The 72,089-nt window shown below is 44.3% G+C and overlaps 1 protein-coding gene across 1 annotated transcript; it reads right to left on the reverse strand.

Moving 5' to 3' along the window:
• Positions 1 to 4,260: 4,260 nt before the first annotated feature.
• ube2g1a (ubiquitin-conjugating enzyme E2G 1a) lies at positions 4,261 to 32,947 on the reverse strand. The gene is made up of 6 exons (XM_084320175.1): positions 32,792 to 32,947; positions 20,244 to 20,346; positions 13,901 to 13,998; positions 13,274 to 13,452; positions 9,911 to 10,031; positions 4,261 to 6,943 (listed from the first exon to the last, which is right to left on the reverse strand). Exons 1-5 carry the CDS (start codon positions 32,835 to 32,837, stop codon positions 9,945 to 9,947), a joined length of 513 nt encoding a protein of 170 aa, XP_084176301.1. The 5' UTR covers positions 32,838 to 32,947; the 3' UTR covers positions 4,261 to 6,943; positions 9,911 to 9,944.
• Between the last annotated feature and the right edge of the window lie 39,142 nt (positions 32,948 to 72,089).

Raw genomic sequence — 72,089 nt, forward strand, 5'->3', positions numbered from 1 at the left:
GACTGTGACTATATACCCTACTGTTGTGGTTGTTGTGCCAGGCAGGGAGGCTGTGTGCTGGAGAGCGTGAATGCAAGTCTTGTGGCTAGCTTCTGATTGATGGCGAGCTAGCACCCCTTTCCCATTACTTTGAACCATGAACTAAACGGCTTGTTATCATACAAACAAGGGACTAAACACGTTTAGCAAATTATGCCACAACAACAATGGACAGTCTCCTCCCCACCGTTTGTATATATTTTTTACCACCCACCCACCCCCTCCTAATGTACAGTCTCCTCCTCATCATATGTATATATTTACTGTTAGGATCTCTGGGTAACAGTACTGTATATTTGCTTATCATATATGTGACAAATGTAACAGTACTATACCTGTAAGTCAAGTATGTCCCCATGTCATAAATGTCATGATGTCATGTATGTTGTGTATGTCATAAATGTCACTATGAATTGAAAATGGGGGACCCTGATTATGTAAACAAGACAAACATCTTTCTCTGGTCTGCATCCCCTTAACAATTGTGTGTATTGCTACTGGATTTACCAGATCCAGAGTGAATGAATGAAAACTTTATTTAATACACAAGACCCTCTTCTTGGGACCAAGTAAGGTTTTGTCGATAATCCAATGTACAGTTACCCCACCCCGCCTACCCAACCACCTCCAATGTACCACCCCACCTACCCAACCTCCTCCAATGTATATACTCTCTTTTTTAGACTATTTTTGTATCACAAACAATACTGTATTTGTAAATCTGGTATGTCATAAATGTATAGATGTAGCAGTATTGTCTATCTGTATGTCATGTGTGTCATATATGTTATGATGAATTGAAAATGGGGGACCCTGATGTAAACAAGACAAAAGTTTTTCTCTGGTCTGCATCCCCTTAACAATTGTGTGTATTGAGCCGTACTCTATTGTACCCATTCTGCAATTCTGTTAATAAAATGTTCAATCAATCAATCAATATTTAACAGATTGCAGAATGGGTACAATACAGTATGGCTCAATACACACAATTGTTAAGGGGATGCAGACCAGAGAAAGACGTTTGTCTTGTTTACATCATCAGGGTCCCCCATTTTCAATTCATAGTTAACAACTCACCACTACAGCCCCCAGTAGCGCTGCCTAGCCAGTCTCTTCAAACGTCCTCTCCTCTCTAAACTTTCTTTTGTTAGGTGGTGCCGCTCATCCTTTTCATCTGAGAACCCCGCGGTGGGTTCTCTTTTTAGTGGCCGGCTTACTCCTTCCATTTAACCGACGCTATTAAGCTAACGTTAGCTAATCGGTATAGCAGCGAGTGCAAGCAGCGTGGTATAAACAAACAAATAAACAAACAAACAAACAAACAAACAAACAAACAAACTAGGTCAACAAGCAGAGTTGACTTGACGCGCGAGGCTGCAAAAAAGGCGACTCGTTAAACCAAAACACGCAGTTTTTAATTATTTTACATGACTATCTTGTTACCCTGCCATGTGGTGGACAGACTTCTCAGACCTCGCAAATGTGTAACTCGCCCAATAGACTGCAGCTGCAACCGCGGAGCGAGCCTCCGGAGCGAGCAGCGTCCTGTCTCTCAATGACTCTGCTTGGCGCGGCGCGATTTTTTTTCTTCATATTTGGCGCCTCTGATTGGCTCAATTTTGTTTAAATGTGTATGCATCTACAAATCATATTATACCAGGTAGCCAATTCCGTCAGACCGCGAATCAAATGGACGGATCTCCCCAATCAAATTGACGGAAATCCGTCTGGAGACGGAATGCTTTAATGCATGTACGTGTGTCTGTGTCGCTCGCTCTGTTCGCTCTCTCTGTCCACTCTGCTCTGGGGCGATATCTCTGTGCGCTATACTTCTGTTCATGTCTGTGTACCTCGTGCACGAGCTGCTCCTGCGCGCTGCTCGTGGCGCCAGTAAAGCTCTTTATCTGTGATTGTGCTAGCTCGTGGGCTCTAGCTATATCTACCACTTTGTCTAACGACAAGTCTGATCCAACGTTTAATAGTTTCTCTCTTACTTTTGCTGAGTGTATGCCAAACACAATGCGGTCTCTAACCATCTCATCATTGTTCACATATGCACAGTCCTTCACGAGTAGTTTCAATGCAGTGACAAATTGTTCAAATGACTCGCTAGGTTGCTGGGTTTTCTCATGGAATTTGTACCTAGCGAAAATCGTGTTCCTCCTTGGAAGTACATATGCTTCGAAATTGTCATAGTAGCTCTTCAATACCTTTGCTTCATCTGCACTGAGAGTCCATGTGTTGTGAATGTCTCTCCCTCTTTCTCCGCTCCACAGTAGCAGGTAGCTACATTTCTCGTCCTCTCCTTTCTTCTTGAGTGGGCCCGAAAACATTAGCTCTGCATGCTGCCTGAACTTCTTCCATTCTCCCGGTAAGTCCAGAGAATCCCAATTCATCCGTGGCGACGGGACTCCGTTGATATCCATGTTCATCCCGCTTCTGACACCATGTCGTATTCGATTTATATAGAATAATCTTCAGGACGAGGAGATTGCATTTAGATATTTATTCAAAGGTAAGTACTCGTTAAGCATGAGTGTAACTCCATCCACGGCTGGCAGCCAACTGACTGTCAGGACCCCTTGTCAGGTATACATAATAGGAAGGTGCGCCTGGCGCGCCTGTCGTAAATGATATATTCAAAGCATGAATATTACAGTAAATGATATATTCAAAGCATGAATATTACAAGCTCCAGGTGATAGCCTGGCTAGCTTCAGTATTGTGGATAGCTCCAGGTGATAGCCTGGCTAGCGTCAGTATTGTGGATAGTTCCAGGTGATAGCCTGGCTAGCTTCAGTATTGTGGATAGCTCCAGGTGATAGCCTGGCTAGCTTCAGTATTGTGGATAGCTCCAGGTGATAGCCTGGTTAGCTTCAGTATTGTGGATAGCTCCAGTATTGTGGATAGCTCCAGGTGATAGCCTGGCTAGCTTCAGTATTGTGGATAGCTCCAGGTGATAGCCTGGTTAGCTTCAGTATTGTGGATAGCTCCAGGATTGTTGATAGCTCCTGGTGATAGCCTGGCTAGCTTCAGTATTGTGGATAGCTCCAGGTGATAGCCTGGTTAGCTTCAGTATTGTGGATAGCTCCCCCCACTCCTACCCAACCCCCCCCCCCCCCCCCCCCACTCCAATGTACAGTCCCCCCCACCCCCCCAATCCAATGTACAGTTTCTACGTCAAATGTATATACTTTTTTTTTTTCTGGACTCTTTTAGTATCACAAACAGTACTGTATTTGTAAATCTGGTATGTCATAAATGTATAGATGTAGCAGTACTGTCTATCTGTATGTCATGTATGTCATATATGTTACGATGAATTAAAAATGGGGGACCCTGATGTAAACAAGACGAAAGTCTTTCTCTGGTCTGCATCACTTTAACAATTGTATGTATTGAGCTGTACTGTACTGTACCCATTCTGCAATCTGTTAATAAAGTTTTCAATCAATCAATCAATCAATCCAGGTGATAGCCTGGGTAGCTTCAGTATTGTGGATAGCTCCAGGTGATAGCCTGGCTAGCTTCAGTATTGTGGATAGCTCCAGGTGATAGCCTGGTTAGATCCAGTATTGTGGATAGCTCCAGGTGATAGCCTGGCTAGCTTCAGTATTGTGGATAGCTCCAGGTGATAGCCTGGTTAGATCCAGTATTGTGGATAGCTCCAGGTGATAGCCTGGCTAGCTTCAGTATTGTGGATAGCTCCAGGTGATAGCCTACTCACCGTTCTATTGAGAATGTACTTAAGCTAAAGTTTTTTTTTTTTAAATGTTTGTATTGTTTTGTTATTACTCCAATGCGTTAAGTTATGTGTTCGGACCCCAGGAAGAATAGTCTTTCACCCATGGGTGGAGTGTAGACTAATGGGGATCATATAATAAACAAATAAACAGCACCCATTTAGACACAGCCATCTTGTGAAGAACTGGCCCTTATAGGAAGCCTTAAGTGAACAGATGTGGTTCCGAACGGCAGCTTTAATGCACGTCGTCCATTTTATTGCTTTATTGGACAGACCCGGCAGAGAGGAAGGATGGGAGAAGATATGGGGAGGAGACATTCTGCAAAGGTCGCCGGGTCCGGGAGTCGAACCCGGGACGGTTGTGTTGCACTGCAGTGCGCCACCCTGGCGCCTCCTATTTCTTGATTTTAACACCGGGTCAAATGGATCCAAGACCCAGGAGCAGCCGAGGCACGAGTCATGAATGAATAACGACATAATATTCCATCTTTTATTATTCTGTATTATAAAGAGACACAACGTGGGATGTCGTTAAGAAGTCTTGTCCCCCATCAATGCAGAGGAACCGTTTGCACTCGGACATAACTAAGCAATTGCTCCATTGGTTTGTAGCGCATGACATTTGCACGATTATTTAAACCAGTGAAGACCAGGTAAACGTAACCTACACAAATCACTCAAAAATAAAAAATAAACCATCAAAATCATTGCATGGGCATTTTATGGGTATAGCTTCCATACCTTTGCCTTAATGGCACAATAGTCTTGTATAACATTAGCCCACAGAATGACACATGGAGCCCCATTGGGATTCATAGGGCATGGTGTACAACATGGATGATGGGAGATCTCCAATACTGAAAGGGACCATGAGGTCATTAAAGAGGACATATTATGGAAAATGGGCTTTGCCTGTATACATTTGAGAGGGAGGGGGGGCAGTTTGCACAAGTCCTTTACCCTTTCACTACCACACTGCAGAAGGTTAACCCTTTCACTACCACACTACAGTAGTGAAAGGGTTAACGTTCTGCCGTGTGGTAGTGAAAGGGTTAACCTTCTGTATTGTCACAGTGAAGGGGTTAACCATTTGGTAGTGTGGTAGTGAAAGGGTTAATTAATAATGTATTTAAAACGTGGTGTGCGTGCTACGCCCATATAAGAGAGTGCTGGAAAATAAAGATTTAAAATGGATATAGATTTAGGCTATAGTTTCTATTTCCATTATGTTGTTGTATAATACAATCATTGAAAAGATACACGATATGTCCCCTTTAATGTTTCAACTTGTACAGATCACCCATTATGACATCATCGGAATGAGCAACACACCATCAAATCCATCTCAAACCAACGGACCAAACACGCGCTGTATTTTGATCCACCACAATGATGCCAACTCTCATCCTGCCACATGAAAAACATCCCTGAAAACACCCACTCACGCGGGAGCATCCGCTCCACAAACCCCGCCCTCTTTTCTGGATCCTCCAATCACAATTGTTGCTTTTATTGAAGCAACAGCTGTGAACGGAGGATCAAGAAAAAGAGGGCGGGGTTTGAGATAGGTCAATACGGTTAAGTGGCCATATTCCAGACATGTCATTGGCATAATGTGTATATATATATACTCGAAAAAAGAAAGAAAAGAAAACTAACTTTTCCTAAGCCAAATAAAATGCCCAAAGAGTACATTTCTAGTTGAAACATAACTTCAACTAGAAGTTTAAATGATAAGTAGTATGCGTTTCTTGGGGGGGGGGGGGGGGGGTCAACCTAATTAAATGAAATACACAAGGCATACTGGAAAAAGAAAATCATATTTTAGAGGAGCTCGCTACAGGTGACAATTTTCATTACGTGAAAAATATACATAATTATTTTGTCTTTGTACATACATTATAAAGTTTCAGAGAGAGAGAGAGAGAGAGAGAGAGAGAGAGAGAGAGAGAGAGAGAGAGAGAGAATAAACGAGAAAGGACTCAAGGATAACGGGGCACAGATACACAAATTCTCAAACCAAATGCCATAAACATTTGGCAAAGAAAAAAAGCCAACTAAAGTTAAAGCAGCATGCATAATACCTACCTAGTATTCCACATGAAATCAAAATAATTTTTTTTGCAAAAAAATTATAATAATAATTTCATGAGAATGCTGGAGAAATATGCCCCCATATCAACCTACGGTAAATAACCCCTAAAAAAATTCACTACGGGAGTTATTGCTACACCAAATTATTACACACATTATTCTATTTATACAGCAAACCTGGTAAAATGGACCGTTTATTTCTCCAGCTGTTCTGATATTTTAAAACCGTGTTCAATGCAGGGTGGAGTTGCCAAGCATTTCTGTTAGGAGGCACTTTATAAAAAAATGATAATAAATGCATGCATGAACGATAACGGATGAGTTCCCTTTCAAACGGCAACTAAGCAGGACAAAAAAGAAAGAAAAAAAAAAAAGCATAACTGAAAAAACGTATACCCATATTCACTGTTGGAACGCAGAGAGTGAGAACCCATGGTCACGTGACACGCCAATGTGTATTACAATATGCACACACGACCACCCTTGACGTCCTTCTGAGTTTTATCATACACATGTGCTCCTTGAATTAATACGGCTCTTCAGAGGCGGCATTCTACAGCGGCATCACATTCTTACCATCCTGCCCTCCTCCGTGAGTTCCTCCGGTCAAAACGATCTAGAACGGCACTAATGCACCCAAGAGTTGATATAGGGAGGGAAAAATTAACTACAAACTCTCATAAGCCCTCCTAAAAAAAATTATCGCTTTTCATTTGGTCAAAAAAAAAAGAAAACGTCCTGCTGGATGGAAAGGAAGTTTATATATTATCCGTTTTTTTGTCTGTGCTTATATACAGGTCTTTACAATATTTTCCTGAAAAGGTGAAGCAGTTCAGACTTCAAAAAAAAAAAGAAGAAAAAAAAGATTTTTTTTAGCATCGTTCGTTTATTTTTGAGTTGGCACTTGCTTGGCGTTTTTTCTCGTCAGCCTTTTTGTTAAATGGCGGCGGTGTTCTGTTGCAGCCTGTGGAAGCCATCCTGCTCCAGCCAGAGGAGGACGAGGCGGGGGGGCCACAGCGTGGCAGAGTGAGGCCGGGGAGCGGTGCCATGCTGCTTCTCAAAGACCTGCGGACGACAGGGAGGACATTACATTAGCTCCAAAAACAACCATCCAAAATACAGAGCGGACCTCGACGTGTTTTCAAATGTAATTGTATACCCCCGTTAACAGCTGTGATGAAAATATCAGTGATGGGAATTATAATAATAATAATAAAAAACCTTATTTGTATATCACCTTTCATACAGAAACTGGGGATGTGGTAGAGATTGATGTGTGTGGGGCGTTTGTTTGGGGGACTGACTGTTCCGGGGGGGGGGTTTCACATGCCTTCGAGTGACATTGTACTTATTTTATGCCTATTCTTAAATCTGCACGTTTACATTGCACTACTTTTAAGTTTCAAGTTTCTTTAATAGTTGTCATACAGAAGTACAGAATACTTTCATACAAAATGCTTCTTACTGTTACGCTCCAGAGACTGTGCTAGACAAGATAGTATCAAATGACATAGTATAGCATGTAAATTAGAAGTAGAAAATGAGGTCAGTGTTCAGTATAGACATATGTACAATGTTCGATGAGGAATAGACGTAACTGAGTTACCATATAATATACAATACTATGCAGTGTACTACTAATGTGCAATATTATATAGTGCAAAGCAGAAATGCAGAAATGGGATGAGGTACAATTTAGGTACAATTTACAGTAAGGTGTACGAGTTGTAGTGCAATCCTTCATCAATAGATATAAAGTGTGGGGAGTGGGTGCTACAGTGTGTTTGTTTAAAGTGAGTGTGTGCTATAAAGTGTGGGGAGTGGGTGCTACAGTGTGTTTGTTTAAAGTGAGTGTGTGCGTGTGGATGTGTGTGCTATGTGCGTTTGATGGTTGTTGTTGTGTAGTGTTCATTGTTCGTTAAGCAGCCTGATGGCCTGGGGATAGAAGCTTCTTCTGAGTCTTTCTGTGCTCGCCTTGAGACTCCGGTATCGCTTGCCTGACCGCAGCAGTTCAAAGAGGCAGTTGTTCGGGTGGCTCGAGTCCTTAATAATTCTCTTAGCCTTCCCCCTGCACCGCTTGTTGTAAATGTTCTGGAGGGTGGGGAGCCCCCCTCCGATTGTGCGTTCGGCTGAACGTGTCACTCTTTGTAGTCTGCTTCGGTCTTGTGCAGTGCTATTCCCAAACCAGGAGGTGATGTTGCCAGTCAGGATGCTCTCTATTGTATACGAGTAGAAGTTCTTAAGGATCTTCTGACTGACTTGGAACTTCCTTAGGCGCCTGAGGAAGTAGAGGCGTTGTCGTGCCTTCTTCACAACACTGTCAATGTGTGTGGTCCATGTCAAGTCCTCGGATATGTAGGCTCCGAGGTACTTAAAGCTGTTGACTCTCTCAACCGGTGCCCCGTCGATGCTGAGGGGGCTGTAGTCCTTGACCCCCGACCTCCTGAAGTCCACAATCATCTCCTTTGTTTTGCTGACGTTCAGGGAGAGGCTGTTTTCCTGGCACCATCCCGCCAGGACCTTGACCTCTTCCAGGTAGGCCCTCTCGTCGTTGGCAGAGATCAGGCCCACCACCACTGTGTCGTCGGCAAATTTGATGATTGTGTTGCTACTCCGCTGAGCCACACAGTCGTGTGTGTACAGGGAGTAGAGGAGGGGACTCAGAACACAGCCCTGGGGGGCCCCTATGTTGAGGGTGATGGATGAGGAGGTGCAGTTGCCTGCTCTCACCACCTGGGGTCTGCCCGTCAGGAAGTCCAAGACCCACTGGCAGAGGTCATAGTTCAAGCCCAGGTCCCTGATATTGCCCAGGTCCCTTTTATTGTCTTTTATACACATTCTTATGTCTGCAATTTATGCATTGTTTTTTTATTCCGTCAATTGTGTGCTGATTTTATGCCTATGTTCATTTTATACTAATTGCTGTGGGGCACCCTGGACTGCGGTCCATGTGTGAATTTAATGTTTTACTATATATATAGTTATTAATATTTATTATGTTATATTGTAGAAATGTGTGCATTGAAATGTCTGTAAAGTCTCGACGACATTGAAAATGAGGGTGACCTCGATTGTCTTTGAGAATAAATAAAGGTTTGAATGAATGAATAGTAAAATATGAGTGTGATATGAAGTGTCCACCAATGAAATGAATGAATGAAAACCTATAGGCCTATATTAAAGTGATAAGATGTCCCCAATGTTCAGGGACGGTCCCTGAGTTAAGTAATCTGTCCTCAACCATATCCTGTCCCCAAAATCATCCCAGATTCATTCTTACAGTAAAAAAACAACAACACTTATATCCTTATTATATCCCACTTAGCGTTATAGAAGGCAGAAAGGGAAATGAGATTTTAAATTAATCACGCTTGTTGCAATGTCGGATTAAAAAGAAACTCAGTATGTTGCACTTCAATTGAGAGAGTGCGAGTCAAGTGAATGATACAATGTTGCAGTTTTTGGAATAAAAACAATGGCTCCTGGCACCAAGTATGACTCAGTTCCCTTTGTTCGTACCAAAGAGCCTTTCAAAAGAATTGGATGGTTTACGAACATCACATCACTAGGAAGGAGGACGAGGACCGATGATGGTGAAGTGGGCCTCGGTTGTTTAGCAGCTTGAGATTTGGCTCTGCGTCTCGCAGAAGGAGTCAGAAGTGCAAAGACTCACCCCCGCCCCGACACACCACAAAGCGCCTGGGCCGGTCCTTTATACCGGCAGCCATCAGGCTCTACAACAAAGGGCTCGGACGGCCGGCCCTGCTGCCAGAACCATCACCGTCAGAACTCGGGACTTGAGAACTAGAGACTCATATCACTGGACTCATATCACTGGACTATCTTGTATTTGTACTCTTTTATATTATATTTGTATTTTATATTGTATCTATATTGTATCTATAGTGTACAGATACTGGACTGTGAAGCTCTGTATCCCCCCCCCTGTACCCCCCCCCCCCCATGCTGCTTTGACACCCGAATTTCCCCCAAGGGGATTAATAAAGGATCATCTTATCTTAGAACACGTACCCTGAATAAGTGAAGCCAGAGCCTTGCAGAGATATCACTCGAAGGCCGTCTCTTGACTCTTCCGTACACATCGTGCAACCTTCCTCTTGAACTCTCCATGTCTGTCTTCCCTCCACTCTTTCTGCGGAAGGTTAAATAGAGAATGAGAAAATGGGCATAATGGAAATTCAAAATGACACAAAAAAAATAAAAAGGTGAAAAGATCATTCTTCGAAAAAAATAATTATTTTCAACAAAAGGGCATATATTAGGATCCTTGGCTATTCCAGCCCGATCTTTCTTAAAATATGTAAATAAAGTACGTATATCAACCACAGGAAAAAGGTACATAATGTATGTTGTGTTATAGCCATAATTAATATATTTACATATTGTATAAGTAATATATTTACATATTGTATAAGTAATATATTTACATACTGTATAAGTAATATATTTACATATTGTATAAGTAATATATTTACGTTTAGTATAGAGAAGTCTCACACGCAGCAAAACTATGATGATGGTTCATATTAACCCTTTCACTGCCGCACTACCAAACGGTTAACCCTTTCACTGTGACAATACACAGAATGTAACTGAGGGGTACAATTCCCTGACTGTATTAATAAGTATGGTATCATTAAACCACTACCGTCTTATGTACATTACTACTGGCCATACAGTACACGAGTATATGATGAGAACACCTCCACAATGATACGGTTTCCACACAAATCTGAGTTTAAGTATATTTATTAGCAGCAAGAATACATAATATACTTTACTTTCAATGCGCTTATAAGGCAAAGGAATGTGCGTAGGCAAATCAATAACGAATGTCCATTCTCATATTACGCAGGAGATAATAATACAACCTGATTATTAGGAATTATATCTATGGTACTCTGGGGAAGCAGCAGGATATACTGGTAGGGGGTTCCCACCGGTTGTAAGCCAGCAGGGGGAGGAAATGTTCGAATGCAAAGTCTGGATCCACGGGGACTCAATAAGCTCCTGCTATGGGAGGCGGTATATTACTCCCTGATCGGCAGACGAAAGCAGCAGCTGTAATCCCAGTATGCGTGCAGCACAGGTGAAAGCCGGCCAGCCTCTCCTTGAGACGGGCTCGAGTGATGTTCCTCACGTCACGGGTAAATCCCACAGTAGTGGGGTGTAGACGATTCTTCTCCGCTCCAACAGCCTGGTCCAAAGCAATAATAATAATAATCCAGCCGGAAAGGGGCTCTGCATTCAACGGTGTAGATTCTCCGGTGCGCGGTACTTCACATTAACTAGGTTGAACTTGACGTTATTCAACTAAGCTCTGACACTTTACTATCCTATTCGCACGCGGCCATAAGTGCTCTATTTAGACGCACGGTTGCTCACTTCACTTGGTCTTTGACTCGTGATGAAGGCTTTACTAGTAAGGAGCGAACGATACGTTGAACAAACGTATTAGGATAAGACAAGACTCTATTTTGGGGCAAAACGGGCCCACTTCACCGCACGTCGTATCGTGGGTGAGGCTTCACTTGGGTAACTCGAACTACTTCTGTATTCACCTGCGCCATATTTATATGTTAGGCGAATAAACTAGTACCAGCCTTATTCCTGTCTCGTAGTCTTGGGCAGAACCGGGCATGTTGAGACAAGCCTTGACGGTGGCTTTGAACTCGACTCTGGGGGTATGGCAATGGCGCTGGTGGAACGCTATCCAATAAGAGAACGAAATATTATGGTCTGTACTAGGTTAAAGGGATATTCCGTGTATATGTACAAAGAATACACAAGGGATATCAGACGATATACAAATATTATGCAATATATATCAATCAATAAATACATATATTCGGTTTAATCTGACCCTTTGTAACACAGAAGGTTAACACTTTCACTGCCACACTACAGAAGGTTAACCCTTTACTATCACACTACCGACGGTTATGAAATAGGGCAGCTCAAGACTACCGTGACACACTTTTGTGATCGCCTGGCCCCAACTCTAACCTTTACCACACAGGGTGGGGGGCTGGGACTAGTGGTGAGTACACTCACCCCCCACCACCCACAAGCATTGTTAGTTTGACTCCCGATTGCGCCAAAAAAAAAAAAAAAAAAAAATGAATATATATATATATATATATATATATATATATAACATAAATTATGTACCTTTTTTCCCTGTGGTCGATTTAAAATGTGTAACTTTATTTACGTTTTCTGACGAGACAGTTCTCAGGAAAAAAGAAAGAAAAGAAAACCTTTCTATGTAGAATCAAGAGGTTTATTTGTCACATACTGTACATACCAGGGCATACAGTGAAACATACATACCAGGGCATACAGTGAAACATACATACCAGGGCATACAGTGAAACATACATACCGGCATAGTGAAACATACATACCAGGGCATAGAGTGAAATGCTTGTCACATACATACCAGGGCATACAGTGAAATGCGGGTGGTCATGCCCGCATCGATTGTGCAACAATACAATAATTAAATACATAGAAAAAAAATTATAGGTAAGTAAACATAAACAATTTAAATAAAAATAGGTAAGACACAAGATGTGCATGATAAAAAAAATACATGCTAAGTTCCTGAGAAACTGGTTCCTATGTACACTACTACAATTTTAACTCCGTCATTTTTATACTTAATGTATCTAAACTATACTATACAATACCTCCTTCCTTTAAAGTAACTTTTCCATTATTTAAGGTGACATTATGTTTAAAGTGTAGCTTTAAATGTAGCTCCCTTTAGGCGGCTGAGTGGCGCAGTGGGCAAGGCGCTCGCCACTAACGCAGGAGATGCTGGTATCGAGCCCAGCTCTTGGCATTGCTACCGGCTTGGCCGGCCGTCATACTAACACAATTGGCAGTGTTAGAGGGTGGGAAAGCCGGTGGGTGGGGATTGGACGTTGTGGACAGCGACTCCTACAGGTCGGTTGGGTGACGCCGGAAGCAGGAAGTAGCGGGGGCAGCGTGAGCCTCGCCACTGAGAGTTCGAGCTGCTGCGGTGAAAAGATGAGACAGGCTGCCTCCTCGTGTACCGGAGGGACGACAGGGAGGACATTACATTAGCTCCAAAAACAACCATCCAAAATACAGAGCGGACCTCGACGTGTTTTCAAATGTAATTGTATACCCCCGTTAACAGCTGTGATGAAAATATCAGTGATGGGAATTATAATAATAATAATAATAAAAAACCTTATTACAGCCGACCAGTGGGAGGCATAGTCTAGCAACGTTCAAGACAGGGGAGGGAAGAATTGGAAATACGAAATTGGGATGGGAGAAAAATAGAAAAATGGGGAGAAAAAGTGAAAAAAATAAGTAGCTCCCGTTACGAAGCGAACTTACCGCGGCGTCCACGTTGGCTGGCGAGTCTCCGTTGGGGTCCGCCAGCATAGAGATCACACTGATCATAATGGTCTCCACCGTGTGGATGGGCAGCCAGCGCTCCTCCGGCTTCTCGTAGCCGTACTTGTCCTCCCCGGGCTCGTGCAGGATAGAGATACACACGTCTCCGTTCTTGTGAACTAGGAGGGAGGGAGAAAGAAAAGAGAACATAGGTTACGTGGAAAAGGTTTCATGTAGTAAACATCATGTAGTAAACATCATGTAGTAAACATCAGATTTAGAAATAGTAGCGTGTCCAGGCAAGAAACGCCAACGATTATAGTAGAATACACGTTGCGCCACAAGGGCCAGACTAATGTGTTAAGCCTTGTGCGAACCCTGAATACAGTGCTTTGAAAGAAATAGTCTACATATTGTCTATATACTGTATCTCTCTCCATGTCTGTCTGTCTGTCTGTCTGTCTGTCTGTCTGTCTGTCTGTCTGTCTGTCTGTCTGTCTGTCTGTCTGTCTGTCTGTCTGTCTGTCTGTCTGTCTGTCTGTCTGTCTCTCTCTGTCTCTCTACTACTTATGAGAGATAAACCCTTTTAGATTTTCCACACAGGATAAAAGCAAATGTCGTACTTACCATTGGGGTGCCATATATCTGTGATGAATTTCATTTTAGGCGGCCTGAGAGGGTAGTCTTTGGGAAACGTGAGATGTGCTTTAAACACTCCGCCTTCACTGTTGACAGAAAAGCAAGAGAACAATGTTGAGATTACCATCAGTTTACTGACATCTCACTTCTAGGTCAGTGCTGGACAAAGACATTTATTTTCTCCGCTGGTAGGGTTACAAATTGTCAGGGATATTCCCAAGGTGGAAACTTTTCCATGGGACAATAACAGGAATATATGTGAATTGTTGGGATAATATTGGAATTAATGGGAATAAAATGGAAATACGGTATAGGGGGTTTGCACAGGCTTGTATATACCATATGCAGATAGAAACATAAACCTTCTACCTCATCATAAGCAGACATCATCGCAAACCCTCCTAATAGAAATGTTCTGGTGTAAAAGCTACAATTTAGTTACGAGTTGAAATTATTCAATTACATATAATTAAATGGAAATGGAGCTTTACATTGATTGTATTATATATAGTATTGGAGTGCTCTCTACACATGAATTGGAGAATGCACTGGTCACTGGTAAATTACCGACAACACAGAATGGTTCAGTTGGTCAGAATACCTTTTTCCCCACTTACACCAGAACTACGCCGTCATCATCCAGTGGATCAGAGTCCTTAGTTACCATGGCAACCACTCACTGCACGATTCCCCAGCCTTTTGGCAGAGGTCGTTATTAATTCAAAACATCATTTAAAAGTCACATTTCACCAGGGGGCTGGATATCGAACTTCCATACTTTTATGGCACCACCAACCGAATTTCTTTGATACCATCATCGACTATTGAAAAAATGCCTCATCATAATCTGTACCAAATTTCAGTACCTAAGGAGTAAATCTCATCAGGCTCAGTGAGCCAATAAGCATGCAGCATGCTTGTACCAACATCAAACAATGCTGGTAGGGCGGCTGGGTAGCGCAGCGGACTAAGGTGCCTGCCTACCACCGCAGAGACACTGGTATCGAATCCTGCTGTCAGCGGTACCTCCGGCTTGGTCGGTCGTCCATACTGACACAATTGGCAGTGTTAGCGGGTGGGAAGCCGGTGGGGTGTGTATCCTGGTTGTTGTAAACAGCGACAACATATCGCCTTATTGTTTGTATTACCCTCCAAAAGAGGTTCACTATGATAAGCTTAGATTTATTTAATTGGGCGAAGATTTCCTTTGATGTACTGGAAGGTTTGCGACCCTTTGCAAACCTAAATTCGGCATACTGTATGAAAGGACGTTGTAGACTTACTACTAGGGATGCATCGATCCGATATTGATATCGGCCCCGATATCACTAAAATAGCTGGGTCGGGTATCGGTAAAAAATATATATACCGGTATATATCGGAATTTTCTTGATTTTTTTTTAATATATATATATATAATAAGAAATAAAATAAGAAATAACAATTCAGTACATTTATATCTATGTGTTACTTTGTTACATTTAGTATCACTAAGTTAGGAAAGTAATGTTTTAAGTCAAGCCTGATGTTGCCTTGCACAAAATAATGATCCCAGTCTCTTCCACACAGTGACAGTGAGGCATACAGTTTATTAATTGAACAATGGGTATTCACATTTACATTTATACTTTTAGCTGACTCTTTTATCCAAAGCGACTTTGGCATAAACTTTCATTTTTACGCTGATGACACCCAATTATATATACCTATTAAGCCAAATGATTCCTCCCAACTACAAAACCTTGAGGCCTGCTTGCTTGCAGTCAAAAAATGGATGTCGCAAAACTTTCTACTCCTTAATGCAGATAAAACTGAGATGTTAATTGTTGGCCCCCCAAACCACAGAGGCCTGTTTCAGGACATCTCCCTCAACTTTGATACCTGTCATGTATCCCAGAGCTCCACCATAAAAAACCTCTGAGTCATTTTTGATTCCTCCCTCTCATTTAATGCACATATAAAAAATGTCACCAAAATTGCATTCTTCCATCTTCGTAATATCGCAAAAATTCGCCCCATTTTAACTCTGGCTGATGCTGAAACCCTGATTCATGCTTTTGTCTCATCACGTCTGGACTACTGTAATGCACTTTTTTCAGGCCTACCTAATTCAAGCATCAAAAATCTTCAACTCGTGCAAAATGCGGCTGCACGGATACTAACTAGAACTAGAAAATTTGATCACATCACACCGCCCTACACTGGCTTCCTATCCAAGCCGATCTGACTTTAAAGTGCTACTCCTCACCTACAAAATTTTAAATGGGCTTGCACCGCTCTATCTATCCGATCTCATCTCCCGATACTCGCCCGCTCGTGCTCTGCGCTCACAAAATGCGGGGCTTCTATCGATCCCTAGGGTTAAAAAGAAATCCGCCGGCCACAGAGCCTTTGTCTACCGCGCTCCCTACCTGTGGAACAAATTACCTGCCGTCATCAGGTGCGCCTGCTCTGTCGAAGCTTTTAAATCCCTGCTTAAGACTCATCTTTTCTCTCTCTCTCCTTCAACCTACCCTGATCTCACCTGGTCGGGGACTGACCTTTAGATTAATCTGTCTAGTTTAGTTAGGGTACAGGGTACTACATGGTACCACTGGGTAGTTTACTACAGGGTAGTTTAGTTAGGGTACAGGGTGCTGCATGGTACTACAGGGTACTGCATGGTACTACATGGCACTACATGGCTCTACATGGTACTACATGGCACTACAGGGTACTACATGGTACTACAGGGCACTACGGGGTACTACAGGGTACTACAGGGTACTACGGGGTACTACATGGCACTACAGGGTACGACATGTCTGCTCTTTTGCAGCACCACAAACATGGGAACTCTAACTTCCCCCCCCCCCCTCCCCCCTTCCCTCCCCCATCTCTCTGAGTGCCCGTCTCCTGGCGCTGACTAAGGTGATGGATGCATCGGGGTCTTGGCCAAGATTGTAGTGACTGCTCTACATGCACCTCCGAGGCCTTGGATCAGTTATTTACCGTCGTCTGTCCGTGGTCCTGTCAACTGATTAACAGTATTAACAGACTGTTAACAGATTAACAGTCAACGCGGTTTCATTGCTGGGTTAAGTACTTCTATTCTATTCACATAATATGCTTACTTCATATATCTACTCCATTCACATATATGCTTACCACTTGTATCTATTGCTATGTCCGCCCACTACAATCACATGAGCTGTCTAACGCCTGTCCCGTCTCCCTGTCCCCCTATGACTTGCTGTCCTGGAGTGCTGACCGGAGTGTCGGACATCCCGTGATGAAGGCCGGGAGGTTGCGACCCCCTCTGCGTGCCCCCCTGTCTCCGGAGGTCTCGTAGTGGTGACCGGAGTGCCGGACGTCCCGCGATGATGCCGGGAGTTCGCGACCCTCTCTGCGCCGCCCCCTATCTCCCCGTCTCCGGCTGTCCCTGAGCAATGACCGGAGTGTTGAATGTCCCGTGACTAAGACGGGGAGGACGTGACCCTCTTTGCGCCGCCCCTGTGCCTCAAATAGATCCGCTATCAGCTCTATCTTTAATCTTTCAAAATGTTCAGTTGCTATCGCTATTAGCTTTATCTTTAATCTTTCAAAATGTTCAGTTGCTATTGCATGCACTCATCTGTGTTTCACTACACACATGAGTGCATGCTTACCAACTGTCCATCTGCAACACTACTATCACCAACATCTAAGGGAGATCCCCCCTTGAATGGCCCTTCTAAGGTTTCTCTCCTCCACACTGCCTGTGGAGCTTTTTCCCCTATTGTTAGGTTTTAGTGAGTTTTTCCTTAGCTTCGCGTGGGGTATATATTTTTTTTGCATTCATCTAAAAATGTTTGGACCTTATGGTGTTCTTGTTCTGTTCTTGACTTATTGTTATGTTTTCTTCTTGACTTGTTTAAAGAAGACCTGTACGGCCCATGGGGACATTAACGTGTGTTGTCGGGCCTTATAAATAAATTTGATTTGACTTACAAGTTCTGTACGACAAGTCATCAGGAAGGGCACAACTCTATCAGCTGAGTAACAATGTTCATCAAAGTGTTGAGTACTACAGTGTAGGTTAGTATATTAGGACAAGTACATGACAGTAAGGTTAGTTAGGGTTAGATTATTTTAATAAAAAAAAATGTATAGGGCGGCTATGTGGTGCAGTGGGCAAGGCGCTCACCACGAATACTGGAGACGCTGGGTTCGCCTGTTCGAGCCCAGCGCTCCACATTGCTTTCAGTTTAGCTGGTCGTCCGTACTAATACACATTGGCAGTATTAGGGGGTGAGAAACTGATGGGTGGGGATCGGGAGTCCTACAGGTCGGTTGGTGCGCCTGCGCAGTAGAATCAGGAAGCGATGGGGGCGGCGCCCCTCCAAAGCGCAGACCCCTGACGCTGAAAGATCACGCCACGCAGGTGAAAAGATGCGACTGCTGTTACCTCGAGTATCGGAGGGGACTCGTGCTATGTATGACTTAGTCCACATTGCAGCCGGCTTGTGGGAGGCAAGAAACAGCGTTCGAGACAGGGGAGGGTGGAATTGGATGATACGAAATTGGGATGGGAGAAAAATAGAAAAACATGGGAGAAAAAGTGGATAAAAAAAAATAAAAAAAAATTAATTTCAGATAATGTTATCGGATCGGTACTCGGTATCGGCTGATACCCAAAGCCAGGTATCGGTATCGGGACTGAAAAAGTCGGATCGGTGCATCGGAGGGCTGGGCGATTAATCGATGTTCGATTAATTCGAATGAATGATCTAGGACGAATTAAAAGAAAATAAGATTTTCAAAAAAGAAAAGAAACATTTATATATATATATTTTTTTTTACTTATTCCGGGCCAACAGCGCCCTCTGCTGATGGCCCTTCCGTGCCAACGCTATATCCAATGGAGAATAGGACTTATTTGCGAGTACTTAAAACATATAAAATATAATAGCAATAGATCTAAATAACAGTGATCGTCAATGAGTTTCTTCCAGTCAACATGCACGAAACAGATCATTTTTTCATACATTTCCATTTTATGCCGTGATGTAGGGGTGGACGGTATAAACGGTATTAATTTGCTCTACGGTATGGATTTTGACTATACCGTGTAACCGGTAGAGCAGCTCTAAAATAGCAATGACGTCATGTAACCACAGCGCGACTATTTCAATCGCATTTGCCCCTAAAAATAGATAGAATTAGTCATAGATAATAGATATGTGCAAACTGGAAAAAGTTATTTAGGAGGCTTCGCGCAGTGGGCGTGTCAACACGCAATTGTCATTTCATAATAAACGCATATCACCGTGGCGCACAGCAAGTTTCAATTTCAGTTCCTGGCATTTTTAACCAGTGGAGAAAGGTAAGATATTTCCCTATCGTTTTTCTTATATGAATTATTCTACGTTAATAAAACATACCTGGTGATCAACTACAGTTTGCTGTAAACATTACGATATGTGTGTAGTGTTATGATAACGACGGCAGCAGCGGGAACCGGGAGGACGGCTGCAGCAGTGGATTTGCGAATAGCATGCAGCTGCAGAGCCGCAGAGCCAGGGGCTCTTTCAGGTCTGGTCACAGGCCCGTCAAACAGCGCCCCCCCACCCAACGGTTGAATTGCCAATGGCTGAAATGAATGACCTGAAAGAGCCCCTGGCTCTGCGGCTCTGCAGCTACATATGCTTCTAGCAAAATCCAGCCCCGCTGTTTGCAATGGGAGCAGGAGTCTCGACTCGGGACTTATTTTATTTGGAATATAATGACTATACGCAAAAGTAGCCTAGTTTTAAGTTAAAATATTATAAATCGACATGCCTTGAGGATGTCATTCTTTATATAGCCTGCCTATCAGGCAAAAAAAATTATTCGAACAGAAACACTGATACCGTGATATATACCGTTACCGTCTATGCTTCAAATTATACCGTGATATAAATTTTAGACCATACCGCCCCCCAGCCCTAGTGCATCCCTACTTACTACAGCGTGTCTGGAGGGCCAGCCCTAGTGCATCCCTACTTACTACAGCGTGTCTGGAGGGCCGATGATTAACCAGCCCTAGTGCATCCCTACTTACTACAGCGTGTCTGGAGGGCCGATGATTAACCAGCCCTAGTGCATCCCTACTTACTACAGCGTGTCTGGAGGGCCGATGATTAACCAGCCCTAGTGCATCCCTACTTACTACAGCGTGTCTGGAGGGCCGATGATTAACCAGCCCTAGTGCATCCCTACTTACTACAGCGTGTCTGGAGGGCCGATGATTAACCAGCCCTAGTGCATCCCTACTTACTACAGCGTGTCTGGAGGGCCGATGATTAACCAGCCCTAGTGCATCCCTACTTACTACAGCGTGTCTGGAGGGCCGATGATTAAGACTTCCCATCTGTAGAGGTCATTATCATCTATCAAGCCTGCCGAGAAGCCCTCCACAGGCTTCTTGTTCAGCTCTGGAGAGAAAAAAGAGAAAGAGAGAGAGAAAACATGACTATGAGTCAAATTACCGTTAAACCAAATAAGTACCTATGTTAACTAATGATAATGCAATGACATGAAGCCTAACCTATAGGTAACACAGACAGCATGATGTCAAATTAAGCCTTCCTTCTATTAACACGTAGGCTATGGAAGAGAATGAATCTGTGTGGGATAGGGCTGCACGATTCTTACTCAAATGTGAATCACGGTTTTTCTCTCCAAGAATTGAGATCACGATTCTCACACGATTCTTGTTTTTTCAATAAAATCATTTATTGCACTCTTTCTTAACACATTGGGCACCAGCCATTAATCTGGTCCTTGTGGCTAACGTGCCACGTTTCCATAACATATTTTCACTGTGAATCGTGCCCATCATGCCCATGCACACAAGTCATGGCAATTTGTGAGCCTCTAGCGGCTCAGGGCTACATTTTTCACTGAACATATAATATATGCCGTTCGAAAGATCTATTTGTTGCCGTTCGAACGCCGCCTCACTACCAAATCCGTGCCTCGGTTCTCGAGTTACATGACGATATGTCAAGCGAGCGTCTTTTTACGCATCGCGCGTCAGATGACCACCCCGGACTCCAGATGCATTAGTAACTTCAGATCAGAAAGAATGTTATCTTGGGGGTCAGGTGGCGTAGCGGAGATTGCGTTTGTCACCAACCCCGGAGACGCTGGATTCGCCTGTTCGAATCCAGCTCACAGCTCCGGCGTTGTCACCAGCTTGGCTGGCCGTTCACACTAATACAATTGGCTGTATTAGAGGGTGAGAGAAGCTGGCGGGGTGGGTCCGGGTCGTTGTAAACAGCGACTCCTACAGTTCGGTCGGGGCGCCTGCTAAGCGCGGATAGGATCTAAGGGCGGTAGTGTGATCCTTCCACACGTTACACGCTCTCAGTGAGAGTCCGCGCTGCCAGGTGAAAAGAAGCGGTTGATTGACTAGACGTTAGGGGTGGGAATCACCAGTTTCATCACGATACGATACGATATCGATTCTTTGGACAACGATACGATATTTTCCGATATCACAAAGTCTGCCACGATACGATTCGATTCAGGTGCCTGCGATCGATATGAGACGATATTATATGCCCATTTAACACAATCAGTAACATTTAAATCAACAACAAAAAAAGGCAATGGAAATATCATTTGACATTTTTATTTTTGATCTCTTCCAGACATTTAAATGAAAAACAATCTATTGTTTTTAATACAAATAGACCTCCTGTTCACTGTTTTTGGTTCGTTTTAAAAATTTTTCGATATTAATATCCTATCACAGCGCTGTATTTTGGCTGGAAAAGGCATATTGGGAGACAGAAGGTGCAGTACCGGCCAGATCCTGTTAGTGGGGCTATCTCGAGAATGCAGTAACCCCCCCTCCTTCCCAGTCCCTAGTGGACCTCTGCTGTTCTCTCTATCAGCTTAGCTTAGTTAGCTCACGCTAACGCAACGTTAATTTCGGTATTTAACGCGACGTGGGCATAAAGGAATGGCGAGGATGGAAAGCATGTTAGATGCATTTGACCCCTTGTGGGGAAAAAAACAACAGGCACTTATTTCGGGCAAAATAGGCGGACTCTGAAGCAATGCTGTCTAACGTCTACACATGCTGAGCTGCGCTGATCTACTGCTGTTGTTGCAGCCGGGCGGATATGCTCACAAGGGGATTTTCAAAATAAGAGTATCGCAATATGAATCGATCTTTTTACGTTGCATCGATCCTATTTGATAATTGATAATAGATCGATATATCGATCTGGATCGATGTATCGTCCCACCCCTACTAGACGTGTGACGGAGGAAGCACGTGGTAGCCTCCACTCTCCCAGACCGACTGTGGGGGGTAAGTGCGCAGCGACCAGGAAGGGGATTGGGAATTGGCATAACGACTAACATTGGGATGGGAGAAAATCGGAGGAAAAAGGAGGGGGAAAAAGATCAATAAAAAAAAAAAAAAGGAAAGAATGTTATCTTTCAAAAGAGACCAGGCTCATGCATGTGCTATAAGTATAAAGCTAAGCTTTGCAAAAAAAGTATGCAGTCCTCAAGTTCGAGTAAAAAAGAAATTGCCACTGTTCTGGGTGCCTGTTAAGAGGCTAATGATAGTTGAATATTAAATGTGATAGCCGAAATAGCTGCTCTAATGTTTGGTAGCAAATGCTGGCATTAATGCTTGCAAACAGCAAAAGAGGATGCTAGACACTGCATTGTGGGATAGATGGCCAATTTCCCCCAGATCGTTGGGAATCTTGCGATTTGATTTTTAAAATCGATTCCCTCGAGTCATCACTATTATCTAGCAGTGTTTCCCATACAGAGGTTTATTTGTGGGCGGCCCATCACAATACCAGACAGACCCACCACAAGAAAAGCTGACACAATAACATATTAACAATGCTTCTTGTGTGATATAGCCTAGTCGCTTCTACTGCTGACTATGTGTATCTAATGCACCCGGGCCAGACCCATTGACCTATGTCAAACAAACTCCGCCCTCTTTTCTTGATCCTCCAATCACAACGGTTGCTTGCCTCGGACAAAGAGGGCGGAGTTGGAGACAGGTGAAATAACCTGAGAACCAGAGTAGGCAACACTGTCTAGAATGAATGTTGATTATCTAGTGTTCCCCCCACCCCCTACACTAGATAGTTAAGATAAATGTCCTACCCTGGTGATAATTTTAGCCATCAATCTGTATAGTGTATAATATAGTTGGTGTCTAGTGTATAGTTGGCATCTAGTTGGTGTCTAGTGTCTAGTTGGTGTCTAGTTGGTGTCTAGTGTCTAGTTGGTGTCTAGTGTCTAGTTGGTGTCTAGTTGGTGTCTAGTGTCTAGTTGGTGTCTAGTGTCTAGTTGGTGTCTAGTGTCTAGTTGGTGTCTAGTTGGTGTCTAGTTGGTGTCTAGTTGGTGTCTAGTGTCTAGTTGGTGTCTAGTTGGTGTCTAGTGTCTAGTTGGTGTCTAGTTGGTGTCTAGTGTCTAGTTGGTGTCTAGTTGGTGTCTAGTTGGTGTCTAGTGTCTAGTTGGTGTCTAGTTGGTGTCTAGTGTCTAGTTGGTGTCTAGTTGGTGTCTAGTTGGTGTCTAGTGTCTAGTTGGTGTCTAGTTGGTGTCTAGTTGGTGTCTAGTGTCTAGTTGGTGTCTAGTTGGTGTCTAGTTGGTGTCTAGTTGGTGTCTAGTGTCTAGTTGGTGTCTAGTGTCTAGTTGGTGTCTAGTGTCTAGTTGGTGTCTAGTTGGTGTCTAGTTGGTGTCTAGTGTCTAGTTGGTGTCTAGTTGGTGTCTAGTGTCTAGTTGGTGTCTAGTTGGTGTCTAGTGTCTAGTTGGTGTCTAGTGTCTAGTTGGTGTCTAGTTGGTGTCTAGTGTCTAGTTGGTGTCTAGTGTCTAGTTGGTGTCTAGTTGGTGTCTAGTGTCTAGTTGGTGTCTAGTTGGTGTCTAGTGTCTAGTTGGTGTCTAGTGTCTAGTTGGTGTCTAGTTGGTGTCTAGTGTCTAGTTGGTGTCTAGTTGGTGTCTAGTGTCTAGTTGGTGTCTAGTTGGTGTCTAGTTGGTGTCTAGTGTCTAGTTGGTGTCTAGTTGGTGTCTAGTGTCTAGTTGGTGTCTAGTGTCTAGTTGGTGTCTAGTTGGTGTCTAGTGTCTAGTTGGTGTCTAGTTGGTGTCTAGTGTCTAGTTGGTGTCTAGTGTCTAGTTGGTGTCTAGTTGGTGTCTACTGTCTAGTTGGTGTCTAGTTGGTGTCTAGTGTCTAGTTGGTGTCTAGTTGGTGTCTAGTGTCTAGTTGGTGTCTAGTGTCTAGTTGGTGTCTAGTTGGTGTCTAGTTGGTGTCTAGTGTCTAGTTGGTGTCTAGTGTCTAGTTGGTGTCTAGTTGGTGTCTAGTTGGTGTCTAGTTGGTGTCTAGTGTCTAGTTGGTGTCTAGTTGGTGTCTAGTTGGTGTCTAGTGTCTAGTTGGTGTCTAGTGTCTAGTTGGTGTCTAGTTGGTGTCTAGTTGGTCTAGTTGGTGTCTAGTGTCTAGTTGGTGTCTAGTTGGTGTCTAGTGTCTAGTTGGTGTCTAGTGTCTAGTTGGTGTCTAGTTGGTGTCTAGTGTCTAGTTGGTGTCTAGTTGGTGTCTAGTTGGTGTCTAGTTGGTGTCTAGTGTCTAGTTGGTGTCTAGTTGGTGTCTAGTTGGTGTCTAGTGTCTAGTTGGTGTCTAGTTGGTGTCTAGTGTCTAGTTGGTGTCTAGTTGGTGTCTAGTTGGTGTCTAGTTGGTGTCTAGTGTCTAGTTGGTGTCTAGTTGGTGTCTAGTGTCTAGTTGGTGTCTAGTTGGTGTCTAGTTGGTGTCTAGTGTCTAGTTGGTGTCTAGTTGGTGTCTAGTTGGTGTCTAGTGTCTAGTTGGTGTCTAGTGTCTAGTTGGTGTCTAGTGTCTAGTTGGTGTCTAGTTGGTGTCTAGTTGGTGTCTAGTTGGTGTCTAGTTGGTGTCTAGTTGGTGTCTAGTTGGTGTCTAGTGTCTAGTTGGTGTCTAGTTGGTGTCTAGTGTCTAGTTGGTGTCTAGTTGGTGTCTAGTTGGTGTCTAGTGTCTAGTTGGTGTCTAGTTGGTGTCTAGTTGGTGTCTAGTTGGTGTCTAGTTGGTGTCTAGTGTCTAGTTGGTGTCTAGTTGGTGTCTAGTTGGTGTCTAGTGTCTAGTTGGTGTCTAGTTGGTGTCTAGTTGGTGTCTAGTTGGTGTCTAGTGTCTAGTTGGTGTCTAGTGTCTAGTTGGTGTCTAGTTGGTGTCTAGTGTCTAGTTGGTGTCTAGTTGGTGTCTAGTTGGTGTCTAGTTGGTGTCTAGTGTCTAGTTGGTGTCTAGTTGGTGTCTAGTTGGTGTCTAGTGTCTAGTTGGTGTCTAGTGTCTAGTTGGTGTCTAGTTGGTGTCTAGTTGGTGTCTAGTGTCTAGTTGGTGTCTAGTGTCTAGTTGGTGTCTAGTGTCTAGTTGGTGTCTAGTTGGTGTCTAGTTGGTGTCTAGTGTCTAGTTGGTGTCTAGTGTCTAGTTGGTGTCTAGTGTCTAGTTGGTGTCTAGTGTCTAGTTGGTGTCTAGTGTCTAGTTGGTGTCTAGTTGGTGTCTAGTTGGTGTCTAGTTGGTGTCTAGTGTCTAGTTGGTGTCTAGTTGGTGTCTAGTGTCTAGTTGGTGTCTAGTGTCTAGTTGGTGTCTAGTTGGTGTCTAGTTGGTGTCTAGTTGGTGTCTAGTGTCTAGTTGGTGTCTAGTGTCTAGTTGGTGTCTAGTTGGTGTCTAGTTGGTGTCTAGTGTCTAGTTGGTGTCTAGTGTCTAGTTGGTGTCTAGTTGGTGTCTAGTGTCTAGTTGGTGTCTAGTTGGTGTCTAGTTGGTGTCTAGTTGGTGTCTAGTTGGTGTCTAGTGTCTAGTTGGTGTCTAGTGTCTAGTTGGTGTCTAGTTGGTGTCTAGTGTCTAGTTGGTGTCTAGTGTCTAGTTGGTGTCTAGTGTCTAGTTGGTGTCTAGTTGGTGTCTAGTTGGTGTCTAGTGTCTAGTTGGTGTCTAGTGTCTAGTTGGTGTCTAGTTGGTGTCTAGTGTCTAGTTGGTGTCTAGTGTCTAGTTGGTGTCTAGTGTCTAGTTGGTGTCTAGTGTCTAGTTGGTGTCTAGTTGGTGTCTAGTTGGTGTCTAGTGTCTAGTTGGTGTCTAGTTGGTGTCTAGTGTCTAGTTGGTGTCTAGTGTCTAGTTGGTGTCTAGTGTCTAGTTGGTGTCTAGTTGGTGTCTAGTTGGTGTCTAGTGTCTAGTTGGTGTCTAGTGTCTAGTGTCTAGTTGGTGTCTAGTTGGTGTCTAGTGTCTAGTTGGTGTCTAGTGTCTAGTTGGTGTCTAGTTGGTGTCTAGTTGGTGTCTAGTGTCTAGTTGGTGTCTAGTGTCTAGTGTCTAGTTGGTGTCTAGTTGGTGTCTAGTGTCTAGTTGGTGTCTAGTGTCTAGTTGGTGTCTAGTTGGTGTCTAGTTGGTGTCTAGTGTCTAGTTGGTGTCTAGTTGGTGTCTAGTGTCTAGTTGGTGTCTAGTGTCTAGTTGGTGTCTAGTGTCTAGTTGGTGTCTAGTGTCTAGTTGGTGTCTAGTTGGTGTCTAGTGTCTAGTTGGTGTCTAGTGTCTAGTTGGTGTCTAGTTGGTGTCTAGTTGGTGTCTAGTGTCTAGTTGGTGTCTAGTGTCTAGTTGGTGTCTAGTGTCTAGTTGGTGTCTAGTTGGTGTCTAGTGTCTAGTTGGTGTCTAGTTGGTGTCTAGTTGGTGTCTAGTGTCTAGTTGGTGTCTAGTTGGTGTCTAGTGTCTAGTTGGTGTCTAGTGTCTAGTTGGTGTCTAGTGTCTAGTTGGTGTCTAGTTGGTGTCTAGTGTCTAGTTGGTGTCTAGTTGGTGTCTAGTTGGTGTCTAGTTGGTGTCTAGTGTCTAGTTGGTGTCTAGTGTCTAGTTGGTGTCTAGTTGGTGTCTAGTGTCTAGTTGGTGTCTAGTGTCTAGTTGGTGTCTAGTTGGTGTCTAGTTGGTGTCTAGTTGGCGTCTAGTTGGTGTCTAGTGTCTAGTTGGTGTCTAGTGTCTAGTTGGTGTCTAGTTGGTGTCTAGTTGGTGTCTAGTGTCTAGTTGGTGTCTAGTTGGTGTCTAGTTGGTGTCTAGTGTCTAGTTGGTGTCTAGTGTCTAGTTGGTGTCTAGTGTCTAGTTGGTGTCTAGTTGGTGTCTAGTGTCTAGTTGGTGTCTAGTGTCTAGTTGGTGTCTAGTTGGTGTCTAGTTGGTGTCTAGTGTCTAGTTGGTGTCTAGTGTCTAGTTGGTGTCTAGTTGGTGTCTAGTGTCTAGTTGGTGTCTAGTGTCTAGTTGGTGTCTAGTTGGTGTCTAGTGTCTAGTTGGTGTCTAGTTGGTGTCTAGTTGGTGTCTAGTGTCTAGTTGGTGTCTAGTTGGTGTCTAGTGTCTAGTTGGTGTCTAGTGTCTAGTTGGTGTCTAGTTGGTGTCTAGTGTCTAGTTGGTGTCTAGTTGGTGTCTAGTTGGTGTCTAGTGTCTAGTTGGTGTCTAGTTGGTGTCTAGTTGGTGTCTAGTGTATAGTTGGTGTCTAGTGTCTAGTTGGTGTCTAGTGTATAGTTGGTGTCTAGTGTCTAGTTGGTGTCTAGTTTGTGTCTAGTTGGTGTCTAGTGTATAGTTGGTGTCTAGTGTCTACTGTAGTTGTCTTAACCAGCAGCATGTTTATCCAATAGGGGGTGTAATGGTACATGTATTTTATTTGTACCGAACCGTTTCGGTAAGGAACCTTTGGTTCAGTATGCGCCGTGTACCGAAAGAATGCAACGTTACTTTAACCACTAACGGAACGCACGTGCAGAACTTTTTTTAGTGTGCAGAACTTAATACAAGTTCTCCCCCTCTCCGAAAATATAACGTGTGCAAAGGTCTGGATGTTGTTCGTTCAGCCCACGCACACCACTGAGAGATGACCTGTATTTTAGCATAGCCTCATAGTATGGCGAACGCAAACGACAAGCCAGTCAAGGAGGAATTGGCGCTAGATCGAGAAGGGGCCGTCTCTCGGAGCGACATCAAATTAATAAAAGTTTACGGCATATAGAACGGACATTCACACACAGCAAAGTGCCTCCGAACAAGGTGTGATAAACATGAAACGATATATTTTCCTTGGCATGAAACAGGAAATAGTAATCAAACCATTAGGGACTTGCATGATGCTTCAGTCTCTATTCATTATTCAATATCTACAAGTTTTACCCTGAGGGATGATTTACAATAAAGTGATAAAAACAGAAAAGTACTTACAATAGCATTAGCATAAAAAAAGGTTTAGGTTGTTCCACAACAAGTTGATCGAAATCCGAAGTATTTCCAAACAGGGCTTTTACATTGAGCTCAGAGTGCAAATCACTGTCTTCATGTCCGAGTTGGGTTCTGGACTGTCTGCCAGCACGCCATGTGGTTGTCGTTACTACCCGCACGTTCTTCAGCTCAATCAAAGTGACGTCGCGTGTCTCCTATATGCGTAATTCTTTTCACTATCGAATATTAATTTTACAATCTAATGTATGTTTTATTTTTACATGTCGATTATAAATGTATATTCGTTGACACAGCCCTACTTGGAAAGCCACGTTCTGCAAACGTTCCTTCCCCCGCTGTACCGAAATCGCACCCAACCGTGACTTCAAAACCGAGGTACATACATACCGAACCGTTACACCCCTATTATCCAATCAGGTGCATTCCACGTGAGAAAAGTAGGGAGGGAATACATGCCTGTAACATGTACACAACAACATTCAATTTGGACCAGCACAATTTTTTTTCTCATTCATCAATAATTTATTATTTGGGGGGAAAGTAATACTTTTATTCTGCACCTTTCTAAAAGCTCTGTGGGTGTGTAGGCTACACATGTGTAATGATTAGATTAAAACAATGTTATCTTTAGCACCATTAATGAGTCTACTTATACGTGATGAGGCTAAACTAGTTTTAGGTATGGTTACATGTAGGCAGGGAGCGAAATTAACTTTTTGACTCACCAGCCAGTGGCGGGTAGATGGGAAGAGTCTACCCGCCAAGCATATTTCTTACCTGCCAACATTTTTTTTATTCAAAAAAATATATATATATTTTATATAATTTTTTTTTAAATAAAATATATATTATATAATCATACTTGTAGTTGTATTATCTGCGAGACATCGCCACCACGCAATAAGTCAAAATGCTTGCTATCTGCAAACAGCTCCACTGTCTGTGTGTATACTTGAGTAGCCTCCAGCTCCAGCAAGGATTCTCCGGCCCTGCAGCTAGACCCTATATTCAGCTAGACCCTACATTCAGCATGCAAGGATTCTCCGGCGATGCAGCTGGACCTATTCATAACGTTACCGTTCTTTTGTCAAATCACATTCAACATGCCCTCAGCTAGAATACGCATTCAATCAATGTTATAAGACATTGATATCAGGAGCTATCTGTAGCTACTGCTAGCCCGGTAGATAACGTTAAGACAATTTTAGTTTACTGGGACAGATGGATAAACGTGAGCTAGCTAAGCTAGCTAACGAGGGAACGGAGGTATTATGCACTCGAGTAGACTATTGCTGGAGCATTTGTTGATATCAGCAGCTATCAGTAGCTAGCCAGCTAGATACCGTTAGACAATGCCTCGTCATGTATTAAACTAAAAGTGAATAGTTGACTGGGTCATTGTTTAAACAGTAACGTTAGCTCTTGGAGGTCCGATATAGACTAGAGCAGATGGAAGTAAACAAGCCAAATGATAGCTTCCGATTGGTCATTTGCTTTTTTTCTCATGAAACCAGTCACGTCACTCTACTGTGATTGGACCGTTGACTTGAGTGCGATGTGGGACTTGTAGTTTTTTAACGATCTCGCGGCGGAGAAAAAAAAGACGAGCGGCTATAATCTGTACTCGCACCAGTGTTTCCGTTAGCCGGTAATTACCGGTATTTGACCGGCAAAATATGTTGAAGTGCGAATATTTAAATCTCTCCGGTCATAATGTCCGGTGAAAATAATTTCTCTAAGCACAATTTTATTATTTGAATTGTATTAAAATAGGCTAAAATTAAATAGCCTATGCGATGAACGAAACAATCATTACATGTTGCTTCACTCTGATAAAGCGCGGATGGCGCCGCTCGGATGTGAATCTTTTTTTCTTTCTTTTTTTGAGCCTGTCTGGCCACCATAACGACAAACAGGTATACGAGCGAGAGAGAGAGATGGCCAAAACAAGCTAAGCTTAACAAATATTTCATGAAACCAAGCACAAGCAGGTCTAATAATAATGACAACGAAGATGAGTCTTCTGAACTTGAAGTCACAGAGACCGCTGATGCCGTGGTGAAAGAAAACAGAAACAGAAATGTCGAGCGTTCAGGCCCGAGTGGAAAGTTTAATTCTCCTGGCTGAGGTGCGACATTATATCCACATTTTCCAGTTCACTGATCCAGCCAGGGTTACCACAGTTCATTCTGGAACCTCAGATCCCCGCTGATCATGGAGTTCTACAGTATCGCGTTGGATCCATACACGTATCGATTTTTTCGAATGGTGATCAGGAATTGGAATATACCAGTTGGATACCATCTGATGTCAGGTAAGGACTCTATGTTATCAGTGTTAGGATAATCAGAGTAAGTTTGATGAAGTTATAAGCTGTTTTGTGAAATGTCTTCTTTCGGTTTCACTGTAAAAGTCCGAGAGGAAATCAACGGGGCGATTATCCGCGTGCGGCCGTAATGTGCTTGCGTGCACGTATAATATTGATCATCTAGCGTTTATTTGAAAACGATTCATAAAAAGGCCGACGAATATCAACGTTGTGGAATATTCCACTAAAAGACGATTTTCATAGAATGCTCCAGAATGAGCTGTTTTTTATCTGAAAACGGGGGCTTTTCTAAATGCTCTGAAACGGAAACGACGCGATAAACAGCCTTGACAGCACTGACTGGAAAATAGTCTTTGATAATGCGATGGGCAGATTAGACACATAGCCATCATTTAAAACATAGATTAGGCGATATTAACGTTAACATTGGCGCCGATGGTGGCATTCAGCCGGTAAAAAGGAAAACCAGGCTGACCGGAATTTCTCGAATATGTCCGGGGATAGAAATCTTGCAGGACACCCAGACCGGCACGAATATGTTCTAACGGAAACGCTGACTCGCACAAGAGTATCGTTATGAACTACACGTCTACACGCCACACGGCGGGCAGCCCTCTAAGTGTCATGCGCCAAAGGTAAAAACAGACCGCCCCTGGCGGGCGGCGGGCTTTAGTTTCGGTCCCTGAATGTAGGGGTGTAACGATTCGACCCTGCAACGATTAGAGTACGATTCTTCAGGCAACGATTCAATGCATCATGAAATCTCTTAATTTGACCACGATTCGATTAATATTCAATCAGTTAATTACCCCAAAAAAGTTGAATACACAAATGTGGCTGGGGGAACTGATTCACTCAGCATGAATGGACTATTAGGTCAATAATAGGGGTGTAAATACTTGACCCCCACAACGATTCGATTAGATTACGATTCTTCAGGCAACGATTCAATATTAATTTGACCACGATTCGACCTTAGGATCGATGCATTGTTACACCCGTGTATTACTTTTTTTTTTATCCACTTTTTCTCCCATTTTCTATATTTTCTCCCATCCCAATTTCGTATCATCCAATTCAACCCTCCCCTGTCACGGACGCTGTTTCTTGCCTCCCACAAGCCGGCTGCAATGTGGACTAAGTCATACATAGCACAAGTCCCCTCCGGTACTTGAGGTAACAGCAGTCGCATCTTTTCACCTGCGCAGCTCGATCTCTCAGTGGCGAGGAGTAACGCGTCGGAGGCTCACGCTGCCCCAGACACTTCCTGATTCTACTGCGCAGGCGCACCAACCGACCTGTAGGAGTCGCTGTCCACAACGCCCGATCCCCACCCATCAGTTTCCCACCCCCTAATACGGCCAATGTGTATTAGTATGAAAGAAAATGTGGGTGTTTGCTCAAACAAACATATTATAGCCTCACCCGTTTGTAGTCTAAGGAGGAGCCCCATATTTTAAATCCCAGCGGCATGACCCAGGATTCTGTCTCTGATTTCTTGCTTTAGGAGAGAGTGGTGCATGCTCCGCTCTCAAAGAGCACCCACGGGAGGCTGCAATTCGAAACTGGCCCCCATAAATGTACAACCCCCCCCCCCTCCTAATGTACAGTTTCCCCCCCCCTCATATGTTTGTTAGGATATCTGTTTAACAGTACTGCTGCTGCATATTTGCATATCTTGTATGTCACAAATGTAACAGTACAGTACTGTATACCTGTATGTCATAAATGTCATGATATATATCTGTATGTTGTGTATGTCATATACGCCACTATGAATTGAAAATGGGGGACCCTGATGTAAACAAGATGAAAGTATTTCTCTGGTCCGCATCCCCTTAACAATTGTGTGTATTGAGCCGTACTGTATTGTACCCATTCTGCAATCTGTTAATAAAGTTTTCAATCAATGCTCACAAAATACCGTCCCGACTTAACTGTCCTGGGGCACAGAAAGAACAGTATGCGATTTCGAAAAGTGGCATTAATGGTCTAACCTGCTACTAACTGGGATGATTGGCACCAAAGAAGCAGTTTAACTAACTGGAATCTAATGTAAACATTAGATTAGTTCTTGTCAGTCAATAGTCTGAAGTTCCCGAGACTTTGACAGGGTTTCAAGTTCATATCTTTGTGCAGCATCATCAACACAAATACAAATAAATGAAATGGTTTCAGTTCATCTTGACTCGATGTGCATTAATCATGGACCATTAACCCGTTAGAGACTGGTCTGGTTTCAGACAACAGTGATCACTGCCTGAGTCACAGCTAACGTTAGCATTCTAGTGTGGACGTTTAAACACTAATGTTTCATTATTACCTGCCAGCTGTCTCCTGAGCAGCAGTACCGACTGAGGCTCCGTCATAGTTGCGTGCTGTAGATCTGACCCAAGTAGATTCAATATATCGATATTTCAAAACAGCAGCGTTAACTTTCAATAAATGCAATAAACGACAGTGCTTCAGCTTCACAACCTCGTCGTCATCCTGAAAGCGCATGCGCGTTGCAGCCAGTGACGCCTCGCGTTATGAGGGTAGAAACTCGCGATACTATTTTTTTTTTGTAATATATTTCTTCCTCTTCTTCTTTATTTTTTTCCGGCAGTGTAAACGCAACGTGGCGTATTACTGCCCTCCTCAGTTCTATAATTCGAACAATTTTCCTTTATCTGCTCAGAATCCTATGTAGGCAACAGAGGCGCGTGATTACCAATTGATTGATTGATTGAAAAGTTTATTAACAGATTGCAGAATGGGTACAGTACAGTACAGCTCAATACATACAATTGTTAAGGGGATGCACACCAGAGAAAGACTTTCGTCTTGTTTACATAATACATCAGGGTCCCCTATTTTCAATTCATCATAACATATATGACACACACAACATACAGATAGACAGTACTGCTACATCTATACATTTATGACATACCAGATTTGCAAATACAGTACTGTTTGTGATACAAAAAGTGTCCAGAAAAAGAGTGTATTTGACGTAGAAACTGTACATTGGAGGGGAGGAGGTTGGGTAGGTGGGGTGGGGTTGGGTGTGTGGGTGGGGGGCTGTACATTGGATGTAGCGGGGGGGGGGGGGGGGGGGTTGGGTAGGGTGGGGACACTGTATACTGTACATTGGAATACTGACAAAGCCATACTTGGTAATTTACTGTACAACTGGGTTAGGACATTTGTAGGGGCCAGTTTCGAATTGCAGTCTCCCGTAAGTGTTTTTTGAGAGTGTTTTTGAAGGTGGGTAGTGATTCACATTCCTTTACAGCTTTGGGTAGGGCGTTCCACATTGATGTGGCATAATTGCGAAACGTGTTTAGTCCCTTGTTTGAGCCGAATCTGGGTTTAACATGATTTGTGGAGCTCCCTCTGGTGTTGTGGTCGTGGTATTCACTGACCTTTGGGAAGTATTTTGACATGTACATGGGTCAGGGGTGTAGCTCCAGATTCTGGGCCCCATGAAAGAATGTATTTGTAGGCCCCCAGTGAATGCGAGCGCGCCTAAGCGCGCAAGCGGAATTTTTTTTGCCCATTTTTTTATTGATGAAAACGCATAATATGGTTTTTACCTATACATTCGGATCAGCAGTTCAGCACCTGCACTGTTGGTGGGTGAGCCTAGTAAAGGATGTCGCGTTGCGTTCATCTTCAATGAATGGACCAATGCAATAGTCTACCAAAGCCCCCCCTCTCTCTCTATATATCTCACACACACACACACACACACACACACACACACACACACACACACACACACACACACACACACACACACACACACACACACACACACACACACACACACACACACACACACACACACACACACACTTCAGAAACAAACATAGTATCAATGAGAGCATCAATAATACACCTGAGTGATGTCTAGTTAAAAAAAATAAAAATAAATTGGGCCCCCCCCCCCCCAGTGCTGGGCCCTTGGAATCATCCTAAGCTACCCCCCCCCCCCCCCCCCCCAGCTATGCCCCTGACATGGGTACCTTTGTCGTGTAGTGTATCTTGTAGACCAGGCCCATTGCAAGTTGCTGTACTCTGTCGTCTACTCTAAGCCATCCTAGGTAGTCAACGTGGGCAGGGGTGAGGTGGGTTCTAGGAGTCAGGTCAAGCAGTAGTCTGACTAGTTTGTTTTGAGATGTTTGTAATTTGTTTTTTAGCGCCTTTGAGGTGCTTTGGTACCATGAGGTGCAAGCATAATCGTAGTACCCTTGAATGAGTGCTCCTGCCAGAGTCTTCAGGGTATTCTTGTTTACCATAGAGGAGATCCGGTACAAGAATCGAGTTCGTTGGTTGACTTTTTTTTATTACATTGGATGCCATTTTGTCACAGGAAAGATTAGCCTCTAGGATGGAACCCAGGTAGGTAATTTCATCTTTCCTTGTGACAATATTGTCACCCACTGTAACTGAGAAGCCGTGGCCCAGGTGGCCAGCATACTCGGCACGATTCCGGCTACCGGTCGGCACTCTCTGCACATGTCCGGCACGGCACGCCAACGATGAGCCGGCCTCTGGCCCGGTAATGGTTGCCGTGCCAGAGCCGACTCGGCTCGCCAAAGATAAACCGGCTCTGGCCCGGCAATGGTTGCCGTGCCAGAGCCGACTCGGCTCGCCAAAGATAAACCGGGTCTGGCCCGGCAATGGTTGCCGGGGATGAGCCGAAGTTTCAGTCAAGCGACGCCGCCCCCAACCAAACGGCGGTGTGATTGGCAGAATCGACTGTCAATCAAAATTGTTCCGTTGAGACCACCGCAACAAGTGAATACAGCTGTACTGTACCCACTCTGCAGTCTGTCAATAAAGCTTTCAATCAATCAATCAAATACTTTCAATCAAAAGCCCTTATTATAACCAAATAACAAAAAATTATATTATTGTTTATGAAAATGTTTTAGCCCTATGCTTGCCTATTATTTTAATGGCAACAAATAAAATAATAATAATAAAATTAATAAATAAAATGTTAGAGGAGTGGAGGGGGGGGGGGGGGCAGAGCGAGGTGGGTGTTAGAGGAGTGGAGGGGGGGGGGGGGGCAGAGCCTCATAAAGCTAACATTAGCTGCACTCATAGGAGCCTGCATGTTGATGTAGCCTCATAAAGCTAACATTATAGCTGCACTCATAGGATGTTGATGTAGCCTCATAAAGCTAACATATGCTGCACTCATAGGAGCGTGTTGATGTAGCCTCATAAAGCTAACAAGAGTATATGTAATACTGTGGTTATGGCCTCCATAGTTAGCAGCTCATAGCTAACATAATACTGTGGTTAAGGCCTGCAGCAGCTCAGTAGCTAACATAACAACACTGTAGTTAAAGCCTTTAACCAGCAGCTCAGTAGCTAACATAACAACTGTGGTTAAGGCCTTTAACCGCAGCTCAGTACGCTAACATAACAATACTGGTTACTGATTTATTATTTACATTGAAAAGATACAGAGATAATTTGTTAAAGCTGGACCAGCACACTACACCTAGGTTAGTAAATCCTAGGCCCCATCCACTCCCTCTGCTAAAGCTCCACTCCTGCACTAAAGTCGGGGATTCAGTTGGACTCAGATCTGCTGCGTTCCCCCCTACCGCTGGTGACAGTGTGTACATCTACTCTCATAAAGTAGGGAATCCACCCTGCTACACAAACATAACAAAACACACTGGTCAGACTACTGCTTGACCTTACTCCTAGAACCCACCTCACCCCTGCTCACTTTGACAACCTAGGATGGCTAGTAGACGACAGAGTACAGCAACTTGCAATGGACCTGGTCTACAATATACACTACACGACCAATGTACCCGGTGTACATGTCAAAATACTTCCCAAAGGTCAGTGAATACCACGACCACAACACAGGGAGCTCCACAAATCATGTTAAACCCAGATTCGGCTAACAGGGGAGCTAACAGGGGAGCTAAAGAGGCTAACAGGGGAGCTAACAGGGGAGCTAACAACCGCAGCTAAAGAGGCTAACAGGGGAGCTAACAGGGGAGCTAAAGAGGCTAACAGGGGAGCTAACAGGGGAGCTAACAGCCGCAGCTAAAGAGGCTAACAGGGGAGCTAACAGGGGAGCTAAAGAGGCTAACAGGAGAGCTAACAGGGGAGCTAAAGAGGCTAACAGGGGGGGGAGCTCCCGTAGCTCACCGCATATCTCGGCGCTATTTCTGCGTCGGGGAAAACCGTGCTCGTCACGGATCTGAGGGACACGAGTTCGATTCCCGGACCCGCCGTCATTTCTCAGAATGTCTTCCCCTGCTCTACATCCCATTTTCAACCTGTTTCTGTCGGTCATGCTTGACCAGAAAAGCGATAAACGCTAAAAAATAAAGTAAAAAAAAAAAAAAAAAAGAGGCTAACAGGGGAGCTAACAGGGGAGCTAACAGCCGCAGCTAAAGAGGCTAACAGGGGAGCTAACAGGGGAGCTAAAGAGGCTAACACGAGAGCTAACATGGGAGCTAAAGAGGCTAACAGGGGAGCTAACAGGGGAGCTAACAGCCGCAGCTAAAGAGGCTAACAGGGGAGCTAACAGGGGAGCTAAAGAGGCTAACAGGAGAGCTAACAGGGGAGCTAAAGAGGCTAACAGGGGAGCTAACAGGGGAGCTAACAGCCGCAGCTAAAGAGGCTAACAGGGGAGCTAACAGGGGAGCTAAAGAGGCTAACAGGAGAGCTAACAGGGGAGCTAACAGCCGCAGCTAAAGAGGCTAACAGGGGAGCTAACAGGGGAGCTAAAGAGGCTAACAGGAGAGCTAACAGGGGAGCTAAAGAGGCTAACAGGGGAGCTAACAGGGGAGCTAACAGGGGAGCTAACATGGGAGCTAAAGAGGCTAACAGGGGAGCTACTAACTAAGTCTCTGCTTCAGAAAGGTTTAGCCCAATATACAGAATTGCTAATTGTACATTACCTTTTACAATAAAACTGAACATGAAAGTCATGCATCCCATACATGAGTACATCTGAAACACATTAAATTAGAGGCACAACATTTCTGCAGAAAATTATCTGCTTATATAAGTATACATATCATCTAATGAAATAGTAAGTGTTTTATAGACAATACAGCTAACTTTATACAGTTTAAAGGAACACGCCAACATTTTGGAAAATTCGCTCAGTCTTAGCACAATGATAGCCTAGCTTAGCACAATGAATGGAAGCGGGCATGACTGGTTAGCCTAGGCATTGTCCAACTAACACCTCTCCCGACGGCTACCCAGTCATGTCCGCTTCCATTCATTGTGCTAGGCTAACATGCAGCTTAGCTAGCCTACAGTCACACGAGTCTCCAAGTCACACGAGTCTCCAAGTCACACAAGTCACACGAGTCTCCAAGTCACACAAGTCACACGAGTCTCCAAGTCACACAAGTCTCCAAGTCACACAAGTCACACGAGTCTCCAACTCACACAAGTCTCCAAGTCACACAAGTCACACAAGTCTCCAAGTCACACAAGTCACATGAGTCTCCAAGTCACAAGAGTCTCCAAGTCACACAAGTCTCCAGGTCACACAAGTCTCCAAGTCACACGAGTCTCCAAGTCACACAAGTCTCCAAGTCACACAAGTCACAAGAGTCTCCAAGTCACACGAGTCTCCAGGTCACACAAGTCTCCAAGTCACACGAGTCTCCAAGTCACACAAGTCTCCAAGTCACACAAGTCACACGAGTCTCCAAGTCACACAAGTCTCCAAGTCACACGAGTCTCCAAGTCACACAAGTCTCCAAGTCACACAAGTCTCCAAGTCACACAAGTCACACGAGTCTCCAAGTCACAAGAGTCTCCAAGTCACACGAGTCTCCAGGTCACACAAGTCTCCAAGTCACACGAGTCTCCAAGTCACACAAGTTTCCAAGTCACACGAGTCTCCAAGTCACACAAGTCTCCAAGTCACACAAGTCACACGAGTCTCCAAGTCACACGAGTCTCCAAGTCACACGAGTCTCCAAGTCACACAAGTCTCCAACTCACATGAGTCTCCAAGTCACACAAGTCACACGAGTCTCCAAGTCACAAGAGTCTCCAAGTCACACGAGTCTCCAGGTCACACAAGTCTCCAAGTCACACGAGTCTCCAAGTCACACAAGTCTCTGATGCGTTGCATTGTGGGGGATCCCGGTTTGAAATTTGAATTGAAGCGCGTTAGAGACAGAGCCTGCACCACGTCGTGAGCAACTGTTGCATCTTCTCCTCAGGTAATTGTGCAACACATATATTTTATTATTTATAAGTAATGCGTGCCGCTGATATAAATGAGTGCTGTTTAGTCTGTGTTTTCAGTGACTACTGTAACGTTATTAGCTCGATATTATGAAACTGGCGGGATCTGTAAACTACCGGAGCTGCTAACTGGCTAACGGTATGACTATGAGAGCTAACGTTGGTACCTATACTGTACCCGGAGCTGCTAACTGGCTAACGTTATGACTATGAGAGCTAACGTTGGTACCTACTGTACCCGGAGCTGCTAACTGGCTAACGTTATGACTATGAGAGCTAACGTTGGTACATACTGTACCCGGAGCTGCTAACTGGCTAACGTTATGAGAGCTAACGTTGGGGTACCTACTGTACCCAGAGCTGCTAACTGGCTATCATTCAGGTGGGGCTTATAGTGTGAAAAGTATGCTAACCTTACTGTCATGCACTAATAAACTAACCTACACTGTAACACGCAACACTTTGATGAATATTGTTACTCAGCTGATAGAGTTGTAATAAAATATAAAATTTCATTGTTGCAAATACTGTTACAGTGCTGGATCTCATCAATGAGATGAACGCAGAAGACAGCTCAAGAACAACTACTTCAAGTGGTCGTAAGTGATGTATACATTTTTTTTTATTGTGTGTGTGACTGTGTATATATAATATATACTTTTTAATCTGGGACATCATTTCAAAGAGTCATCCTGTAATGCCTTCTCTCTCTCTCTCTCTCTCTCTCTCTCTCTCTCTCTCTCTCTCTCTCTCTCTCTCTCTCTCTCTCTCTCTCTCTCTCTCTCTCCCAAGACAGTCAAGATCTACCGGTACTAAGTGGTCATGCTTGTAAGTGATGTGATGATAAAATGTTTTATTGTGCGTGTGTGACTGTGTATATATATACTTTTTAATATAATATGTGTACTGTCAATCTAACTAACTGTAACTGTCCCCTCCTACTTTTCTCCATCGCCAATACGTCCTACAGCTACCACCACACCTAGCGTGGCACCCCGTACCCTGCCCAGGCTAACCAACAAGTGGGATCGCAACGAGTGGGATCGTAAGTGTTCTACAGCAATTACTACTACACAGTAAATCTCATTCAAAGTGTTGCATCTGTATTGAAAAATCCACTGTGGGGCACCGGAGAGGAGGACTGCGCTGCAGCTCGCTACCAATCTACATAAAAATAACGCAACGAACCATTCGGTATTTAATATAACATAATTTTTTATCTTTGGGCATGGGGGAAGCTCAAGTCTTCTCAAGTCAAAAGGCTCAAGTCCAAGTGAAGTCACAAGTCATTGGTGTTAAAGTCAAAGTATTTTTTGATTTGGTCAGGTCCAAAGTCATCAAATGCGTGACTCGAGTCTGACTTGAGTCCAAGTCATGTGACTTGAGTCCACACCTCTGCTACACAGTAAATCTCATTCAAAGTGTTGCATCTGGGGGGGTGAGACCTTGACACGAAATAGGGAACCATGACTCAAGACAATGGATATTTGTGTCTCAGTTCAGAACCGTTAGTTTACCACAGTTCTGCACCCAATTTCCCTGTGTAATGGATTTTTGTGACATTTTAGATATGCTTACTTTTGGTTAGGCCTCCAAATTAAGATAATCTGGACAAACCTGTCAGATTTTCTGATTTATATGTAGACCGGTTTGAGTTTATTGTAGTGATGTTACTGTGTTTCCAAATCTCAGATATTAACTTGTTAAGTGTTTGTTTTTTACAGCTATTCTCTGTGAGATTTTAACTACTGTGGCAACGACTAATCAAATGATAAAGGAAATGCACACCTTACTGCAAAAAATGGTGCAGCAGCAGCAGCACTTGTCCCAGATGGCCTTCCATTTACGATGTTACCACTTTCCACCCTGGATGACCTTAGAACCCTTGATGAGCGCATTGCACAGGAGGATGTTTATAAGCAAAAATTGGTAGGTGAAAATGTATATTTGAGGAATTGACATTTGCTGAGACTTTTGACCTATGGCCCCCTTTTTTTATCTACTTTTTTTCTCCCATTCTATTTATTATTATATATTTGGTTACTTGATCATGATTAGGGCTACTTCTACGCACTAGGCCTTATGCTTTTTCTTCTTTTTTTGCTATCATGAATATGATCAGTTTCCAATTGTCTACCTATGGTGGTAATGTTCTTATGTTGGTCCACCACTCCTGAATGAAGTGTAGAGGAAACTAAACAATTTTGTCTTTCAGATCCTTTACTTGGCAATGGCTGCGGGATTGACTGTTAAAGAAACTGTTTGGAGGATGAAGTATCTCTCTGTTCTTCATTTATCTCTATATCTAAGTTCAATGATCGTATAGTTTTCTATATCACCCTTCTCCTGCATTGGTTAGGTAGTTCTCAGATGTTCGGTTCAAGTAAGGAGAGACTGCTGACAAAGTGGTCAAAAACAACTGCGGTGTTTATTAATACCACAGCTTAGGAATTAAAACAAGTACATCGTCTCTTTGGTTCAATCTAATCATCTCTTTCATGTGGCTGTTGTCCATGCTCGGATCAGCTAGGGTGATCAGAGTTTTCTTCTTCCGGTGCGGTTCTCTGGTTGTTGTCTTGGTTTCCAGGCCAACACGCGCCTTCTCTCTCGTGGTTCGCTGGTCTGGTTGTCAAGGCAACCTGGTCTCCTCGCCGATCAGGCAGGGAGCGCTTGATTTCGTATCGGCGGAGTCTGCTATGAACCTCGGCTCGGCCATCTGGTCTCAATGGCTCTCTGTGTCATCGGCTCTCCCGTAGCCGGCTTGGCGAGTCTCCCTCTGTCGGTGGAGGTTTTCAGCGCTCCAGCTGCTAGGCGATCTCTGTCATTGTCTGTGTTCATGGCTCTGTGTCTCCATGCTCTCAGGATCCTTCTCGCTGTGTCTCAGGCTCGGCTCTCCAGGGATCCTTCTCCGTCTCCTCTCTCCCGTCACCGGGGGGGGTGTCCTCTGAGTGTCTTGCTCGGCTCTCGAGTTCTGTGTGTCTCTCCAGGTCCTTTCTGGTGTGTCTCTCTGCGTCTCGGTGTCTCCGTGTCTCTGTTTTTCCTCCATCATTCAACCTGTAGGTTTTATAGAGAAGAGAGAATCCCCCCCCACCCTGGCCCCATCTAGTGCCGTCACCCCAGAGAGCCTGCTTTTCTATTGGCTAGAAGGTCTCCCCTCTAAGTGAGTCATTTGGGTCTTGCGGAAGAGCGTTACAAGGTGACCTTACAGAGGGGACAGGAACTAGTCTTCTCTTAGAATGATCTACCCAAGTGTCCCTGAATGCGACCCTCATATCGATTGAAATAATGGGCTGTTTGGACTGCTTAGCTAAAGTAAACAGAATTCTGGTGCTGGCCTTCAGGCCTGACTTAAAGTTAAGTATTGGGCCCTCCATCCCACTTTGTTGTGGGGAAAGAGGTTTCATCCTGTGGTCTCAGTACATCTGTATGAAACGATCACCCTTCCTTTGAACTGTGGGGCTGTGTAGTCATAAAATCTCTTCTAAACCTTACACAAACACGTTTTTCTGCTGGTCTCAGCTTATTTGAAGGCTATCCACATTTGTCCTTCCCTGACCTGTATTCAGTGTTTCCCCTCCGTACATCTCAAGGTAGCTTTTGGCCATCTGTCACCATTTAGACTGAGGCCAGTTAACAGCCTTCTTGTTGACTCAAATGTATGGTTAACCTAACAGGTGATTTGGCATGGCTGTGAGTCTCTATTTTTCTAAGAGAAAATAACCTAGTTCGTTGCTATTTCATATATGTGCATAATTTCTATTGTTTAATCTACAGGTTTTATTTAGATAAATATACGACAAGGACTATGGCGAAACTAGTGACAAACCAGCTGGCCAAGAAAATTAACTGGCGTGGGGCAAATGGCAAGCAGGCCTTCGAGCCACTTGCAATTAAAGATGTTTTCCTGAGTAAGTTTTGCTTTATTATTATATGGTTTCTTAATCTTCTAAAGGAATAGTTCAACATTTTGGGTAATATGCTTATTTGCTTTCTTGACCAGAGTTGAGGAGATTGATACCATTCATGTCTGTATACTTTAAATATGAATTAGCATGGAAATGTACGTGGATTCACGTGGATCACATTTTCAGGCCGGAAAAATCACATCCTTGATTTATTTGAGCTCTGAGCAGATGTAAATCTAATGCCTTTCATCACTCTGACCGACTCTCAAAACACTTATAGTTGGATGAGTATCAAGAAAACATTAAAAAAAAAAGTTAATGGAAGTTTCTTATGATAGGGCTTCACCTGTCCCATTCTTTGTCTTTTTTTAGGGTCCGTGAGACTCAATGCGGGCACTAAAAGTGCATCTGATGCAGATGTAGAGCGCTATACTAAAAGGTGGCTTCAGCTCTCAGCAGATAGAGATGGAGGAAGGAGAGAGCGGGCCTTGAGACAAGTTCATTCTTAGTAAGTTGTGGTCTGTCTGTCTACGTTTACATACTTACTGAATGTTGAAGTCATTAAAACTACATTTTAACCACTCCACAGATTTCATGTTGGCAAACTAGTGTTTGCAAGTCAGGACATCTACTTTGTGCATGACACAAATAATCTTTCCAATAATTGTTTACAGACAGATTATTTCACTTATAATAGCCTACACTATCACAATTTATTGATTTATCACAGTGAAGACTGTATTGAAAACTCCACCCTGGTGACACCAGTGTACCGCTCTGTAGAAACATCAAACTCTCAAGCATGAGGTACAGAAGCCAACCTAGACATAACCAAGAAGCAGATGGAGAAATGTCACCACCTTCATTCTCAAAATCGACTTGAGAGCGAAAGAGTCCATTAGTCCAACTGCAGCCCTTCACAGTAGGCAAGACTAGAGGAGGCGGTTACAGGTGTTGCACAATCTGGTTGCAAAGAAGAAAAGATAAGGTCCTACCGTTAGTGTTTGAGCCAAGATGACTTGGGAGGGGTCCGATGACCCCCTTTACATTTTTTAGGGGGACACTGAGATATTTGATGCATTTTCTTTGTCCCTTTCCTCTCCCACCTTCCTCTTCCCTGGGAACAGTTCAATCTATACAAATAAAATGTGTTCATTCATTCAAATGGAGTGTTTATAATATATATATCATTTAGAAGATTTTCATGTTTTTTTCTTAAGGCACAATCACATCCCTGAACTAACTATCTGTCCCCTCCCCCTACTTTTCTCTATCTATCTATCTTTCTATCTATCCAGGAGCGGGAATCAAATCGGGAACCTCCGGATAAAGACGACTGCTCTACCGACCAAACCACTGTCGTATACACATGCAAACACAGTAAATCCCCCAGCCATCCCTAAGTAAAGGATCTGAAAGACAAAATTGTTTAGTTTCCTCTACACTTCATTCAGGAGTGGTGGACCAACATAAGAACATTACCACCATAGGTAGACAACATTTTGAACTGATCATATTCATGCTTACAGTCTTCTCCAGAGAGAGACAAGAATATGTATACCAGTCTCGTATCTGCATTGAGTAGAAATCTATCTGGCTTAGCACAATGAATGGAAGCGGACATGACTGTGTATAGCCTTCGGGAGAGGTGTTAGTTGGACAATGCCTAGGCTAACCAGTCATGCCCGCTTCCATTCATTGTGCTAAGCTAGGCTAACATGCAGCCAGATAGCTTTCTACTCGACGCACAGAGAGGAGACTGGTATCTATCTTCTTCTCTCTCTCTCTGGAGAAGACTGTAAGCTAATTTCACACAATGTTAGGAGTTTTAAGTGAAAGTATGGGTACCGTCTCAAAATTGTACTCAAGTAAAACACACGAGTAAAAGTCTACTAAAGTTTCTACTTTTAAATGTACTTAGTTAAAAGTACACATTTTTTTTCCTGACTGTCTATTCTTCTGATAGCAGTGTTTAATCAAAGATCCCCGCCTTCTATAGTCTTGCACAAGGACCAATCCGCAAACCTAATACTAAAGTAAAGTACAAATGTACTTTTGACTAATTGCACTTTGTTCTTTACACCCATGTTGGGTGTATGGAACATTTGTTACATGTTTTGTTAATTATCTCAAGGCCTGTTTTATGGTAATAAATGTTTACTAATGTTTACAGAGAGAGAGAGAGAGAGAGAGAGAGAGAGAGAGAGAGAGAGAATACATTATTCTATATGTATGTTGGTGTAGGTATATTTACATAATGAGCAATAATGGATATTCAAATGTTTTTTTTTGAAGGTAATGTAATTACCACCATAGGTAGAAAAAATTTGAAACTGATCATTCATGCTTACGGTCATCTCCAGAGAGAGAGGAGGAGATATATACCAGTCTCCTTATGTGCATTTGAGTAATCTATCTGTACTATGATTTATTGTGATGTTGATTTGATTAAACCTCATTTTGGGTGTAATGGCCCAGTAAAGTCATTAATGTGATTAATGTGATATTTCTTTGTTAATAAATGTTTAAATATCTATTCAAGTTGTAATTTTTAACTGGAAAAAGTAGCATTGTTACTTTACTTGATATTTGAGCTTCACTGCAGAATGATGTATATTGTGTACAATGTGCACATACACTGAGAATATATTTCAGTGAGGTAGGAGACAGCATGTAAACTTCTGAATTTTTCAATGAGGGACATGCCAATACTGAATTGGTAAAGGGAAGGGTCCTTAAATATGTGGCATTGTATTACTAATCAACCATTTCCTACTGTATTTCCGGTAATGTACGGTCATAGGCAGATAGTGGAGTAGCTCTGGCAGAATACTGGGTACACAGTAAATTCCGCTGACTCAAACTGAGTACATTTCACTCAAACTGAGTAAAATTTCTTTACTCAGTTTGAGTCAAATGTACTCTGCGTAATTTACTGTGTAGTACCAGTATTGCATTGGCAGTGTCGGCTAGGTTTCGGGCAACCAGACCTGGCCCAGTGTGTTTGGGCCGCATCTGGGCTGCTTTAGGCAACCGGACGTTCACCGCTTCCGGCAACCCCGGACCTGGCCCAGTGTACTCGGGCCGCAATCGGCCAGTCAGTCATTGCCGCCTACTGGGCCGATTCCGCCAATTCCGGACGTTCACCGCTTCCGGCAACCCCGGACCTGGCCCAGTGTACTCGGGCTGGAATCGGCCAGTCAGTCATTGCCGCCTACTTGGCCGACTCTGGCAACCGGACTTGGGCCGATTAATTTCTTCCGGCCTGCCGGATACAGGCCATTAATGGGCCGGAACTTTTTGGCCACCTGGGCGGTCTTGCTGAGTTTGTTATTTGAACCGAAGAGAATGGACTCTGTTTTGCCCATGTGTAATGATAGTTTGTTGTCGGCGAGCCATATGCAGATTTTGCTTAGTTCCGAGCTGAGGGATTTTTCAACCTGTAACTTGTTCTTGTCAGAGACCAGCAGGGCTGAGTCATCCGCAAACAAGAACAAGTTGCAGTCACAAGCTGACGACATGTCATTTGCATAAATTGGGAATAGTAGTGGTCCTAGTATGCTTCCTTGTGGAACACCACAACTCACTGTGAGGGGGGGGGATAGGGTACCGTTTACCTCCACCATCTGTTCTCTCCCCTCCAGGTAGGATTGCATCCAGCTCACGGATAGACTATCAAAACCAATTGCTTTTAGCTTGTCAATCAGAATGGTTTGATTGACAGTGTCGAAGGCCTTTTGTAGGTCCAGCATGACCATGCCGCAGTATTTGCCCGCGTCCACCTCTTGTTTGATGTGGTCGTTCAAATAGAGAAGGCATGTGTCAGTGGAGTGGGATGTTCTGAAACCAGATTGGAATTCGTAGATTAGATTTTTTTCCGCAAGGTACTTTTCGACCTGTTCGTATACTATTTTTTCCATGACTTTCGAGATGGATGTAAGGATAGAAACAGGGCGGTAGTTGCCTGGGTCTAATTTGCTGCCCTTTTTGTGCAGGGGTGTTACTCTCGCAATTTTGAAGTCCTTGGGGACGCGTCCCTGTTTTATGGAGAGGTTTATTATGTGTGTGATGACTGGGGTGATGGCGGCTGCTGAGTCTCTGAGGAATTTGGAGGGGATGTTGTCATGGCCAGTGGCCTTGTTCGGTTGGAGGGCGCTCAGTTTTTTGAGTACCTCATCTGTAGTTACCATTTCTAGTTTGAAGTCGTCTTTGTGGACGCCTAGGTTCTTGTAGTATGCTACTATGTGTTCTACCCCATACTGCCCTGAGTGGGAGGGTAGTTTGTTTACCAGTGTTGTGGCTATGTTTGTGAAGAAAGTGTTTGACAAACGATTCAAAAGATACAAAAAGGGGGTGTGGTGTAATGATCAAGGGGGTAATCCCCTGAAGGGGGAGGAGCCGAACCATGGGGGCATCGTCAACATAGACCAATGAAAGAGGATATCCCTACTGAGTACAATAGCACAACCCGCAAGTCTCTAGGACAAACGGTTCAAAAGATACATGTGAAGGGTTATATGCGATATTGTGTAATTCTGTCGACAATTGTGGCCTGAAAACAAGGGAAGGTACGGTAAAAAATCTGATTTTAGCTAGAGTGGAGAGCCCATTCGTGTCTATGTGGAGCATGACTTTCAAAGAAATTGTCATAAGTTGAGATAGAAATGTCCAATTCCATTTATTTTTCTTTTGTGAGGGAGGGGACAGTCGTGTCATCGTTTTGATGTGTTGTTTTTATATCTACGTCCAAAATTTAGATCACTGTCGCAATTTACAATTATGAGCATTCTGGAACATTCTGGGCTCCTCTCTCGACTGCTCAGGGACACAAAGGAATATTCCGGAAAATACTAGTAGGTCATGACCCCTGGGTAGGAAGATCATTCTGGAACATAACAGCATTGTTTACATATTTACCAGGGTATTCCACAACCTTCTAGAATATAATGCACCCCTTCAACGAAGGCCTGTAAATTTAACATTAACATCCGGTGTGAATAAGCATAGGATTCAAGGACTGAAGTTTAATTAGGCTTTAATAAGGCTTAAAAAAAAAAAAAAAAAATACATTAGCCACATCTAAATGTATAAGCACGACAAGGTTATTCTAATATTTTAAATAATTACTCCACTGATTTAGAGATTTGCACAATGTAGCTCTAAAAGTCTCTGTTTTTCTCTTTTTTCTCTTTACTCAATTTTATTTTCTCTGTTTTTCTCTGATGAGTTTTATTTTAGTTCTCACTCCATTTTTATTTTTTTATCTTTCATTGTTATTTTTTATTTTTTTTCATTTTAAGGTATTAGTGTTTATCTCCACTCTTTTCCTTTTTTCTGATGTTTCCTACATAAGTTAGTAGAAGGTTCAAATGAATATATTAATGAAGGTATATTTTTCATTTTTCACACTATTGTTAGTACATTAATGGGAAGGCGCAAGACCAAAAGCGACATTCTATTGAATTAGAATGAAAGTTTCAGATCCTATGGCTATTAGCATAGGAAGAGTAGGATTACAAAGCTCAATTTGGGTAATCCGGTGGCCTAAGGGAGGGAGTCATACTTGTAGGATGTGTCTATGGGACACAATCCTGTACGACTCTCGGTGGGAGGGGGGGAAAGGGGATTTTTATTTGTATATATGTATGTTTTTAAGCTCGGCTCTCAACGGGACCTCACTAGTTGGATGTATATCTATTGTTGCCTCGCACTCCAGAAGCATTACCATCAACTACACAACAACATGTATAGATTATGGCTAGTTTGAATATAATTATCTGGAACACTGGGGGAATAAATAACCAACTCAAACGCAAAAGCGTGCTCACACTGATGAAAAAAGAACAGGTGGACGTTGCTCTGCTAAGCGAAACGCACATTCTAGAGAAAGACATAGATACGTTAGCGGACAACACATATCATAATATTTGTTGTGAAGGGCCAGATTAAAGCTGAGAATCTACATTTATTGTTTTATATACCTTGTATATTATTTATATATACACGTTATATCCCTTTAAGCCTGCGTGTAAATCCTAGTAATATTCACTTTCCTTATGGATAATGCCCCCTGACGGCAGCGCCAGGCAGTCTCGCACTCAGACAGGTTCAAGGGCGAGTCTGGGCTAGTCAGGACATGCCCTTGGCAGCGCATTGATTCCGGGCAAGTGGTTAGGTTTTGGCACTAGATAACCACTTAAGTATATATGCTGCGGCAGCCACCAAAATTAATATCTACCCAAATCAAAAGCCCTGGGTAGACAAATCCGTCCGTGAGGCTCTGAAAGTGCGCACATCAGCATACAACACCGGGCTGGTGACAGGCAACATGGAAGAACACAAGATGGCAAGATACAACGTCAGGAGAGCAGTAATAGAGGCAAAACGGCGTTACAGGGATAAAGTTGAACTTCAGTTTGAACAGGCTGACTCTAGAGGCATGTGGCAGGGCCTCAGAACAATGACAGACTACAAAGGAACCCCCCTCAAACTGAACAGTGACATCTCCTTAGCAAATGATCTCAACTCCTTCTATGCGAGGTTTGAGGCTGTGAATAACAACACCAGCCTACAAACCACGGCAATGGGGGGGGGGGGTCTGCTGATGGAGACTCAGTGTTCAGGGTAACAGAGCATGAGGTGAGACGGATCTTTAAAAAAGTGGATATCAGGAAGGCAGCAGGACCGGACGGCATCCCCGGCCGCGTCCTAAAAGTCTGTGCCGACCAACTGGCCCCGGTATTCACTGACATCTTCAACCTGTCCTTGGAACAGGCCGTCATCCCCACCTGTCTGAAGAAGTCCACCATCATCCCTGTACCCAAAAAATCTACGCCCGCTTGCCTCAACGACTACCGCCCTGTAGCCCTCACCTCCATAGCCATGAAGTGCTTTGAGAAGCTAGTGAAGGGCTACATCTGTTCCTCCCTCCCCATCAACCTGGACCCTCTGCAATTTGCATATCGCCCCAACAGGTCCACGGAGGACGCCATAGCCCATGTGCTGCACACAGCAGCATCACATCTGGACAAGAGGCAGGGGAACTATGTGAGAATGCTGTTCATCGACTACAGCTCAGCATTCAATACCATAGTCCCCTCCAAACTCATAGCCAAGCTCAGGGACCTGGGCTTGAACTATGACCTGTGCCAGTGGGTCCTGGACTTCCTGACGGGCAGACCCCAGGTGGTAAGAGCCGGCAACTGCACCTCCTCATCCATCACGCTCAACATAGGGGCCCCCCAGGGCTGTGTTCTGAGCCCCCTCCTCTACTCCCTGTACACACATGACTGCGTAGCACAGCGGAACAACAACACCATCATCAAATTTGCGGATGACACAGTAGTGGTGGGCCTGATCTCTGCCAACGACGAAAGGGCCTACCTGGAAGAGGTAGAGAACCTGTCACAGTGGTGTCAGGAGAACTGCCTCTCCCTGAACGTCAGCAAAACAAAAGAGATGATTGTGGACTTCAGGAGGTCGGGGGTCAAGGACTACAGCCCCCTCAGCATCGACGGGGCACCAGTTGAGAGAGTGAACAGTTTCAAGTACCTCGGTGCCCACATATCCGAGGACTTGATATGGACCACACACATTGACAGTGTTGTGAAGAAGGCACGACAACGCCTCTACTTCCTCAGGCGCCTAAGGAAGTTCCAAGTCAGTCAGAAGATCCTTAGGAACTTCTACTCATGTACAATAGAGAGCATCCTGACCGGCAACATCACCTCCTGGTTTGGGAATAGCACTGCACAAGACCGTAGCAGACTACAAAGAGTGACACGTTCAGCCGAACGCACAATTAGAGGGGGGCTTCCCACCCTCCAGAACATTTACAACAAGCGGTGCAAGGGGAAGGCTAAGAGAATTATTAAGGACTCGAGCCACCCGAACAACTGCCTCTTTGAACTGCTGCCGTCAGGCAAGCGATACCGGAGTCTTATGGCGAGCACAGAAAGACTCAGAAGGAGCTTCTATCCCCAGGCCATCAGGCTGCTAAACGAAAATAATCGCTAAACGAACAATAATCACTATGCAACAACCATCAAATGCACACAGCACACACACCCACACGCACACACTCACTCAAACAAACAACACACTGCAGCACCCACTCTCCACACTTTAGATCACACAAACACACTTACACTTTATATTTATTGATAAAGGATTTGCACTACAACTCGTACACCTACTGTGAATTGTACCTAAACTGCACCTCGTCCATTTATGCCTTGCACTATATTGTATTGTATATTAGTACACTGCACAGTATTGTATATTGTATGGTAACTACGTCTACGAACATTGTACATATGTCAAAACTGAACACTGTGACCTCTTTTTTTACTTCTAATTTTTACTATGTTTTTATTTCATACTTATCTTGTCATGCACAGTCTCTGGAGCGCAACAGTAAGAAGCATTTTGTACAAAAGTATTCTGTACTTCTGTATGACAACTATTAAAGAAACTTGAAACTTGAAACTTGAGGTGCGAACAGCAGTAGTGTTCGTCTAAGTAGCTGTTCATCAAGTTCGGTAACAGTGAAGTGAGCAGCAGTGCGTCTAACAGAGCGTCAAGAACCATGTGCGAATTGAATAGTAAAGTGTCAGATTTAATGCAGTAACGTCAAGTTCGACTTAGTTTAATGTGAAGTAAATAGTCGTTAATTTATTGTGTATCGTGCCAACAACAGTTCGTCCGTGTGTAGCATTACCCAGCTGTTCGTTCGTTTAGCTAGTGGACCTTAGCCAGTGCGCGTGGACTAAATACATTGGTACCAGCACACGAGGAGGCCTAGTCGGAGAACCTACTGGACATGTGCACAGGAGAACCGACGGCGGCGATTGCAGAACCAGTATTGGTTGGATTATATTGATTGTGGAACGTATTACCCGGAGAAGAGCATCGTTAATCTCCACTGTCGTTTGGATTTAACCTCGTGAGGATTTACATTCGGGCTGGCCTCATGGACCGAGGCTAGCTGGCTATCATCGTTGCTATCGTGCAATTGGATTACAGTTATTGCTTTTGATGCTGAGCTTTGGATTACAAGGACTGGCTTCTGTACGTGAATCCCCTTCTTCTTCAATTGATCAGACTGAGTATCCGAACATTCCTCTCTCCTCCAGACCTTACAACTCTGGGAGGAACCCATTGTCTCCAGGCGGTACCAGTGTTGCCCTCTATAATTGCTATTATACGCCAGGCGGCGTTAGCCTAGTACCCATCGTAGGAATCATTCTATTCCCAGTGACTTATGCTACTGACTGACTTTATGCCTATTCTTCGCCATACAAGCGCGACCCTAATTCTCATATCTGTAACCAATTATTGCATAATAATAAATACCCTCAAATACTATTTCTTTGTCAATGCCGTGTTATTATGAGTGTCTACCATATATTCGATGTACTGTCTGGCCAGTAATTAAAGTACATACCTAGCAGTGGTTTAATCTATCACAATCTTTAATACAGTCAGGGTTTTGTAACCCCTCAGTTACAATTGGTCCTTCGAGCCGGAGGGTATCAGTAATCTTTAATATCATATTAATATTGATATGGCCAGCGGTGGACACTCTCCAGACGGCTCTCCCAAACTAGAGCGCCCTCGGCGCAAACGTCAGCCATACCTGGAGGACTACGCTTTAGTTTTACCTCCTAGCTTACCTAAAAAGACGTTAAACACGGATAAAACTGATAGTTTAAGCATGCCCAATCCTATCGACTTGTCGGCCCCACCAGTATAGACCCCAGTGGGTTCAAACGAAACTGACTTAGCTCACGGGGGGGACCAAGCGGGACATGACGTGACTATACCTCAAGACAGCGCCACCGGGATAGACCCCGGAGCGCCCCAGGATAAAGAAAGCGCCACCGGGATAGACCCCGGAGCGCCCGAGACCCAAGAGCGCGCACCCGAGACAGACCTCGGCGCGCAACCAAGAGAAGAGTACCGCGCTCAAGAGATAGACCTCGGGGCGCGGGAGAAATCAAGAAGCAGCGCTCAAGAGATGGACCTCGGAGCGTGCCAAGAGAACAGCCCTGTCAGCGCCCGATCACCTCCATCAGTGTCATCCCCCAGCGAGGCTGACCAGAGACTAGCGCAAGCCTTAATCGCCACGCTGACAGCTTCAACCGAAAGAGACCGTATCCAGGGTGAGCGCGACCGTCTTCAAGCACAGACACTTAGTGAGCGCGAACACTCTGCAGCGGAACGAGAGCGCCTCCAAGCGCAACAACAGAACGAAAGAGAACGCCTCCGACTGGAAGAGAGTCGCCTCCAGGCTGACGCGGCGATGACCATCAGACTGGAAGAGAGGCGCCTCCAGGCTGAAGAAAACATTCAGCGAGACCGCACCAACGCGCAACGCGATGCACAGCGCGACGCCGCCAATGCACAGCGCGAAGCGGAGAGAGACCGTCTGCAGGCGCAGATGATAGAACAATTGATCCAGAGGGCGACCCCCCCTCCTCCACACGGAGCTCCCGGAGATCATCACGACACGGGTCGAGGGCACCTTCCCCTACCCGACAAATCTACACGGGACCCAGCCAACGGGAAGATCCCGCCTACGTCGCCAAGAAACTAACTAGGAGACTCCAGGACCTAGCGGAGGACGATGGAGGACATCCAGCCCACCAGCACGAACCTATTTTGGACCAGGAGGCCCAGTACAGCCCCGACCTCAGCCCCGAGCCACTGCGTTACAAACCCCCGATCCAACCCATGGGTGAGTTTAATACACAGTCAGCACCAAGGAGCAGCACCTGGGGGCCCGGCCTCTGGTACCCACCCAGCACTAACCCACGACCCCACGTACGGGGAGACTCGCCAAGGAGGCCTCTCCCCCTACGCGCATCGGTGTCCCAGCCATCCATGGCATCTTACCTTGGAACACCGACGTTCCCAGACTTTACGCGTGAGGACAGAGCACAGTACACGGAACTACGCATGTGTTTAGAGACTATAATGTCCGATGTACACGACAAGTCTTATAAATATGCCATCCTCCTCAAGCATCTTAAAGTGCCCAGAGCGCATAACATAGCGCTGGCATATTCGAACTCAAGAACCCCCTACTCAGATGCTCTGGTGGCCCTCGACGCGCGCTATGGACGCATATGGGATTACGTGATCCAAGAAATACGAGATATCGACCGCCTCCCCCCAGCCAAAGACAATAGAGCACTAGATGACCTCTCTATCAAGGTACAATCCCTTATGGGGATGCTGGGGTCACAAAAGGAGAAGGGGAGATATGAACTATATGCAAATTCCAACGTGGAGCGGATACTGGAGAAGCTCCCTCCAGCCCGTCAAGAGCGTTTTCGGCGGCAGAGAGACAACCGTGACCCCCACGGCCCAGAACCATCCCTCTTAGACCTGGCTGATTTCCTCGCCAGGGAGGTCAGCAGTCTACGATTAGACACGTTCGTGTGGGGTGGCTCTGACTCTAAAGATGGACCGAGAAGGTTCAACGACAACCGCCGGTCTGTGACCGTGATGCACCAAGCCGAGGCTGTGTCACGTCAGACGAGCCACAACCCCCGCCAGGAGAAGTGGAAGGCTGTCTGTCAGTACTGTGACAGTGAACACCAGCTGTCACAGTGCGACGCCTTCAAAGACCTAACTACCGCTGAAATAGGTCAGTGGCTTAAGGACAAACGCCGCTGCTTCCGCTGCGCGCACGGCCACATGGCAGCCGAGTGCCGCCTGAAGAAAAGATGCGGCAAGTGTGACGGCGCCCACCTAGAAGTCCTGCATGAGAGCAACAAGCGTCCGCCAGGAAACCAAAGTAGGCCCGTCACGGTGATGTACCAGGCCGAGGCGGTGTCACCACAAACCAGTCCTGAACCCCCCCCCTGGTGTCTTGACTGTTGCAGCAGACACTGGGAGTCACGGTGCTACTCGTACTACGATGAGTCGGCATCACCACAGACAGGTGACAACCCCCCGGCAAAAGAAGTATGGAAGATCGCCTGTACGTACTGCCGCAGAGGACACTGGCTGGCACAGTGCGACTTGTTCCCGAAACTGACCAACGCCGAAATGGAGCAGTGGATTGCGTCTGACCCCCCAGAAGCCGGTCACCGCCGATTCCTGTGCGAGGATAACATGCGAAGACTAGCCCTACAAGACAACCCACCAACAGGAGTGCTCCACATCGACCCCAAGTACAGTGGGAGCCCCCGAGTGCTCATCAAAGTGGTCAGAGTGCTCCTGAGCTACGAGGACAAGGTCCTGGACACTTACGCCATCCTCGACGATGGGTATGAAAAGACTCTCCTCCTCGCTTCCGCCGCAGCCCAGTTGGGCCTGCGTGGTACCAAAGAAACAATGACAATCCGTACTATTCAGCGAGACCTAAAAACCATAAAGGGCAAGAATGTCTCATTCACAATAGCAGCGGTCGAGCAGCCCGAGAAGCGGTACTGCATCACTAAGGCATTTACAAGCCATGATATAGGTCTGTCGAGCTATAACTACCCCATCCCACAGCTGATGGAGAAATACGTGCACCTACGCAGACTACCTATACCGCTCATCGACGGCGCCACACCGACCCTGCTCATAGGCTCCGACCACGCGGACCTCATCGTCCCAATCGAGGCGGCCCACATCGGACCCAAAGGATGCCCAGTCGCGGTCAAGACCCGCTTGGGCTGGACGCTCCAAGGCCCTCTCTCCGGGCCTTCCAGCCAACCAACGTCCACACGCTGCCTTTACACAAAGGTGAGCGACACAGGCCACTCTCTCGTACAGCCCGTTGAGAGGCTATTGACATTAGACGAGAGGCCTGTGAGAGAACAGTGGGCTCAAGAAGAGGGAGTTCCGAACTCCACCCCCCTCAGCTGCGCTCCAAGCGACGTAGCCGACCTCGAACCCAGCACCCCAAGCTACCTCTTGATGGGGCGGCCGGACCCGGCCCCTCCTCAGACGGGGTACCGAAAGAACAAGAGGAACGGACGGAGGAGGTGGAGACACAACCAAGCACCGATCGACCAGTCTTGGGCCCGCTTCATCCCAAGCTACCTACCATCCCGTCCAGCCCGTCAGAAGTGGGTAAAGGACAGGGACAACCTGAAGGTGGACGCAGTCGTTATGACCATAGACCAGTCACTACCCCGCGCTACGTGGCCGGCCGGCCGCGTGAGCAGAGTGATTACTGGTGCCGATGGGAAGGTCAGAGCGGCAGAAGTCATAGTCCAAGGGCGGACTTACACCTGACCCGTGGCGAAGCTGATAGAGTTGCCAGAGTTCCCTGACCCCCCTGATGACGACCATGACCCACTGACTTTGTAGATTGACCTACTCCCCACAACAAATATTGAGCAGTTGACTGGACTATTAATCTGTCTCCCTTAACTAATTAGGTGCGGACTAATTAGGAGGCGGCTGTTGTGAAGGGCCAGATTAAAGCTGAGAATCTACATTTATTGTTTTATATACCTTGTATATTATTTATATATACACGTTATATCCCTTTAAGCCTGCGTGTAAATCCTAGTAATATTCACTTTCCTTATGGATAATGCCCCCTGACGGCAGCGCCAGGCAGTCTCGCACTCAGACAGGTTCAAGGGCGAGTCTGGGCTAGTCAGGACATGCCCTTGGCAGCGCATTGATTCCGGGAAAGTGGTTAGGTTTTGGCACTAGATAACCACTTAAGTATATATGCTGCGGCAGGTGCGAACAGCAGTAGTGTTCGTCTAAGTAGCTGTTCATCAAGTTTGGTAACAGTGAAGTGAGCAGCAGTGCGTCTAACAGAGCGTCGAGAACCATGTGCGAATTGAATAGTAAAGTGTCAGATTTAATGCAGTAACGTCAAGTTCGACTTAGTTTAATGTGAAGTAAATAGTCGTTAATTTATTGTGTATCGTGCCAACAACAGTTCGTTCGTGTGTAGCATTACCCAGCTGTTCGTTCGTTTAGCTAGTGGACCTTAGCCAGTGCGCGTGGACTAAATACATTGGTACCAGCACACGAGGAGGCCTAGTCGGAGAACCTACTGGACATGTGCACAGGAGAACCGACGGCGGCGATTGCAGAACCAGTATTGGTTGGATTATATTGATTGTGGAACGTATTACCCGGAGAAGAGCATCGTTAATCTCCACTGTCGTTTGGATTTAACCTCGTGAGGCAGTGGCGGCTCTACCACTAGGGGCGCTCGGGCGCCGCCCCCCCTCAGCTCCTACCCTGGTTATATGAGAGAACAAGAAAAATAAGTTTTTAGTTTTTTGTTTTATAGCCCTATAAATAATATAAACATGTTTAAAATTAATAATATTTACTCATTTTAAGTATGTTTGTGTTTCCAATGCACAATATAACGTTATTATATTAAAAAAAAAATACTCGTTTTCTTGAACAGGAAGTGACTCACCTTTCTTTTTTTTATAATTTTTTTGTATTTCTCGGCCCGGGCTAGACGCGATAGCGCTCTGAGTGCGCGTCACGGTTTGATCGCTGTATCACGCGCAGCCAATCAGTGCGTAACGCGTTGTGCGTTGAAAAATGACTATTATGTTGGAATCCGGGCGCGATTTGAAGCGGTCTAGCCAGTAGCGTCAATCATTTCTGTAGCCGCATTTCGCGGAGACGCTCTCTGATTGGCCGACGCCAGTATTTTTTTCCGTAGCAGAATTTCACAGAGACGATCTCTGATTGGCCGAATCCAATTTCTAATGTTCCAATTCTAGCTTATTCCTAGGTTGGTCCTCCGTTGGTGGTAGAGATTTGTGTTGTTGTGAGATGCATGCAGCTGAGCGTGCCGTGACTGCAAGTTCTTTAGACTGTTAAGCTTAGGCACTCTTTCAAAGTTGGTTAAGGTTAGAGTTTGTCTTAGAGCATGGCGATAGAACGCCAGGTAGTTTGAATTCGGAAATGGACAAAGGAATGAAGTACTTGTGTTGTGTGACCAACTGCTAACAAGCTAACACTTGGCTAACAAGCTATATGGCGGATGCAGTCTGGACTCTGGACACAGTGGACAGTGGTCTGGAATACATCAACAGTGGATTATACACTTTATCAAGGCAAGCCCTGGACGTGTCAACTAAACAGTGAGTCTCTCTCTCTCTCTCTCTCTCTCTCTCTCTCTCTCTCTCTCTCTCTCTCTCTCTCTCTCTCTCTCTCTCTCTGTGGTTAACGTTAACGTTTGTAAATAGTTTTTTTTAGGAGCAGTACTGTTAGGCTACTGCTGGCCATTCATGAAGCGAGACATTGCTGATTGTTTATTTATTTTATAACACAAGACTATGACTACCAACTGCCTAGCCAGCCGTGTATCAATCTTGGATGCAATAATAACGTTACCACACTGACTGTGTCGATGGCTCATTGATTTAACTACTGCAGCTCTCTCGGATTGAAAATACGTGGATTATGGCTTGTTCAATATCGTCTATGTTTGAATGAATGAATGAATGAAAACTTTATTAACAGATTGCAGAATGGGTACAATACAGTACGGCTCAATACACACAATTGTTAAGGGGATGCAGACCAGAGAAAGACGTTTGTCTTGTTTACATCAGGGTCCCAGATTTTCGATTCATATTGATAGTTTAATAGCTAGCCTTGGCTCGTTTAACAATATGCAAAATATGTGTACAGCCCTGTACTCATACTGAAGTTATTCTTGGTATATAATAGGTCTGATTGTGTAACGAATCGATTCCACGTCGCGCTGTGTGTGAGAGAGAGAAGGAGAGAGGGAGAGATCTGCGTGTGTTTGGAGACGGAGCGAGTTTTGTTTCTAACTTTTCTATTTATATATTGTGTTTCAAGTTGTGAATTAGACTATACTTTATTTGACTGGTTGTGTGTTGTTGTAGTAACAGCTGAGCGACTCGTTCATAAGAGCCGATTCATTGCCGTGAGCGTGAGTCGAATCGCTCACGTCTTGCCATGAGTCGGTTGCGTGGTACTGTACATGTTTGCAAAATGTTTGGTATAGCGCCCCTAGTGGCGAAGCATCCACGAGCCACCACTGTCGTGAGGATTTACATTCGGGCTGGCCTCATGGACCGAGGCTAGCTGGCTATCATCGTTGCTATCGTGCAATTGGATTACAGTTATTGCTTTTGATGCTGAGCTTTGGATTACAAGGACTGGCTTCTGTACGTGAATCCCCTTCTTCTTCAATTGATCAGACTGAGTATCCGAACATTCCTCTCTCCTCCAGACCATACAACTCTGGGAGGAACCCATTGTCTCCAGGCGGTACCAGCGTTGCCCTCTATAATTGCTATTATACGCCAGGCGGCGTTAGCCTAGTACCCATCGTAGGAATCATTCTATTCCCAGTGACTTATGCTACTGACTGACTTTATGCCTATTCTTCGCCATACAAGCGCGACCCTAATTCTCATATCTGTAACCAATTATTGCATAATAATAAATACCCTCAAATACTATTTCTTTGTCAATGCCGTGTTATTATGAGTGTCTACCATATATTCGATGTACTGTCTGGCCAGTAATTAAAGTACATACCTAGCAGTGGTTTAATCTATCACAATCTTTAATACAGTCAGGGTTTTGTAACCCCTCAGTTACAATATTAGTCACTCTTCTTTTGGTACGAGAACTCGGGGTGTAGCCATAGTCGTTAGACGTAAGTTGAATATTGAATTAAAGGGAGTATGGTCTGATGTAGATGGTCGGATAACTATAGCTAAGATTGTACACAAGAACAGGAAAATAGCGTTGATAGCGGTATACGCCCCAAATTTGTACGAAGTGGGTTTCTTCACTACACTAACCAAAGCAATGTTAGACCTTCCCGATTACTCATTTATAATAGGTGCTGATTTTAATGCCATTTGGAATCCAAGGATGGACAAATCTTACCTCGCCTTTTCCAGCGAACAAAAGAATTCATCTAATGCATTAAAGGATTGGTCGAAGATTACAGGTGTAAATGACTTATGGCGATCACTTAATCCCACGACCCGAAAGTACTCTTGTCGATCTGCGAGACATAACACATTATCCAGAATAGATTATGTCTTTGCATCCCCGAGACTATTTGATAACTATGAAGTGGAAATGATACCCAATGCACTATCAGATCACTGTTATTTACTCCTAAAAGGAACATTTGGTATACTATCTTCCCGAGCCCCAAGATGGCGATTTAACTCGATGCTGCTTAATAACAAGGAATTCATTACACAACTCAAAGAAGCTCTTACAGTATTCCTACGGGAGAATGCAAACTCGGTGCAAGACCCCAGAATAATATGGATGTCGGTAAAGGGAATGATCAAGGATTTCACTGATAGCTTTTCCTCCAAAATGCGCAAGAATCGATGCACAAAACTGGCTGAACTGGAAACGCTTTACTCAACGTTATTTAATTCTTTACAATACAACAACTCAACTCGACTAGAAAATCAAGTTAAGGTACTAACAAAAGAGATCAATGCCATATACAGACAACAATCGGAAATACAAATACGTAGCACAAGACAACAGCAGTACTCCCAAGGTTCTAAACCCAGTCACTCAGGCGTCTATGCCAAATACAGCTGATAACTGCATAAGCAGCATATTAAGATGACTGCGTTTCTTGACTCAGAGTGGCGGCGCGACAATATTATTAAACAAGAGAGCTCTGTCATTGAAGTGGGTGGTGTTACCAACAGCGCGTTTCTTGACTCAGGCGTCTATGCCAAATACAGCTGATAACTGCATAAGCAGCATATTAAGATGACTGCGTTTCTTGACTCAGAGTGGCGGCGCGACAATATTATTAAACAAGAGAGCTCTGTCATTGAAGTGGGTGGTTTCAAGTTTCAAGTTCAAGTTTCTTTAATAGTTGTCATACAGAAGTACAGAATACTTTTATACAAAATGCTTCTTACTGTTACGCTCCAGAGACTGTGCAAGACAAGATAAGTATGAATAAAATAACATAGTATAGCATGTAAATTAGAAGTAAAAAAAAAATGAGGTCACAGTGTTCAGTATAGACATATGTACAATGTTCGATGCAGAATAGACGTAACTGAGTTACCATATAATATACATATAATATATATATAATATAATATAATATAATATACAATACTATGCAGTGTACTAATATACAATACTATATAGTGCAAGGCAGAAATGGGATGAGGTGCAATTTAGGTACAATTTACAGTAGGTGTACGAGTTGTAGTGCAAATCCTTTATCAATAAATATAAATATAAAGTGTGTTTGTGTGATCTAAAGTGTGGAGAGTGGGTGCTGCAGTGTGTTGTTTGTTTAAGTGAGTGTGTGCGTGTGGGTGTGTGTGCTGTGTGCATTTGATGGTTGTTGCATAGTGTTTATTGTTCGTTTAGCAGCCTGATGGCCTGGGGATAGAAGCTTCTTCTGAGTCTTTCTGTGCTCGCCTTAAGACTCCGGTATCGCTTGCCTGACCGCAGCAGTTCAAAGAGGCAGTTGTTCGGGTGGCTCGAGTCCTTAATAATTCTCTTAGCCTTCCCCTTGCACCGCTTGTTGTAAATGTTCTGGAGGGTGGGAAGCCCCCCTCCAATTGTGCGTTCGGCTGAACGTGTCACTCTTTGTAGTCTGCTACGGTCTTGTGCAGTGCTATACCCAAACCAGGAGGTGATTATGGTGTTACCAACAGCGCGTTTCTTGAGTCAGAGTGGCACGTTTCTTGACTCAGGAAGCGAGCGTCAGAGCCGCTCTGCCGCACGCTGCAACACACAGGCGAGCTGTAGCGGCAGCGGTGGATAAGGGGGCGTGCTAGCGCGGGTCACGTGGGCGTCGCGGCCAATCAGAGGAACCCGGAAACCGAACTGCGTTGCATTTGGCGTGGCAGCGCGACGCGATCATTAAACAAGAGAGCTCTGTCATTGAAGTGGGTGGTGTTACCAACAGCGCGTTTCTTGACTCAGAGTGGCGCGTTTCTTGACTCAGGAAGCGAGCGTCAAAGCCGCTCTGCCGCGCGTGCTGCAACACAAAGGCGAGCTGTAGCGGCAGCGGCAGCGGTGGATAAGGGGCCGTGCTAGCGCGGGTCACGTGGGCGTAGCGGCCAATCAGAGGAACCCGGAAACCGAACTGTGTTGCGTTTGGCATAGACGCAGCCAGACCAAACCAACACTGTGACGTCACCATCTAAAATGGCGCCGCCCATGGCGAAAACAGGGAAATTACATTTGAGTTTTCAGACAAATAAGCAGGATTTCACATTTGATTATAGGACCCTGTCTTACCCAAGGTACACAACAAACAAACTAGGCTCATATTGTTCAATGCTTCATCTCCCCTTTAAGTTGCAGCTGGAACACACCCAAGTCTGACAGAGAAAGTAACGTCAGCTAGCAGTAGCTGGCAGTCTCCATCCCCCCTGGCTGAGCTAAACACCGACTGGGATGAGTTGCATTAGCTACTGAATTGCTGAAAGGGATATAAGTTAAAGGAAAACAAGCTACCCTTTTCCCTGGTGCACGGTTGTGCTGAGAAGCCCGAAACTGCCACGTGAGAAGGTGGGCGGCTAGGTGGTGCAGTGGGCAAGGCACTCACCACCAATGCTGGAGACGCTGGGTTCGAGCCCAGCTCTCCACATTGTTTTCAGTTTGGCTGGTCGTCCGTACTAATACAATTGGCAGTATTAGGGGGAGGGAAAACTGAGGGGTGGGGATCGGACGTTGTGGACAGCGACTCCTACAGGTCGGTTGGTGCGCCTGCGCAGTAGAATCAAGAAGCGATGGGGGAGGCTTCCGGTATGAGAGCGGAAGAGTAGCACGCATGCGGTGAGGCTTCTGGTCAAAAGAGCGAAAAACGGAGAAATAAGGACCCGAAAAGTGTTTAAAAATGAAGATGCAAACGAGAAGGAAGGAGGAGAAAACAAATATGAAGGAAAGAGAAATGGAGAACTCACAGGAAGAGGAGAGTTCGATGGAGCAGAACCCCCGAGGCGAGACAGAGAAGGAGCAGGCGGAGGAAGGGGGAGTCTCGGCTGAGACAGACAAGGAAATGCCAGGATGGGCCGTGCTCATGCAGGCCGGGATATTGGCGACCATGAAATTGAACTCGGACACGATGCAGGCGAACATGAAACTGAACTCGGACACGATAAGAAATGATATTGGGAAGTTACGGGAGGAATTGAGGAAGGAACAGGAGGACTTCAGAGGTGAAATTAATACAGAAATCAAAAGGGTGGATGAGAAGATGGCGGAACAGGACAGTAACGTAACAGAGGTACAGACTAGAACGGCGCAGATGGAGGAATGGAGCACAGAGATACACGAGGTGTTAACGTGTGCGATTCAAAAGCAAGAACAGATGGAGACAAAGATATCGGACATGGAGGGGAGGTCACGGAGAAATAACATCAGAATATAGGGATTGAAAGAAGGAGTCGAAGGAGAATCAGTGATCCAATATGTGGAAGAGCTTATCAAGGAACAACTGAAGGAGACGGGACTGGAAAAAATGGAGATACAGAGGGCCCACAGGGCGTTGGCTCCGAGACCGAAACCGGACAGACCTCCGAGGGCGGTGATTATTAACTTTCTGAGGTTTGAGATTAAGGAGTTGATACTCAGAACCACGTGGACCAAAAAGATAGAAATCGAGGGGAAAAGACTGTCGTTTGATCAAGATTACTCGACAGCGGTGGCAAAAACACGCAGGTCCTACGCGGGACTGAAGAGAATTCTGAAAGAAAACGGAATGAAATTCCAGTCACCCATGACCTCGCTAAGGATTCACTGGAAGGAAGGGACGGTGACGTACGCGACGGCGCGGGAGGCGGCGGAGGAGATGAGGCGACGGGGGATGCAGATGGCGGAGGACGGAGAGGGAAGGAGACAGGAGGGCCAGACGCGGAGCCTGCAGCAGAGATTGGAGGGGGCACGCAGATGGACCAGAGTGGGAGATCGAGGCCCGGGAGATGAGGGAGGAGAGAGGAGAAGGCCGAGGTGAGACGTGACAGACCGAAGGCGGAGACGGACGAGGAGGCCAGAGATGGAGAAGGAGGGGAGAGGAGGCGGGAGGAGACGAACGGATAAGTACACGCACAAGAGATTGAAAAACTATCCAAATAGAGACAAAATATAGAAACTGAAATAACATACATAAACACACATTCCCAGGTAGAGGCAGGATATAGGAACGAACATAACGTATACATGGACACATAATACACAGGCCGACGGAGGAAATAAATGGAAATATAATTAGGTATGATAGACGGAACACAGAATATATTGAAACAAGTACATAGACACACGCTGAGAGTAACACAGTTGGAAGGGATTAAGGGGATAAATTGACATCACATAGAAAATAGAGAGGAGGAAAATAAAATAAAAAGGGGTACACAGAAGACACCACACACGGGTTTGGGAGGAAAGAGGGACATTGGAACATATGAGCCGCATTGAGGGGGACCTAGGAAATGGGGGTCTTTGATCAGAATGAAGGACAGAGCGCTTTTGACCAGGAGCACGACAGCAGTAAAAACAGTAAGAATGCTGGACAAATATGACGAGCGGTTGGGGGCAAAGGTTTCAAACCCCCAAGCCGTCAGGAGGAGGCCTCTCACTAGGAGAGCAATTACTCCTCACCCACCAGCAGGGGACAGGGGGGACACAGGGACCCCCCGAACACCTTGGGAGCACTTTATGTAAAGTTTATGTTTTTTATTTATGTTAATCATTATATGTATTCGGTGCAGAGAGCGGAGGCTACAACCGGAGGGGGGAATGAATGTGACATGGGGGGGACTGACAGACGAAAGAAGAAGAAAGATGACAATGGTTAAAGGTATAAAAATGATGTCGTTAAACGTTAATGGAATGAATAATGCGATAAAGAGGGGCAAAGTGATGTTGAAATGTAAAAAAAGTGAGATGGAAGTGATTTTTCTGCAGGAGACACATTTGGTAGCACAGGATCATGAGAAACTGAAGAGATTTGGATATGAAAATGCATACTATAGTTCCTTTAAACGGAACCTGAGGAGAGGAGTAATCACGTTAATCAAAAACACAGTCAAATTTGAATTGATCAAGGAAGTAAGAGACAAGGAGGGAAGGTTTGTTCTGGTGAAGGGGAAAATGGAGGGCCAAATGGTTACGTTAGTGAATGTTTATGCACCCCCAGAGAGTGAGAGGGATTTATATGAGACCATTTTTGATATGATAGTGATGGAACTAGAAGGGATATTGATATGCGCGGGAGATTTTAATGTAGTACTGAATCACGACCTAGACACCACGAGTACTAGAAAAGGACGGGCACCAATCAGTAGATATATGAATATTCAGATGACGGAAATGGGAATTACAGATGTTTGGAGGGGGATGCACGCCATGGACAGGGAATACACACATTACTCACACCCGCACGTGACATATGCGAGAATAGACTACTTTTTGATGACGACGGGGGACAGTTACAGGGTACGGGAGAGCAGAATAGGAGTAGCAGACATATCGGATCACAGTGCCATATATCTGACAGTAGATCTAGAAGGGAGACGGAGGAACACGATCTGGAGACTAAATGTAGGCATATTAAATAACAAGGGGGTGGTGCGTCAGATCAAGGAGGAGATAGCCAGATATAAGGAAGAAAATGACAACGGGGCGGTAGATCCGAACATTCTATGGGACACACTGAAGGTGGTGATAAGGGGGAAATTGATGGAGAAGACAGCAATGCTGAAGAAGGCCAGAACGGAGACATATCACAATCTGATAGGGAAGCTGAAGAAGCTAGAGGGGAGACACCAGATATCAAAAGAACAGGAAATGCTCGGAGAAATCAAAGAAGTAAAGGCCAGGATAAATAGGGAATTATTGACGGAAATAGAAAAGAAAGCGAGGTTCATGAAACAAACGTACTATGAAGGGGGACCAAAAGCGACCAGACTGTTGGCTAGGAGAATTAGGACGCAACAGAAGTTGAACACGATACACACAATAAGGGATACAAAGACTAATGAAATATTGAGAGACCCAGCTGAAATAGAGAGGACATTTAGAGAATACTATGAGAAACTATACACACAGCCAAAAGCAGCGGGAGAAGAGGAAATAGAAGCATATCTGGAGAAGCTAGAGTTACCATCGATAGGGAAAGAACAGAATGAAGAATTAAATAAAATAATTACGGAGCGAGAACTGGAAGAGGCAATTAGTAGAGCTAAAAACAACAAGTCTCCGGGGAGCGACGGATTCCCATCGGAATTCTACAAGACATTTAGAACTGAATTAGCACCCATGTTAGGGGCGGCGTTCAGACACACGATGGAAGAGGGAAAAATGCCCCCCTTGTGGAAGGAAGCCATAATCACCACGATACCGAAGGAAGGGAAGGATAGGGAATTATGTAGTAGTTTCAGACCTGTGTCCATACTCAACGTGGATTACAAGATGTATACATTGATAATATCAAAGAGATTTGAGACGTTTATGCCAGACATTATAGATGAAGATCAAACTGGATTTATTAAAGGGAGACAGACACAGGACAACGTGAGAAAAACATTACACATAGTAGAGGAGATACAAAAACAAGGTGGTAGCGCGGTACTGATTAGCCTAGATGCAGAAAAAGCATTCGACAGTGTGAGCTGGATATTTTTATATAAAACATTGATGAGGTTCGGACTGAACGGGAGGGCGATGAAGATGATCAAGGCGCTATATCAAGAACCGACAGCGAGGGTTAAGGTGAATGGCAGCTTGACGGATAGAATCAGATTAGAGAGGGCTACCAGACAGGGATGTTGTCTCTCACCGACGCTCTTCGCCGTTTTCATAGAACCACTGGCACAACTGATCAGACAGACCGAGGACATTAAGGGAGTAAGGATAAAGGGAACGGAATATAAACTAGGCCTATTTGCGGACGACGTGATAGTATACATGAGGCAACCAGACAAGAGCTTCCCGGCACTGATGGATCTACTGAAGGAATATGGCCACTACTCAGGATACAAACTAAACGTGACAAAGACACAGACCTTAGCATGGAACTATTGTCGTAAATTAATTGAATCAAAATAGTATGGTACAAGTAAGGGTTTTAAGGAGACACAGGGTCATAGCTAAAAGAGGAAGGACCTCGAGTCAAAAGCAAACAGTAAGGAATGCATTTTTGTTAATGGTTGAGCTAACTGTCCCCACATCCCCCCTAGCGAGGTTAGTAACGCCATAAAAACCTACCCCTCCGACACCAGGAGGAGGGGTTGGTGTATTTTAGGGTAGGAACAGACCAAACCATGGTGCTATTCTCCTCTGGTGACAGTTTAAGTCTTCTGCCAGGAAGACAGATAGATGGTTACAGGGTCGCATTCCTTAGAACAGTTGGTGGTTTAGATGTGAGTAGGAGATAGTAGAGCCGTAGCAGGAAATAGCGTGCAGCTGGTAAAAACACAGGTTAATGACTTACAAATGTAGAAAGTTAAAACTCTAAAATAAGCAAGTTATTAATCAACTGATAAAAATAAGGGGCAAATTAAGGAAAAGCAAGCACAAGGAGACTAAGAAATGGACTGATTGTCCACTGAGAAGTGGAATAATTTGACTCAGGCGTAAAAGGAAAAACAGCCATAATTAATACATATCACTGTCAAAAGAAAATAAGATTCTAGTTAAAGATAGTTAAAGAGCCATCACTAGAGAGAAACTAAATTAAATAAAACAGGATTTAGAACTTAAAATAAGTAAAAACAACAGTAAGGGCCTGTTCTCATAAAAACACATTACATATGAAATACAAGGGATTTGCATCAAACAGTATACAAGACTGTTATAAGAAACTGTGGCCGCAATGATCTATAAATCTGAATTATAAAGGAGTAGATAGTCGAGCACAATCTGGAAATGTAACAGTAAAAAGCAATAAGTAAAACTAGAATAAAACTATATTTCTCATCTGTTGAAAAGTAGTGTGTGTACCCTGATGTAAACTTTGAAAAAGGGATTTTGCAAATCTAAATCCCTTTGGCAAAGTGGTGTGCTGGTGCTGTGTTGTACCCATTCTGCAAATCTGTGAGCAAGTTATTCATTCATTTAGTCGATCAAAGAATAAACTGTTTAGTCCGTTTTCATTAGAAAGAAGAAAACGTTTGAAATAAGTCATGTCATTTCCTTATTTGGTCAGAAACTGCAGTTCTTTCATGGCAAGCCAATAAAAATAGGGATCGGAGTCTCTGGTCTGTGACATCACAGGGCAAGGACTCGACCACTGGGGGAGGGGTTTTGAGTCCTATAAATCTACCACAGGTTCGAGACATGAAAAAACACACAACCACGGAAGCCAGGAGCAGATCACGAGGACGAAACGGAGAGAGCATCTTAAAGACGACCCCCAAAACCTACGCTGAAAACTATCCAATCGAGACGTGCTGCAGACGCTGATTATACATAGAAAAGTTGACAAGAACTTTAAGCTGTTTGGATCTTCCAATAAACGACGGCGAGACTGTCTTTGTACCTTAAGCGCCTGGCTCCGACTCCAAATCATTTATAAGACAAATTGAACAGAACGTGTGAGTACAAACAGCCGAGTACTAGAAAGAGATCCACTATACGATCCTGAGACTTTAGCAAATAGAATCATTGAAAAGACACGTTACTATACCCCAACGACGGAAATTAGAGAACAGTACGGGATAAGATGGGACATGGACAAGATTAAATACTTAGGGGTGAACATCACGAGAGGGGTGGAGAAACTGTTTGAGGCGAACTATACACAGATAAATCAGAACATCAAGAGAGACTTAGAGAGATGGACAGTAATGCCCTTGGACTTCAATTCAAGAATAGAGGTCATTAAAATGAACATACTATCAAGGTTACTGTACCTATTCCAGTCACTACCGATACAAATACCACAGAATCAATTCAGGGAGTGGGACAGACTGATATCGAGGTTCATATGGGCGGGGAGAAGACCACGGGTCAGATATAAAACACTACAACTACCAAAGGAAGAGGGAGGGATGGCAGTACCCAGCCTACAAGATTATTACTATGCAGCACAACTGAGAGCAGTGACGTGCTGTTGTAACGACAGATATGAGGCAAGATGGAAAGACATTGAAAAAGAAGGGGAGGGATACAAGGTACAAGCTCTGGTGGGAGATAGGGAACTATTTAAAGAAAAAGCGGGACTATTAGATCCAATCACCAAATGCACCTTGACTATATGGAACAGAGTAGTAAAAACACACAAATTGGAGAAGCAGTCAGGGGTTCTGAGATGGGTAGCACATGACAAGAGATTCAAACCAGGGAGGTTAGACCATGGATTCAGAAGGTGGGAGAGGGGGGGGGGGGGGGGGGGGCAACAGCGATATGCAAAATGATAGAGAAGGGGGAAATGCAGACACTACAAAAATTAAAGGGGAAATTTGGACTAGAAAACAGGGACCACTTCAGATATCTACAGGTTAGAGATTACTATAATAAAGAACTAAGAGGGGACAAGGATGAAGAACAGAATGGAATAATTAGGATGATAGTAAGGGCATATGAAGGAGGGAAAGGAAGGGTAATATCAGCACTGTACCGGGCTATAATGACCAGCAAGGGACACACAACCGATTACATAAGGGAGAAATGGGAGAGAGAACTAGAGATAGGAATAACAGGGAAGGAATGGGGGAACATATGCGAGGTGCAACATTCAACAACAGGATCGAGGATATGGAAAGAGTTTGGATGGAAAAACATAATCAGATTCTTTATAACCCCAGAGCTGAAGGGAAAATATACACCAACACAAAGAGCATGCTGGAGGATGTGTGGGAAGGAGGGGGCAAATCACACGCACATATTCTGGGGATGTCAGAAGCTGAAGGGGTATTGGGAGGAGATAGGGGAGGCAATGATCAGAATATTAGGATACGGATTACCACAAACAGGACTGGTGTTTTACTTAGGAGACCTGACACACAAGGGAATACAAGGGGGGGACAAATATTTAATAAAGATAATGTTGATAGTGGCCAGAAAAGCAATAACGAGACTGTGGTACAAGGAAGACCCACCGACAATAGCACAATGGGTAGGAATAGTGGAAGAGATACAGGATATGGAGAGGATAACACACATGCTGAGGTTACAGGAAGAGAAATTTGGAGAAAGATGGGGTAAGTGGGAGGATTACAAGGGGAACGAAAACGACATCACAGAGGAAGAACCAAATACACCACAAGAGGGCGAAGGGTAAAGGAGGAAAGAGGTTCAAAGAGGGTCTCTGAACCCATGTCACACACTTAATGTTTTCTAATTTCATTTTGGTTTAAGGTATGACAACTGTTTTATGTTTTTTATTTGTCAGTATTTTTTATTTTTCGTCTTTTGGATATTAAAATGTTTTATTTATTATTTATGTCTGATTAATAGTGTTGTTGATGTTATTGTATATGTCGTGTTGTTTGTCTATAAATGTTTAATAAAAAAATTTAAGTTTAAAAAAAAAAAAAACTATGGGGGCGGCGCCCCTCCAAAGCGCAGACCCCTGACGCTGAAAGATCGCGCTGCGCAGGTGAAATGATGCGACGGCTGCTATCTCGAGTATTGGAGGGGACTCGTGCTATGTATGGCTTCGTCCACATTGCAGCCGGCTTGTGGGAGGCAAGAAACAGCGTTCGAGACAGGGGAGGGTTGAATTGGACGATACGAAATTGGGATGGGAGAAAAATAGAAAATGGGAGAAAAAGTGGATACAAAAAAAAGAGAAGGTTTAAGCCATTCCGTCGTATCTTCGTTTTAGTCCAATCTTTGCTGTATCACTCCTCCCAAGAACTACTAGCTAACGGCGGCTAGCTGTGCTGTGTGTGTGTGGCTAGCTCCTGGCTAACGGCGGCTAGCTGTGCTGTGTGTGTGTGTGTGTGTGGATAGCTCCTGGCTAACAGCGGCTAGCTTTGTGTGGCTAGCTCCTGGCTAACGGCGGTTAGCTCCTGGCTAACGGCAGCTAGCTGTGTGTGGCTAGCTCCTGGCTAACGGCGGCTAGCTCCTGGCTAACGGCAGCTAGCTGCACTGTGTGTGTGTGGCTAGCTCCTGGCTAATGGCGGCTAGCTGCACTGTGTGTGTGGCTAGCTCCTGGCTAACGGCGGCTAGCTGCGCTGTGTGTGTGTGTGTGGCTAGTGTGTGACCACTGAACTAGGATATCTGTATAACGTGCGTTTAGACAACACTATTTGGGACAGACCACACAGGCTATTTCCATATTAGGCTATTACTTCACATAAAATATCATGTCTAAATGAAATGCACAAAACAAAAAATGTATGTATCATAACGTTACCCTGGTATAGATCTGTATGCATGTATTTATGTATTTATTCTAGTGCTGTCAGGCGATTAAAAAAATGTATCTAATTAATTACAGGATTTGTAATTAATTAATCTAATTAATCGCATTTTAATCACATAACCATTTTATGCCTGATATTCTATATTTTATAATCATATTTCAAATTGTATGTGTCCGGATGGCAGAATTCAGTACTGTATCTACAAAACCTTCTGTTTAATCATCTTCCATCTATTAATTTGCTTAGATTTTTCAGGTCTGGTCAATTTGAGCATGGTGTTATTCACAGTCAAAGATACAAAAAAATTAATTGATATTCTCATTTGGTTCATTACAATTTACTCAAAATAAAATTTTCATTCAATCAATCACCGCGCAGATTGATTGATTGAATGAAAATGTTATTAACAGATTGCAGAATGGGTACAATACAGTACGGCACACAATTGTTAAGGGGATGCAGACCAGAGAAAGACTTTCGTCTTGTTTACATCAGGGTCCCCCATTTTTTATTCATAATGAATTGTAAGTAAGGGTGCAACTTGCACCATGCAATCCATTCTTTGTGGATCTAGCCCACAGTATTTCTGACACTGGGAATACATTCCCTGAGATTCATAGATGTCCCTAGAATCAGATACCAAGAACATGCAAATGGACCATATTAAAAAAGAAAAAAGTCTGGAAATGTGTATTCTACATTATTATGGAATGAATGAGATACAAAAAAAATATTATAAAAAAAAAAAAAAAAAAAATTGTAATTAATTTTGAGTTAATTTTCATAACGCGATAATTTGCTGTGTAATTAATTAATCTAATTAACGCGATAAACTGTTATTCATAACGTTATACATATTCGCTAACGTTAGATCGTGCATGGCTTTTACATTGAAAAATGTACAGTCACATGGTTCGGTTCTCCATTCTTCACATCAAAAACGAAAAACGAACTATCAAAACGTACACGGACCAAAATCGGCCCATTATTTACTCCTTTTTTTCATTTGATTCTGACACCAAAATACGAAAAACAGCTCCGTATTTCAGTTTTTCCCATTTTTTTCTATTTTGGTTTCAAACGGAAATAGGAAAACACCTCGTATTTCCGTTTTTTTTTTCTCGTTTTTTCATAGCCTAGGCTGCCTATAATAATGCGCAGACTGGGGCTG

Source organism: Notolepis coatsorum, assembly GCF_963971535.1.
Source record: "Notolepis coatsorum genome assembly, chromosome: 8".
NCBI classification, from domain to species: Eukaryota; Metazoa; Chordata; class Actinopteri; order Aulopiformes; family Paralepididae; genus Notolepis; species Notolepis coatsorum.

Bases quoted from the DNA above. Each gene is read 5' to 3' on its own strand.
- ube2g1a (XM_084320175.1), bottom strand. From the start codon at position 32,837: ATGACGGAGCCTCAGTCGGTACTGCTGCTCAGGAGACAGCTGGCAG. The intron at 20,347-32,791 runs GTAATAATGAAA...TTTTCTCTCCAG, and splicing joins GCTCAGGAGACAGCTGGCAG to AGCTGAACAAGAAGCCTGTG. The intron at 13,453-13,900 runs GTAAGTACGACA...CCTCCCTCCTAG, and splicing joins AGATATATGGCACCCCAATG to TTCACAAGAACGGAGACGTG.